The following is a 60,948-nucleotide window of genomic DNA, read 5'->3' as shown; positions in this document are numbered from 1 at the left end:
GGTCAGATTTCGTAACCTCGGCTATTCGCGCACCCCGACTCGGCCGTGGGTTCGTTTTCCAGGCGACGCCCCCCTGAGGATGAAGTCACTCCAGTTCGGTTTCGTTTCCTCTTTTCCAGTTTCTGCTTTGACCTGCACGTCTTCAGAGGAAGTGGCTGAAGATCTCGGTGAAGAACTGTTCCACCCACTCAGAAATAAATAAATAAATATAAATAATAAATCAGAAGCTTAGAAAGTCCCAGGAAAGATTCACACTGAGGGGGTTTAGGAAGCTGCTTCTGTTTTCAGAAGGTTCCCGTTATGGACGTCTTTGTAGAGCGGCGGTTTGTAAAAAAAAATCCTGGCCCCTTGACACAGGTTATGATGGTTTACTTACGTTACGGACACTATACGGTCAAAAGTATTCAGACGCCCGACCGTGAGCTTGTCAAACATGATGTTTTCATAACTGACCTCTACTTGATTTTAGCTAAATTACTGCTCCACCCACCCTCACCCTCACCGAAATATAAAAGTGCAGAAACTTTCTGAAGATCCCTTGTGGATACAGGCCGCCGGCGCTCCGTTTAGTTTATTACAGCCGTTATTACACGTTCTAATACAACACTGAAAATAAACACTCACACACTTTAGTTTATTCAAATCAGCCGTCGTCCTTTATTCCATCACAAAGACGAACAAACAAACCCGATCAGTGGCTTCGATCATTCGGATCAGATTTATTATTATCGTTATTATTTCGTTCAGGTTTTTCGACCCAGCAGCATCAGTGAGAACAGAAAACGACTCCAATTAAAAGAAGTTCATTATTTACAGTTCCAACGGCCAATAAAAACAAAAATAAGGCAGCGAACAAACAGGTCTGTAAAACGTTCATGATTTTGTTCTGTATTAAATCGATCAATAAAAAAATTAATGACATTAATGAATTAATTAGGCTCCAGCTAAAAGACCCAGGAACCCCAAACAAACCGTGACAAAACGAGGGGGACGTATCACAAACGTCTATTTTATACCCAATCACAGAAAAGAATCATAGTGCTTACCCAGAATTCAGTGCGCTTAAAAATAATAAAACCTTCAGCACTTTATTTATTTGATCGTTTGGTTGTGATTGATTTGCTAGGTCTTTTAAAACGTCAAACAATGTAAACAAAAACAAAGATAAAACCGCCCACTGGATCAGCGCCAGCCACGATTACCCAGAATTCAGTGCACTTGTAGATTTAGCGTTGCTATCGGAGCAGGTTCGGTAAACGACTCGTAAACTAGGGAAAAGGGTCAGGTAGGAAACCAGATCTGGTCCTCCAAACGAAAGGGGCGTGGTCAAGTCCTATTACTGTTCAATATTAGCCAGTGTTCATCATTCCACAGCTTTCTAGAGGAAGAAAACGGACAGATGACGTCACACTGGGAGCTAAACACGCTGGTATGACGTCATCAGTCCAGAGAGGAAATGACTCCGCCCTTTCTAGTCACTAATGAGCGTTCACCTTTCATTTCTGGACGTCAATTTGGAGTCACGAAGCGGCGAAACCAGATTAAAACCACCAATCTCGGCCCGACCACGCCCACTTCGCGAAGCTGGCGTAAACCAGGCGAGCACTTTATTAGGAACGCCTTACTGACCAGTTTGAGTGGTGATGGATTCGATTCTCAGCCCTGCGGTGACACTTGCATTGTAATACCATGGTAATGTGTGCACCTGTATGTGAACGCAGCAGCAGGTGTAGCAGTGTTGTTGGGATTCGAAACCCCTCAATGTCAAAGCGGGTGTAAACATAGGTCATTGTAGGAGCTACACTGTCGCCCCCCTAACCCCCCCCCCAATAAATGGACCCCTATAGGACCCTTACTGACCCGTTTGGATGGTGGCGTTTGATTCTCAGCCCTGCAGTGACACTTACATTGTAATAACATGGTAATGCCTGCACATGTATAGGAACGCAGCAGGTGCAACAGTGTTGTTGGGTTTCAAAGTGCCTCAGTGTCAAAACTGGCCATTTAAGGAGCTACACTGTCACCCCCCCCCCCCCCCCAATGGACCCCCATTGGAGCCTTACTGACCAGTTTAGGTCATGGGTTCGATTCACAGCCCTGCACATGCTAATGTGTGGACTTGTATGTGAATGCAGCAGGTGCAGCAGTGTTGTTGGGATTCGAAACACCTCAGTGTCAAAGCTGGGAGGAGAACAATATAAAACCACTGAGATCATGTGATCCAATCAGTGAGACTGGGGGTCCAATGTGGGGGGGCTACATGGACATATGGGCTACAGAGGGGCTACAGTCAGTAATTGTACACAAACCCTGGTAAACCACCCCCGTCAACACACACACACACACACAACTTGGTTCCTTCCACAGTAGATCATGGAGACGCGAGATTTGGGACGAGGCCGCTCTCTCCGTATGGCTCTTGGCTTTCAGAGGTAAGTTCAGGTGGATGCAGCAGTGAATTCGGAGCTCACACACACACACACACACTCACACACACTCACACACACTCACACACACTCACACACACACACACACACTCTCTCAGTGTTCAGTAGAAGCGTTTGCGGCTGCGCTCCTTCCAGCGCTGGCAGATGAAGAGCGCGGCGAACACGAACGTCACCAGGCCGACCACCGAGAAGATGAACATGAAGATTTTGGCCAGGATGCTCAAGCCCTCGTCCTGCACCTCCACTGCGACACGGACACAGAACCAGACTCGGTAAGGAGAACATACAAAATTCCAGCTGCAGCCGGGAATCGAACCCGGGACCTTCTTGCTGTGAGGAGACAGCGCTGCCCACTCACAGCAAGAAGGTCCCGGGTTCGATTCCCGGCTGGAGCCGAAGCTCAGGCGTCCACATACTTTTGGTCACGTGGTCAGCGCGCCCGTGTGATTACCTGGAACCTCCCTGTAGTCCACGCTGGGGATCAGAACCTCGTCCTCGTTCTCCAGCTCCTTAGGGGTTCTGTCCACGGTCAGCTCGAACAGCTTCATGGAGATCAGGTCGTGGTGATCTGGCGGGACGGGAAAGAGGCGCTTATAAACCTTCGATCTGAACCTGCTACGAGCGGCTGGGTTAAATAAACGGTATGAGGTTTGACACGCAGCGCCTGCCGCCTGACACAGCGCCTCTTCCTCGTAACGAACCTGAAAGGTCTCCGGTGAGCGACGAGGCTCCGAAGTAATAACCATGAGGGAGGTGCACACCCGGGACCTCCAGACAGTCCTTCCACTCCTGCTTCCCTTCTACGTCCGTCAACACCTGTGGGGAGTCGGAGCGAAAACCTTTATAAACTGGTTACGTATGATTGACATTAGGTTTGATATTTAGCACCTACACTACACGACCAAAAGTATATGGACACCTAAACTTCGGGCTTTAGTAAGACTGGTGAGCTGAGGATCTAAAAGACAGAAAAAGATCCAAGACCCCATAAGGACACAAGACCTCATAGGAACCTTATAAGGACCCAAGACCTCATAGGAACCTTATAAGGACCCAAGACCTCATAAGGACTCCATAAGTGCTCCATAACAACTCAAGACCTCATAAGGACTCCATAAGGACTCAAGACCTCATAAGGACCACATAAGGACCACATAAGGACCACATAAGGACTCAAGACCACATAAGGACTCCATAAGGACTCAAGACCACATAAGGACTCCATAAGGATTTAAGACCACATAAGGACTCCATAAGTGCCCCATAACAACTCAAGACCCCATAAGGACTCCATAAGGACTTAAGATCTCATTGGAACCTTATAATGACTCAAGACCTCATAAGGACTCCATAAGGACACAAGACCTCATAAAGACTCCATAAGGACTCAAGACCTCATAAGGACTCCATAAGGACACAATACCTCATAAGGACTCCATAAGGACACAAGACCTCATAAGGACTCTATAAGGACACAAGACCTCATAAGGACTCCATAAGGACACAAGACCTCATAAGGACTCTATAAGGACTCTATAAGGACACAAGACCTCATAAGGACTCCATAAGGACTCAAGACCTCATAAGGACTCTATAAGGACACAAGACCTCATAAGGACACCATAAGAACACAAGACCTCATAAGGACTCTATAAGGACTCAAGACCTCATAAGGACTCTATAAGGACACAAGACCTCATAAGGACTCTATAAGGACACAAGACCTCATAAGGACTCCATAAGGACACAAGACCTCATAAGGACTCTATAAGGACACAAGACCTCATAAGGACACCATAAGGACACAAGACCTCATAAGGACTCTATGAGGACACAAGACCTCATAAGGACACCATAAGGACACAAGACCTCATAAGGACTCTATAAGGACACAAGACCTCATAAGGACACCATAAGGACACAAGACCTCATAAGGACTCTATAAGGACACAAGACCTCATAAGGACACCATAAGGACACACGACCTCATAAGGACTCTATAAGGACACAAGACCTCATAAGGACACCATAAGGACACAAGACCTCATAAGGACTCTATGAGGACACAAGACCTCATAAGGACTCCATAAGGACACAAGACCTCATAGGAACCTTATAAGGACCCAAGACATCATAAGGACCTTACAAGGACTCAAGACCCCATAAGGACTCCATAAGTGCCCCATAAGGACTTAAGACCCCATAAGGACCCATAAAACCCCACAATACCCCATAGAGACCCATTATTAGGTGAGTTAAGGTTCTAAAAGGCAGACCAGGAACCAGGAACCATTCCAGGATATTATACCTTATATGGCACCTTTAAATAAGTTCCCACTACTCTAAAGGGTTACTTCAGTATTTAGGTTCCCGTTTAAAGGATTAAACTCTAAACTGTTTTGCTCTCTTGATAAAAGCCGCTAAATAAATGAATAATCGAAGATTAAACAAAGATTAAACAAAGATGAAACGATTACCGTCAGCGTGTTCTTCACGTATCTGACCAGGACGAAGGTGTCGTCATCGACGTTACGCACGGTGACCGAGCAGCCGCCCAGATCTTCGTTCCTCCCGTCCTGATCGTGGTCGTACAGCAGCGTCCCGTTCCCCACCATCGCCGAGACGTACGGGAACACTCGCTACACACGGGGACAGAGAACGACGACAATGAACGTGTGTTCATCAGGTACACAGAAATATAGAGCAGAATTACAGAGGGGGCCAGAACGGCCACTAGATGGCAGCAAAGTGATTCAGTAGCAGTAGAAACAATGTGAGAAATGAACCGAACCTCGTGGTGCTTGTCGTCGTTGGGGTAGGTGTCTATGAAGATGCCCAGACCTGTGAAATAGTTCCTGTTTCCAAACACCGGACCTGGAGAAACACACACACACCATAAGTATGTGGACACCAGTCCATGTGCTTGTTTAACATCATACTCTAAATCATTTACATTTAAGGAACCCAGAAATTTGAATCATGTTCTGAAGCACGTGTGGTGCCTGAGAGTGTATAAAGTCTGGACGTTACCAAAGGATTTTCTTACCTATTTGCATGCGTTCCTTGGTGAACCAGAGCGCCATGCCGTCGCCGTTCAGGTTTTTCTTTCCCTGCCCGTGGATCTTGAAATGAACCTGCAGCTCCCAGTCCCTGATGTAACAGGGCTGATGGGAACACACACACACTTGTTTATGTAAAATTGTACAGATGCCAATCAACAGCTTCAGCTATGTCAGAAACGCTGAAAAAAACATCCAGGTACTCACGATGCGGCTCCATACGGCGCCCTGTCGGCTCTGCAGATCTGGAGTCAGTCGTACGTACTCGGGTGTGATCATAGCCGTGCCCATCAGGTCCCAGTGAGAGGAACTGGAGGAGCCCAGGCCTACACACACACACACACACACACACACACACACACACAGAGAGAGAGAGAAAAGTATATTATTAATAAGCATTAAACATAAACAATCTAAAAGCAACAACAGCTCAGCTTTGAATCTGGAGTAAAACAAACTGTGTTTTCACCACCCAGGATCACTGTGTGCGGGGCAAAATATCAAATTGAGGGATGTACAGCACACCACCACTGGACTCTGGAGCAACGGTAATTCAGCCACCTGCCGATCTAATAAATACATGGTGAGATCTAACTAAAGTACCTGAGAGGAACCAGCCAAACCCTTGATCAGGATCTGTGCGCCACCAACACTACCTGTCTAGAGACTAACCTGCCAGATAGTCAGTTAAACTACAACTTAAAATATACGAGTTTCATAATAATCGAGTTTCATTTAAAGTTTCTACTTTTGTTTTTGTACATTTTGACAGAACGCAGCCACAGAACTTGAAATTGTTTTAAACCCAGCCACATTCAGGCCAATCCCGCCTCCTGCACAGTGATTGGGTGTAAACAGCGCCTACCGTACTTCGATTGGTGGACTCATTCCGAGTACAGTCAACTATCCAATCACGACCAAGAGGCGGGACTAAACGACAGCCTGAAAACGGGTGTGCAATGAAAGCTACCTGACTGGTTTACCCACCTTGGTAGGGCTTGCTCAGCGAATACTCTCTCTTCAGAAATTCAAGTCCCTCATACTCGTCATATCCCAAACTCCGCTCAGTCAGAGCGAGAAGAAGAACAAGAAGTAAATAAACTCTAACACTGTTCAGAAAACACTGAGAAAAATGATAAAACCGCGAACACACAGCGCTGTTTCTGCTCAACTCCACCATAGTGGCTGCCATCTTTCACCGCCTACTTCCGGATAGACCCGCCCATCAGTCTTGATTAGCAAAGTGGGTAGAAAATTTAAACACTGATTGGCTGAGCGGGCTGTCAATCATATTTATACCCAATCAGAGCTCTCCAGCGGTGCTTTAATATGTGTGTCCGCACCAATCAATGTAGTGCATTCGTACTGTTTAGTGTGCACACTAGTATACTACAGAGTATGCACAAATATAGTGTCATTACTTCAGGTTTACTAACTATACGCACTGTTTAGTACGCTAGTACGCTAGTACGCTCAAACACTTACAGTGTCAATAAAATCAAGCTAGCGATTTAAATAAATGTCTTTTAAAAATGGCTAAATACACCCATATATAAAAGTGTTAGTATAATAATAATAATAATAACAACAACAAAACAACAACACCACCAACAATAATAATATAATTTCATGATCAATAACAATAAGGCTAATACAAATAATAATAATATAATAACAACAATTATACAACAAAACAACTACAATAATAATAACAATAATATAACAACGATAATAATACAACAAAACAACAACAACAACTACAATAATAATAATAACAATATAACAACAATAATAATGCAACAAAACCACAATAAAAAACTACAACAATAATAATAATATAACAACAATAATACTATAACAAAAAACTACAATAACAACAATAATAATTATTAACATTTTTATTATATAAATTAAATACATACATACAAATTACATACTTAAAAATGTACATTTATGAAAATATTTAAATAAAAGGTATGAAAAAAAAGAAAGAAAGATGCAAAAACTTGCATTAGCTGACAGAAAAAACAGAATAATGTAAAAACAGAAGCAAAAAAGATGGACAAGAAAAGAAAGGAAAAACATGAAAGTCAAAGGTGGAAAAATTTAATTCTATAACCAAAAATTATCATTTATTTATTCACCTCAACTAATCATTAATCAACTAATCAGGGTCACGCTGAGTCAGACAACACGAGGAAACACTGGGAGCAAAACAGGAGGACGTTCTGTCCAGGTCCCCGATCCACCCAGTGCAACACCTACTCACATTGAGGGTTAATCTGGGGCAGTAAATCCACCCTCTGGAGTCTGGACACCAGGAGGAAGCTCACACAGACTTGGGGTCAGTGACCAGGGACCAGAATCAAACCCAGGTCCAGAGGAACCGTGTTGGTCTGCAGCAACCGCACCAGACTGAAATGTTTACAAGAAAAAATAGTGAAAAGAGAGACAAACAAAAGACGAAGTATAAAAATAACTATGATCTAGTTGAGTATGTATATTGTGTGTGTGTGTGTGTGTGTGTGTGTGTGTGTGTGTGTACAGTGTAATAAAACCCTGTAATAAAGAGCTGATCGTTTCACACCTGATTAAAGTGGAGACAGAGATCATGATGAACACGCCGGGTTCAGTTACACTTACAGCCATTCACAAACACCCAGATCCAGCTGAGCATCTAAAGATCAAAATTAAATACAAAATAATAACAGCACGGACAAACTGACAAGCACGTTATTCAAATAAATCAATCAGTAACAAAACTACAGATTTAAGAGCGGGATCATAAATCACGGTGGCTGAGGGAGGGCGGACACTCTCGTTAGCGAGCTCAGACGTCTGGAGCCGATAGTATAACGAGAGAATCTAAACCACACGTAGACGGTGTGAGTCCAGACAGAAGGACGGGATAAGAAGGTGTAAAGCCTCGTCTGGATTACATGTTTCAGCGTGAAGAGAGTCCCTGACGTAATAATCAGCATCGTTTGGCTCGGACCGACGTCCAGGGAGAGAATATCAGCTATCCTGAAGGGTCCGGGAACAACAAAATGTTCTGTTCACCTGGTCTGGGTCACCACTGAGATCTGAATGTCCCACTGGATAGTAATTAGTTTGTAATAAACTAACAGCATGAATAAGACTGCTATATAAATGAAGTAGCTTGTAGCTAATAGCCAGAATATAGTTTTATAAATAAAACAAGCTAGTATTGATGGAAATCAGGAATGACCTGATCATAACCTCTGTAGATATGAGCTAATATTAACAAAAAAAGCAATTTTGAGATCCAGCGTCCCATTTCTGAGTTCTGAGCATTAGTTTAGCATTAGTTTAGCATTAGCTATGTGATATGTGCAGTATTTCTCTGTAAACTCAGAGTTTTATGTGTTGTGAGCAGCTGTTTATAAATGTAATCAATATCTGCTGCTCTCCCGCTGTGTCCCCCTGTACCCCCGACGTCCCCCCGGTCCCCCCCTGTCCCCCCCGGTCCCTCCATCCACGATCACCTCAAACATTTTATTGTTTATTTCCACGCTGATCTTTTTACCCCACAGCCGCACCTGTTAGCTCACAAACAGCGGGAGATTGTTCAAACCCACGCCGAAGAATCACACAACATACCAACGTCCACTCGTTTACTGAGAAATATGGTTCAGTTTTCAGATCGTTCATCGTCGATGGATTTATAAATCAGCGACTCGGACAAAAAAAACCTATTAAAAATAAAGAATTTTTTAGCTTTTAGCGTTTAGCACGCAGGAAACTGATGTGTGTTTAAATAAATTGATGGTTTTTAACCCACTGGATCAGTTACAGTTTAGCCCGAAGTCTGAGACCACTAACAAAAATGCTTCTTTTATTTATTTTATTTTTGTTTACTTTTATACTCTTATATAACTTATATAAAATATATAAACTTATATAATCAGCAGAATAATGAGGGAATGAGAGTGAAAAGTTTAATCTTTGACTTTATTAGTATTTTAAGTGTTCTTTTTAGTACCACCAACTAAAAATAAATTCAGGTATTTTTCAAAAATTAAACTTTATAAAAGATAAAATTGTTTTGCTGAATACAAGTTAAAATACTAAAAAAATAAATGAAAAAGATTAAAAAATGTAATTAGAAGCATTTCCACTAGTGATCTCAGATCTTTGGCCTCCTGAATGTAAAATCTGCTAAATAAGTTTTATAAAAAGCTTCTCACATCAAGTTTTTTAACTATATAATTTAATTTCATTTATTTTGAAATATTAAAATTTTTTAATGTAGTTTTAAATTTTTTTATTTAGTTTTTAATTTAGTTTTTAATTTAATTTTTTTATTTAGTTTTTTGTTAAAAGCAGTAACTTTTTTTTTTACCAGGTTTATTTTACCAGGTTAATTTCCCAGCACAAAACATTCAATACAAATAAAAAAATAATAATAATTCTCTTTTCTAAATGTAAAAAGTCAAAGAAAAAACACATAATTTTAAATAAAATAAAAAAAAAACAATAAAACTAATTTTGGTAAGAATAATCTATAACAAATATTACATGTTTATATCTTTATAGTTACAATGTAATGAGCAAAAGTATGTGAACCCACTGAAAACCAATAACACACAAACCGTTAAACGTGTCACGTCTTTATTTAACACACAGATTAATTCTTCACCACCCACGCTGGAGAGATGAATGTAAACCTACATGGCCTCACATCTTCTCCAAACAAATACAGAACAAAGCATCTTCTGGATCTTCTGCCCGTCAGGCTCTAACAGCGTTTTCATTCCCTCTCCCTCACCCTCATCTTCCTGTAAATAATGCCATAATGAAGTGGCATTAATGCTCCTGCTGGCAGCTTGGCAGGATCTGAGCGCCGCACTAAAGCTTCCATCAATCTCAAAAACACGACTCCTGCGTTCTCTCCTCACCCTTCATCTTCTCCTCATCATCACCCGTCCTGCTCGCTCTTTCTCTCCGGTGTGAGTTTGTGCTGATGGAACGGAAGTGTTTGGACAGCAGAACGTCCAGCTGATGGAAACGTTGATTCTGCACCTAATGAGGCTTCAGTTCTTCTTCATCCATTATGAGCTCTGCTTTAGTCTGATCTCTAATGTTCAATCCCACTAATGACTACACCAGTGTTTCTTCTTTATTTTTAATTTATATTTATTTATATTTCCTCTTGTTATTGTTTATCGTTTAGCTGTTTTTAGCTTATTACACTTATTTTATTTCTCTTTTTCTTGGTAATTTTCTTTGTTGGTGTGGTTTTGTTTTCCTCTGTTTTTCTCTACCACTAGTTTTATTATTTACTCCATTATTTTCCACCTTTTTTACTTTTGTTATTATTATTATTATATTAATAAAGTTTTTTTTAATTAATATTATTAAATTAATATAGTATTTGATTTATTTATTATTATTATATTAATAAAGTTTTTTATTTTGTATTAATATTATTATATTACTGAAGTTTTATTAACTCTATTATTTTTTGCTTTCTTTTTTGTTCTTTTAGTATTATTATTATATAATTATTATTATAATAACCTCTGAGCTATTAGCCAAAACTAAAGATGCTCTGTAGAAGTTGGTGTGCGTTTTTGCTTCTGTAATAAAAGATGGTTTCAACAAAGAAAAATCAAAAGAAAAGACAAGAAGAAGCTTCAGGTTGATGCGTCATGGACCAGCTCTTCATCAGCTTCATCTAACATCTTCAGACGTCCCTTTAATATAAAATAATTTCTCCTACTTTTATCTCTCAGTACTAACAGTGATTTTCAGGATTTATGATCTTTATGTTCTTCTAAAACTCAGTGTAGAACCTCGTCTTATTGCTGTTACCACAAAGGCCTCAATCGCTGAGCTGAAAAACCTTCATGACTGTTTCTGGACCCCAGCTCGACTCGGTGTTGTTACCCTGAAGGACGTGAACGTTCAGGAAAGTATCGGAAACGTCCTACGAGACCCAGGGGACACGGAAACCCGAAACACTTCAGATCCGGCGACAGAAACGGCGAGTATTGACGTGTGGCCGCAGTGAAAAGCTACTCTGGTAGATTAGCCGAGGTTCCGCCGGGCTCAGTAAAGTGGTGATTAAAAGTGGCGTTGCTTCTCCTCGGGGTAACGAACACACGTACACGCGGGCGTACGGACGAGGAAAATCTAAATAAAAGAGCTTTTGTGGAAATGAAGCAGCTCTGAGGGTAAATTGGTTCTTTTATGTAAGTGGATTCTGATGTACGAGGATTTTTATCACGTTTCAGGTCCGACGACACGGAAAAACCATGAAGGGTTCAAAACGTTCTGATTTATAAACGACGCTGATAAAAATCTACTGAATTAAATCCATTTTCTTATTGGAAACAAAACTCACGGGATTTGAGAAGCACAAGAGGTCAATGTGAAAAAAAAACACTGAACGTTTTGCTGTGCATAGGCCTATAAGTTTTATAAAAAGCTTTTATACATTTTATTTAGTTTTATTTCATTTATAAAAAAGTTTTAGATTTTTGCACTTTATGAATGTTTTTGTTTTAAACAAGCAACTTTTGAGCAGGTCTGTATACATTATTCAGCACAAAACAAACAGTAAAGATAAAAAATATAAAACTAATTTTTAATTTAAAAATATCAAAGAAAAAAACATTTATTTTTATTTTATTTAATTCATTTAAAAACACTTTTAGATTTTTGTACACTTTATTTGTTTTAACTTTACTATTTATTTTTAAAACAAACACCTTTTGAGCAGGTCTGTATATAATTTCCAGCACAAAACAAACAATAAAAATTCTAAATAAATATAACATAATATAAAATAAAATTGTAATTAAAAAAATAGAAAATACACTTAAAAAAATAAACTAAAATGAAAAAAATTTAATGTTTTGCTGTTCTTAGAAATTCTACAAAAAGCTCCTCACGTCAAGTTTTTTATTTTTATAATTTTTATATAATTTTATTTTATTTATTTATGAATAAAAAGCTTTTTTGTACACTTCTTACGGGAAAAAGAAAGAGAGAGGAGGTAAGTGCCAGTGCTTCATTCTTGCAGCTTCATATCATGATGCTCCCACCACCAAACTTCACAGTGACTCTGACGTCAGGGCAGAAACATGCCGAGTAGTTCTGTTTTTATTTTATTCGACTATTGTTTACATTTGTTCAAATATTGGGGGTAAATAAAAGATCTAGAAGTAACAAACAGGGGAACAAACCCTGTGCAACACTCACTTCACCAGCTTTACCTAACCGGAAGAGCCACAAATCCCTGCAGTAATGTTAGATTTTAGCCTTTGGTGTATTTGGATCTGATATTATAATATAAACAGATCTGATTCTGCTGTGTCCGGCCCCTCTCTGATCATCTGAACCTGCCGATACTTCCCTCTGATCTGAGGAAGCTAATCGTTCTAATGTGTGAAGATTGATCTGATCTCTCCTCCTCACTCTCCTCGTCCTACAGCCTCATTTTTCCTCTTTCTGTCCTCCGGCCCCTCTGATTTACAGCCTCGTTACCCATAATGCTCTATTGATTCAGTGCTGCTGTAAAAGTGGACGCTTTGTGTTCACTCCACATACTCTTGGCTACGTGGAGCATTTTGAGCTTATTTGTGATACCGGAGGTAATTAACTGATTACTGATTTTATCCGGTGTTTTTTTAAAGCGTTTGGTCCGTCACGTCGTGGCTCATCGGCTTTCCAAAACTAAATGGACGCTGACGTGTCGGTAGAAGCCGTCAGGCTGGAAAAATTTCTCAAATAAGCAACATGTCCTTCATCCAGCACCTCGTCTGTTTAACCGCATTCTTCTCACCTCGGCGGTCCGAACACGGCGGCTCACACCCACCCGCCAGCAGCCGAATATTCATCACACTCCCTCTAAGTACACAGCGAGGTGTCCGGGAGCAGCGCAGGACCTAAAACTCATTCTGCTCCAGTGTTTGGAGGCACAAAGTTCTTCCACTGGCATCAGGAAACCTTTCTGACTTCTGGTCGTGGGTGACTGTGGTACTGATGCAGATACAGCCCATGATTTCAATAAAATAAAGACAGTGGTGGCTTAGAGCTTTGGGCTATCAATTGGAAGGTTGTGGGGTTGGATCTATTTGACCCTTGAGCAAGATCTTCAACACTCTCAGCTCCAGTGGTTCCAGACAAATAAACAGGGACTATGGTAGACCAGTGGGTTGAATCTACTGGACCCTTGAGCAAAACTTTACTCTGTCAGCTCCAGGGGCACCATACAAAAAAACAGGGATCTTTGGGTTACCAATGGGGAAGGGTGTGAGTACTGTTGGACCCTTGAGCAGGCCCTCCACCCTGTTCCTACACCTCCAAAACTCTGGAGTTCTTGAAGAAAAACGCTGTACAACTCAAACACCACCACAAAAAGTAGACGCTTCACTTCATTGGAACCTTCAGCACCGAGTGACGCCATGGCTGGACCGTGTCCAGTTTCATTCCGCTTTGATGTGGCACAGAAGGACACCCTCAAAGCTTTGTTTACTAGCCGACGGGCAGGGATTGGCACAGCTGCCCCATAAGCCCGTGTTTGTAGCTCCCTCTCGACTCCGGTGGTGTGCCAACATCAAGCTCTTAGAAAACAGGACCGGGTGTGAAATGGCTGAGATGTTTTTGGGTGTAGGTAATGCTCACAGAGACAGAGGAACTGATCCAGTAACACGTTGGTGCTCACGGCCATCAGCTTTGCTTCCTCAACAGCTTCAAGACTGCCAAGGAACCAAGAAGTCTTAATACGGAGGAACTATAATCAGGTACCCGTGGGTTTGTATTGGCACATGTGGGTTAAAATGAGGTCAAATGTAAACCACACAGCGTCCAGCGGGGATCTAAGCCAAGCCAAAAGTCCAGCATCATTTTATGGTCTACTTTTTTTAGAGATCCGAGTTGGTCACTGGCACCAAGCATGGTCGTTTGACTGGCATTCTTGGGGCAACCGGACACCGCAACTTTCAAATTAAACAAAAGGTCACACCAACCTTTGAGGGTAAATAAAGGGGTAACAGATACCAAGGCAACACTAAAGAAATGACAGGTTTGGGAACTACACCTCAACACCAACTGTCCCATTCTTTGATCTTAGTCGGGGCCGTGCTTGGGTCTGGCACCCATCTTTCTTCCTGTGTCTGTCTGTCTGTCTGTCTGTCTGTCTGTCTGTCTTTCTTTCTTTCTTTCTTTCTTTCTTTCTTTCTTTCTTTCTTTCTTTCTTTCTTTCTTTCTTTCTTTCTCTCACTACATGAATCATGCTGCAAAGCGCCGGTGTTAACCACACCCTACTTGAACGTGATTGGTCCAGATGCCTGTCCCTGTGGACCAATCAGAGAGTGTGTCTGATGGAGTCTTTAGTCCAGTTTAAAGTCCAGCTGGACAGAGATGAGAGGAAGACGTGAAGCTTCTCCTCTCATCAGTTCTTTCTGATTTTTCTGAACTGTTTGATTCTCGGTTGCTGGATGCTGCAGGACGTCTCACTGCTGAGAGTTAAGGAACATGAAGAACATGCACATGGACTCATCATGGGATCATAAGCGCTTGTAGACGTCACGTTTATACTTGAGTGAATCATTTAAATGAACATGACCTACCAGGCTCCGTTCTTCCCGTTTTTGGGGTGCAGGAGGCCCCCGATGGAGCAGGTCACCGGAGGCACCATGATCCTCTCCAGCCCTTCACCACCATCATGTGTACCTGTTCATCATCTACATCATCTACAGCGTGTGGAGAAGGAGAACGGAGAGGACGAGGAAGAGCCGGCGGTGTGTCTGGAGGGCGTCGAGCTCTGGAGGAAGTTTCACCACATCGGTACCGAGATGGTCATCACCAAGTCCGGCAGGTAACTTAAGGAACCAGAACCATTAAAACTCAGAACCAAGTAAAATATGGCCGGGGAAACACGGGGCAGAATTAATAACACCCCTGTAAACATGAGTAACATAAAGGAACATAAACAACAACTGTGGGGGTAATCAGCTCCACGTCTGACTGAATATTCTGATCATATTACTCTAAAAAATACAACTAGAATAAAAATATTGGCACCTCTAGAATTATTCCCAAACTTAATGAAACTTGAAGTGTGTAGAAGCTGAAAACACGTTTGGTCAGATGTGTAGACGTGACCATAAAGGTGTTCTTTATTTCTCTAAATGTTCCTCTACAGATCGTGTCGCCTCTGCTTAAATACTTTTATACAATGTGTGAAATGCTGATTTTTTTTTTTTTGGTAGTTTAGGGGTGTTTAAAACCTAAAGAAAAATGTTTAAAGAAAATTTTTTTATTTAATCTGCTGTTTATTTAATATATTTTTTGAACCCACTAGAGAAGTTTTGAACCGCTTAGGAATTCCAAAACAACCAGGTGAAATAAATAAATAAATACATACATGTTGTATCTTGGGATGAATATACTTTGAGTAAAGGAAAATAAATAAAAATGTAAAAATTAAAGTAAATATACCTGCAATTGTACTGTTAAAATATTTATGTTTTTACAGTATATATAATAAAAAAATTATAATTGTTATTAATATTTGAGTTATGGGTCCAACAACTCCTGCTACCATTACTAGTAATAATAATAATAATAATAATAATAATAAAAATAAATAATAACTATAATAATAATAATAAAATGATAATGATAACGTTTAAATTGATCTATTATTTCTCTAAAATTTTTAGAAGCCACTAAATTGGGAAGTTTTGAATTCCTAAACACCCAGGTGAATTAAATAAAAATAAAAAAAATACATATTTCAACTCTAAAAGCAGTAAAGCTTAAAAACAAATGTAAAAATTAAAGTGCTTACAACTAAATATACCTTCAATTGTAAAGAAAATGTTAAAATGTGTATTTAAAAAAAAAAAGTGATATGTGACCTCCTGAATGTCTCGTCCTCAGTATTACAGATTAAAGGTGCAGTGAGGGGATTTGAACTGATCACATTCAGATTAATTTCTCTCCCTGTGTGTATTTTTCGGGAGGCGGATGTTCCCCTCGTTACAGTTCCGCTGCAGCGGTTTGGACAGAAGGTCCACCTACATCCTGCTGATGGACATGGTGACGTCGGACAGCTGCAGGTACAAGTTCCAGAAGTCCTGCTGGGCAGTGGCGGGAAAAGCCGATCCTGAGGTGCCCAAGCGCATGTACATCCACCCCGACAGTCCGGCCTCGGGGGAGCACTGGATGTCCCGAATCGTCACGTTTAACAAACTCAAACTGACCAACAACACGGCCGACAAACACGGATTCGTAAGTATAAACAACAACAACAACAGTAACAACAATAATAACAACAATATCAACAATAACAAACACGGATTCGTAAGTATAAACAACAACAACAACAGTAACAACAATAATAACAACAATATCAACAATAACAAACACGGATTCGTAAGTATAAACAACAACAATACCTAAAACAACAACAATAACAACAATATCAACAACACGGCCGACAAACACGGATTCGTAAATATAACCAACAACAACAACAACAACAACAAACATGACTTCCTATATGTTAAACATTGTATGTATATATTTAATAATTATATAGATTTATATTATTGATGTTTTTGTTTGTTGTTTATTGAGTGATATGAGAGTTGAAGGTGGGACGATATATATCAGTGTGATAATAATAATAATAGTAATAATAATAACCCCCCCCCCCCCCCCCCCCCCTCTTGTGTTTGCAGATGATTCTGAACTCGATGCATAAATACCAGCCGCGGTTACACATGGTGAGATGTGATGATCTGCTCCAGGTTCCGTACAGCTCCTTCAGAACCTTCATGTTCCCTGAAACCCAGTTCATCGCTGTTACTGCCTACCAAAACCACCAGGTTCCTCCCTGATACCCCCCGTCTGCCCCCCCAATACACTTCTTTCATAACAATCACATTTACAGCTATTACTTATTGTTAGATGAATAATTTAATGATATATACTGTAGATTAATGATGTAAATGATGTAATGTTGGTGCCATGATCATGATCTTTGTCTTTAGTATCTTTAGTTTCTGTATCAGGTCAGAATAGAAAATAAATCGTTTAATCTCGTCGGTGTTACAGATCACGCAGCTGAAGATCGATAATAATCCCTTCGCTAAAGGATTCAGGGACACAGGAAATGGGAGGAGAGAAAAAAGGTCAGTGTGTGTGTGTGTGTGTGTGTGTGTGTATTCTGAGTTATATCATATAATAAATACATGAATAGAATATTAATAATAATATAATAACTAGTGTGTAATAATAATAATAATAATAGAAATGTTGGTGTGTGTGTGTGTGTGTGTGTGTGTGTGTGTGGATCAGGAAACACGTTAAGGTGCAGCTGAGGATCAGGAGTTTTGATCAGAATAAGGATCTCAGATCTCCTGACGTCTCGTCCTCTGATCGTCTGAATAAAGTCCTGCAAGTTCCTACAGTCGCAACATCTACACCCACAGGTCACTGATATCACGAGAGTACTTATTTTACTTCATTTTATTATTATTAGTGTGATTGCCTATGGGCAATTGTGTTATTATTATGAATAATATTTTTACTATTTTATTATTAATATCATTATTATTGTTGTTGTAATTACATTATTATAATTATTTTATTATTATTACTATTATAATTTTTATTAACGTTATTATGATTATTGTATTATTATTATAGTTATTATTATTGTTATTATTTTGAATTCACCAGACGTGCTGTGAATTATAAAAGAAATAAAAATCACTGACGTGCTAAAAACACTTTTTTTCTCCAGATGATTGTGAGAGCGATAACGACAGCGATGAGGAATCAGAGACCTCAGTTCATCAGCATGAACTCAACTCTAGGGATGTTTCTACCACCTTCACCTCCAGAGAGATCTCCACCCCGAGAGATTTACCCACCACCACCATCTCCACCACCCTCAGCCATCAGGAGAAGCTGAAGTACCCGTCGCTGAAGCTCAAATGTGCCAGTGAGCTGAAGGACCAGAGCGGCGGTTCTGAGATGTTAGACGTGACGTCTGAAGCTGAAGAACCTCTGAGGAGCAGCGTTCCAGACCACCAGATTCTCCGTGCCGTGAGAGGAACACCACGACTGCTGCCAAACCATAACTATGGGAATCTCTGGATGCCTCGTGTACAAGTCGCAGAAGAAAATGCTGCTTCTCACCAGGGAATTGTGGGAAATCTTTCACTGTGCTTTCATCCACCTGAAATAACCTCACAGGTAAAATTAAACCTTCATTCTCTGTAATAAATTCTTACAATATTCTTATTCTAATAAAATACGCTACCCTGGTACTGCTGGGATCTGAACATTTTTTTTATTATTGGCTATTATATAAATATTTTAATAAATAATAAAAGTAATAACACAAAAATTAATGAATTAATAAATTAAAAAATAAATAAATTATATGATAAAAAGATTTTTATATAAACATTAAATGGCAAAACAATATTTTGACAAACTGATCTGAAAGAATTGCATTGTTTTTAGAAATATAAATAATAAATTAATAAAAGAAGCTTTAATTTTATTTTTTTATTATACAAAATGCTGAAAACAAAATAAATATTTTTATATATATTTAAAAAATAATAATATAATTACATTATAATTGTAATTTTATAAAATACTTTTTTATTTTGTATAATTATATTTTGGAATTTTTACTTATTACATTGAATTTTATTTGATTTAATTTTATAATAATAAAAAAGACTTGAATGAATAATGAATGAATACATTAAATACATTTTAAATAAAAACTGAACCGGTGATTAAATGATTTATTGATTATTAAAGTCTCACGTATTTTTCAGGCCGTGATCATCTCGCCCTGCTCTCCTCATCATCACTGTGTGCTGGTGACACCGTGGACTCCCCCGACACACCTCGTACCCGCTGTGAGGTACCGACCCCTCTGTGCCCCGTACCCACCGCCACAGCTGCTCCAGACACGCCCGCTTCACCCCGACGCCCGGCCAGACCGAGGGGTCGGCAGAGGTCGAAGGTCGACGATGCTGCCGTCAGTCCAAAAGACGTTACAGTGAACTGAACGAAACCGATCATGTAAAAATCATAGCGTTTAAATAAATAGCGTTTACTTTTTTTTTCTGTTTTTGTCAATAAAAAAGTCCCTTTTATTAATGAAATAAATCACTCCTGCATGTGTCATTTACTGTAATAAATTGAACAATAAATAATAAACAGATAAACATAAAACAATAATAATAATAGTTTACAATAAATAAATAAATTATGTTATCTTGTATTCCTGCTTTGCACCCAGTGTTTCCAGGTCAACTGGACCCGCTGTGACCCTGACCAGGATTAAATTTTAAAAATGAAATGTAAAATGGTCTAACCAACCAGGTGTTTTTGGTGAATTGTTTATTATTATTAAATACTCATTTTTATCTATTTTTTTAATAACGAGGCCACTAGTGGAAAGTAAAAATTATTTTTGGGGAGAAATTGTTAGTAATATTTAATAAAAATATTAAAGTAAACAATTTAGATTATTATTATTATTTATTGTATTATTGTGTATTATGTTTTTGTTCTTTTTGAAAAGATTCTTTCATTCTGGTTATTTATTCTTTATTATTATTACCATCGGACCACAGGGTGAATAAAATAGCTGAAATTGTTATTATATAATAAAGCCTGTTACGCCCTGTTTACCCTGTTTTCACGAAATAAATAAATAAATGTAAATCAAATTTAAACCTGTGTGTGCTAGATATATTTCTGCATCATTATTAATATACTGAGAATGAAATAATAAACAAGTTCTCACCAAATACATGTGACGTGTCTGATGATTTGAAATGTCTTAAATAAATTATTTAAGACTTTATAACTTGTTTATTATTTCATTCTCAGTATATTACTTCTCAGTATTGATTATTTTTCTGATTTATGACATTATGACCGTATTTATATAAAGATGTTTCCGGACTTGCTCTGTGTCTCAGTCAGGATAGACTTCACTAGAACCTCTCTGCTTGGGGTTGTTTAGCATGCTGAATTTTTATGTTAATGTTTGTGTTAGGTTAGGTTAAATAAAGTTCGTATTATTGTTGGTTTTATTGGTTGGTCCTTTACTTGTTGGTTATAACCGTGACTGGCACCTATACAGAGTGTTTGTACTGTGTAGTATACACTTATACTGTACAACATGCACTATTCTAGCATGCTAGTGCGATCGACTTTTATTTTGAAATATTTCTTCGCCCTATATTAATGCTACTTTTACTATGTAACCACTGACGTTTTTCTGTTTCAGGTCTGTGCTCTGATTGGATAGTTTTAATGCCAGTATAAGGCTACAGCCAATCCTAGCACAGAAGGCGGGTTTTTTTTATTTAGTGACTTGATGGGCATTTAGGCTCTTAAAAGTGAGTCATATTTGACTCAGTTTACAGTAAGAGTCGATTCTTTAATCTCCCAAACGACTCTTTGTTTGTAGCGTTGCATTTTTGTGATATTAACATTAATAATCTACTTAACTTATATTTACTACAAATCAAATAGCATATTAAATAGTTATTTCATATTGGCATATTAAATACTATTTACAATGACACGTGAGAGTATAAATACAATATTTTTTATATATTTATTCATTTGATTTGTATGCTTTAATATCAGTCAGTGGGTTGTAATACTGATACAGATCTTTAAGGAATCAAATGTGTTCAACTGATTTATTTACTGATCAATTTGACATATAGTTTGCAAATTAAACTCATCAAATGTAAAGATATAAAACATTAATGCAGTTTATTATTCTACACCACAGGTAGTAGACTGATCCAACTGTCTGTCAGGAGTTTAGCATGTTTTCCCCTGTCTCTGTGAGGGTTTCCTATAGGTATTCTGGTTTCCTCCTATCTTTCAAAAACATGCAGAATGTGAAATAGATTATTTAAAAAATCCTTCTAAGGGCACAGGATCCACTGCAACCCTGAACTGTATAAAAAAGAATATATTGCTAAATATCTTTTTAATAAAAGCATTAAGCTCGCACTATATAACTTGTTTTTAAAAACCGACTCCTTAAAGTGAGTCGACTCCTGACTTTTACCTTATATAGCCGAATCTAAGGCCAGTTCAAAGAGCCGACTCTTATGAACGACACATGATTGCGTTGAAGATTCCGACTGTTATCGTTAGCTTGTTAGCTAACAGATTGACACATTCTCTACCTCCTGTGTGAGTTCTCATCATGTCTCGCATTTCTGTGAATTATATTTTAATATGTGGACAATTTTTCCTGCTCGTGTCGGTGCTGCTGTCGCAAAGCCTCGAGGGAATCCAGTCAGAAAACTCAACCTCCGCCAACCATCCGACCACCTCCATAACAACAACAACCACCACAACAACAACAACAACCACAACAACAACCACTGCTGCTGCCGCCACTGCTACACCTGCTGCTGTTACTACAGAGTTCCAACAACCAAATATCACAGAACATAATAACAATATTACAACCACAGAGAGGGTAAATCCCCCCACCGAGTACGAGTACAGCCCTCCATCACCGGTGGTCCTCTGTCGATACCTGTAAGTACACCTTTTTACATTGACAGTGGATTAATATGCACTCATGTAATTTTTTCAAGGTACCCGTGATTCTGTCTATCAAAATGAAATGACCATTGCTGGTGGACCCACCCCTGCACCTGATATTCACAGCGGACCACTTACATTACCATGATACAACCGTCATACATACCACAGTACTGACTTCATATACTCGAACCAATCCACCACACACTACCATGATACTACCATCATACACTTCTACCAACACCACACACACTACCATGACACCATCATACGCTCCTACCAACATCACACACACTACCATGATACCATCATACACTTATACCAACACCACACACACTACCATGATACTACCATCATACACTTCTACCAACACCACACACACTACCATGATACTACCATCATACACTTATACCAACACCACACACACTACCATGACACCATCATACGCTCCTACCAACATCACACACACTACCATGACACCATCATACGCTCCTACCAACATCACACACACTACCATGATACCATCATACACTTATACCAACACCACACACACTACCATGATACTACATCATACACTTATACCAACACCACACACACTACCATGACACCATCATACACTACTACCAACATCACACACACTACCATGACACCATCATACACTACTACCAACATCACACACACTACCATGACACCATCATACACTACTACCAACACCACACACACTACCATATTACTACAACGCTACACATTACCACAGTACTATCTTCGTATACTCGAAACAACTCACCACACACTACCATGATACTACCATCATACACTTATACCAACACCACACACACTACCATGACACCATCATACGCTCCTACCAACATCACACACACTACCATGATACCATCATACACCACTACCAACACCACACACACTACCATGATACCATCATACGCTCCTACCAACACCATGTAACACCTTTATAGTACCATAATAAGAGTAACACTGTTGTTACTCAATGTGTCATCATACACTCTACCATGACATCACCATCGTACACTACTACTGCTACAATTGTACACCTGTATCTGCATCATCACACTATTGCAATCCTATTATTATACATCCCTACCGACACGTACTGTGTGACATTACCATCACACTACAACCATACACTCCTGATAACGGTACCTGTAGGTGTATTATTTAACCCTTATTTAACCCTCTGCTCCTCTCTCCAGTCCCGATGAGTTCATCTACTGCCGGGATCCAGTGGATCACGACGGAAACTTCACGTCCCTCCAGGAGCTGGGTCACGGCTGCGTCAAGGCGAGTCACTTAAAATCACCCTCACATACCCGCGATTTATCGGTATCGGCACCGACGCTGATCAGAATATCGTCCATATCGTTTCTCTCCTCCTCAGATCGGAAATCAGGGTCAAGTGTACAGTGATGTGAACCACACCCAGGTGCTGTGTAGCGCTTTAGATGGGATCGAGTGTGCCGGGTCTCGGGAGTTCCTCCGAGGGAACGAACCATGCATCAAGTAAGATCCTCTATAATATATGTTCATAAATTATTATTATTATTATTTTATACTAATTTTGAAGGTTTTTTGATCAGGTTCGGGTAAATACAGTGTATCACAAAAGTGAGTACACCCCTCACATTTCTGCAAATATTTTATTATATCTTTTCATGGGACAACACTATAGAAATAAAACTTGGATATAACTTAGAGTAGTCAGTGTACAGCTTGTATAGCAGTGTAGATTTACTGTCTTCTGAAAATAACTCAACACACAGCCATTAATGTCTAAATAGCTGCAACATAAGTGAGTACACCCCACAGTGAACATGTCCAAATTGTGCCCAAAGTGTCAATATTTTGTGTGACCACCATTATTATCCAGCACTGCCTTAACCCTCCTGGGCATGGAATTCACCAGAGCTGCACAGGTTGCTACTGGAATCCTCTTCCACTCCTCCATGATGACATCACGGAGCTGGTGGATGTTAGACACCTTGAACTCCTCCACTGTCCACTTGAGGATGCGCCACAGGTGCTCAATTGGGTTTAGTCCATCACCTTTACCTTCAGCTTCCTCAGCAAGGCAGTTGTCATCTTGGAGGTTGTGTTTGGGGTCGTTATCCTGTTGGAAAACTGCCATGAGGCCCAGTTTTCGAAGGGAGGGGATCATGCTCTGTTTCAGAATGTCACAGTACATGTTGGAATTCATGTTTCCCTCAATGAACTGCAGCTCCCCAGTGCCAGCAACACTCATGCAGCCCAAGACCATGATGCTACCACCACCATGCTTGACTGTAGGCAAGATACAGTTGTCTTGGTACTTCTCACCAGGGCGCCGCCACACATGCTGGACATCATCTGAGCCAAACAAGTTTATCTTGGTCTCGTCAGACCACAGGGCATTCCAGTAATCCATGTTCTTGGACTGCTTGTCTTCAGCAAACTGTTTGCGGGCTTTCTTGTGCGTCAGCTTCCTTCTGGGATGACGACCATGCAGACCGAGTTGATGCAGTGTGCGGCGTATGGTCTGAGCACTGACAGGCTGACCTCCCACGTCTTCAACCTCTGCAGCAATGCTGGCAGCACTCATGTGTCTATTTTTTAAAGCCAACCTCTGGATATGACGCCGAACACGTGGACTCGACTTCTTTGGTCGACCCTGGCGAAGCCTGTTCCGAGTGGAACCTGTCCTGGAAAACCGCTGTATGACCTTGGCCACCATGCTGTAGCTCAGTTTCAGGGTGTTAGCAATCTTCTTATAGCCCAGGCCATCTTTGTGGAGAGCAACAATTCTATTTCTCACATCCTCAGAAAGTTCTTTGCCATGAGGTGCCATGTTGAATATCCAGTGGCCAGTATGAGAGAATTGTACCCAAAACACCAAATTTAACAGCCCTGCTCCCCATTTACACCTGGGACCTTGACACATGACACCAGGGAGGGACAACGACACATTTGGGCACAATTTGGACATGTTCACTGTGGGGTGTACTCACTTATGTTGCCAGCTATTTAGACATTAATGGCTGTGTGTTGAGTTATTTTCAGAAGACAGTAAATCTACACTGCTATACAAGCTGTACACTGACTACTCTAAGTTATATCCAAGTTTCATGTCTATAGTGTTGTCCCATGAAAAGATATAATGAAATATTTGCAGAAATGTGAGGGGTGTACTCACTTTTGTGATACACTGTATTACATATGATTTAGTTGTGGAGATGTTGTACTGCACTGTTACCACTAGGGGGAAACCTTGTATTAGGACTGAACCCCAGATGACTGAGTTGTTTGGAACACAGAGGCTCTTTCTGCCCCCTTTGAGGGTCCAAATATATTATCAGCCTCTAACTTACACACGTGATGCGATCACCAAGCACCAGAACTGGACATCTGAGCAACGGAAGAAGGTCTGGCTCACGGTTGACGCTCCGATTCATCCCGAATATGTTTATCTGCATTGAGGTTAAGGCTCTGTCAAGTCTTTACTGTCACCACTAGGGGGAAACCTTGTATTACGATTGAACCAAAGAGGCCTGAGTGACTTTCTGACCCCTTTAAGGGTCAAAATAAAGCCCCTCTTCCCACCAAATCGTGAACTTACCCACGTAATGTGCATTAAAGCACAAAGGTGTTCCAGATGTGGCTTGGTCGCACTAATGCGCCGTTCATGTGGACCATCCAAGCACCAGAACTGGACATCTGAGCAATGGAAGAAGGTCTGGCTCACGGTTGACGCTCCGATTCATCCCAGATATGTTTATCTGCATTGCGGTCAAGGCTCTGTCCAGCTACTGTCGTTTCATCACAACAAACCAAGTCTTTATAGACCTTAATAACAATTGATTTAACTTTCTTAAGAGGTGCGTCCACATACTTTTGATCACACGGTGTAATTCGGGTTCTAATGTTGGATGTCTCCGCAGGTACACGGGTCACTATTTCATCACCACGCTGCTGTACTCGTTCTTCCTGGGCTGCTTCGGGGTGGACCGCTTCTGCCTGGGTCACACGGGCACCGCCGTGGGCAAGCTCCTCACCCTGGGGGGTCTGGGGATCTGGTGGTTTGTGGATCTCATCCTGCTCATAACCGGAGGCTTGATGCCCAGCGACGGGAGCAACTGGTGCACGTTTTACTGAGGGGTGGTCAAAAGTATGTGGACACCTGAGCGCGAGCCGGTTGGATGTTTCATGCCTGGACTGGGGGCTTTAATGTGGACTTTTGGCAACATGGTGAGCTCAGGTGTGTGCGGGGGCGTCCACACTGCAGGACACAAAGACTGCATGTGAGTGGGAGGGGGGTTTAACCATTAAAAAACATGCCAGTAGGTAGATTGGCTGCTCTAATCTGCCTCTAGGTTCCAAATAAAATAAAATATGTATAGCCCTGTCTCAAGACCCACCGCAACCCTGACCAGAAAACAGCGGGTTCTAAAAGTGAACAAATAAATGATGCTTAGCAACATGGGATCAGGAATTTGGACCTGATTTAGAGTTTGGCATGTTCTTGCTAAATATCATGCACCTTTTCTTTTGCTTCTCTGCTTTCCTGAATCTCCCGTATACATGCAGAAGGTGGATTGGGTGCTCTCAGTGACCCCAGTATGTCCCACCCATCAGCACACGCCCGCCCACCCGCCAAAAAAGTTGGGACACAGAGTCACAGAGTAGTTTTTTTTGCTTTGTACAGTGTAAATATTGTTTCTGTTGTAAATAAAAACCTGTTAAAGTGACCACACACACACACACACACACACATGATAATAAAGTTGAGTTGAGTTTCTTCTCCTCTTTAAAGCTCTGCAGCTCTGGCTTGTTGTTCTCAGAACGTGACGTCGGCGTTCTCCTCTCCAAGATTTGCATCGGAACGCTGATGGAAAGCAGCCAAAAAACATTCCGATCTCGTTTTAGGTCAAGTACTGACAAGGATTGTGTAGGTGAGCGTATAGCGCTCGGAGAATCAGCACAGCCTGGTATCCCCCCCCTAACCCCCCTTTTACGCTGGCTTTGATATATTCGGGTCGTCACCTGAATCTATTCTGGGCTTTTTCGGGAGAGTAGCGACGCTCTTATAGTACTGGATTATTGATCGGTATGTTGCTGATTCAAATCCCACCATGGCCAAGTCATCACCGTTGGACCCTTGAGCGAGGCTCATAAAGCTGAAATGCTCGTCAGTGCTGGTCGTTTACACAGATCCGACCGGCTGTGTGTGTAAGGTTGATTGAAGGTGGTGTTAGGGGTTCCTAAAACTTCCTAAATATCTCACTATTCATTTTAAAAAGTATTTTTCTTCTTTTTGTGTCACATTAATCGTTATTCGTATTTATTTATTCAATAAAACAGACTGTGTGAGTGTTGAATACTTGGCAGCCTGGTTCTCTGCCTCTTCTGATCGTGTCACCGTATCCAGTAATCCAATAATAATAATAAAACTAATCTGTGGTGGGGTGAATCTGTGCAGCGTGATGCCTCTGTGCTCATTTTATATATTTTTTATTTATTTATTATTTTATTCATTATTTTTTTCTGAGAGCAGCGGCTGATAAATCCATTTCGTTCCGTTCGGAGAATCTGATTTGTTACGGCACGACGAAAACAGCGCCACAAGATCAGCGCCGTGTTCTGAAAGAGTGTTCCGAGAGTTAAAATGCATGAAATTAAAAAATAAAACAACGTTTTAACAACCTAAGTGCTCAGTGTTTAAACATCTGCTTTTACCAACCGCCTGGAGCTGAAGGTTCGTCTGGTCCACCTTAAAAAAGACAAGTTCCAGCACAATCGTTTTTAATTCTATCAAAATAACACCACAATGCACAATGCACCACACACATTCACTATAAAGATACAACTGGAGTGATTTAACGCTACATTTGGGGGGACAGATTAAAGGAAAACCCCAATTTAGTTTGCTGTAGGTCCATCATGAGAAATTAGAACAGTGACTGGAGAATCCCAAAATCTCCCACAGTTGTCCAACCTTCTTTAGATCTGATGATTCTACAGGACGATTGTACCTGTGTACATGTGCATATATTGGTAAGAGACCACTCCCATCAGAATAGAAACGTTTCATTCTATTGAATAAATTCACACTGACATGCTGTGACCCTCCCATCATAACAAAGCCATTAACCGCTCACTGTAGGGGTCGAGCATTCAGACCAGCACCGTTCTTTTGGTGTACGCCACACGTTCCATGAAATTCCCCAAATAATAAACCCCGTAGTAACCCGATGTTGCCATTTTGTTCTTTCAATTTAGCTAATCTGGTCCTGCTGTAGAGCACTTTCGTTTTTCCTTTAATTTGTCACCGTTTTGTAGAAACACGTTCACTACTTAAACAACGTCAACATTTTACAGATCTAACTAAAACCACCCCGTCGAGCTGATATCGCTACTGGATGAACACGATGTAGCTTTGCACCACTGTAGACAACCTGATAAACAAAAGTATGTTTACAATCAATTAATCAATCAATAAATCAATTACAGACAGTGACCCAGGTCTCCAGGATCCATGCCTCTAGTTGCCGCTTTGATGCTCCGTTTAGCTAATGACTGAAAAATATGGTCTAATTTTGCGCTGCTAGGCTATTCATTTGCTAACCTTTGCTTTATTCAAATAAAACGTTTAATTCCCTGATTTACATGTGGGATGTTGAACTTGTAATATAATAAATGTGCCCTTCGAGTGGTTAAATCCATAAAGATGTGATTTTGAGGCAAGAAAGCAATACGGCCACTAGAATACACTTAGCTGTGTGGCTACATGGGTCACTATTGAGTCAGGATAATGATTTAGCAAGCTAGCATATGTTTTTATCTTTTTATATAGGGATTGTTAACACAGAACGATGCTAAAAACAACACAGAATTGTCAAGAACGTTAACATTTACCTCAGATATGATGAGAAATTGCTAAAAAAAATACTCAGAAATACTTACATTTACACGTAGCAAAAAGCGCTAATTTAACCGATATATAGAACTTTGAACTTCTAGGTTCTACTTTCGAAGCATTTTATATCACAAGAATAGGCACAACACTGGGAAGCACACAATAATAGCCTGATAGCTAATCTGCTAATTAGCGGCTTGCTAGCTTGTGCTGTACTTTCAGCTAAACCTGACCTAATACAGGTCACTAAGCGTATATAAACTCATGCTATATACATTCCATTAGTCACGTGGTGGTTAAATTTGCAAACAGACTTGATGCTTGCTAGCATGTTCGAACACGTTTGCTCGCTAGCATGTTATTATGTCTTAGTAACCAGGAATAATACTGTAATAACGCTGTGTTAATAGCTCCGACAAGATCAGTGAGTCTCGTTAGAACAGAAGTGGGCTTTCGGTCCATCGCCGTGGCTACAGTTCGTCGGAAACGATCGTCAGCGTGACATTTTCGTTAGCGCGCTGCACGGCTACGAGGAGCGACTCGGCCGATTGCACCGCGTGGCTCACGTCCTCCGTGGTCTGGACCAGCTTGCCGTTGATGCTGATTATGACGTCGTGTTTCTTCATGCCAGCGCTGGAAAAAATAACATCCGTAACGTAAACAAAAGCTGAGGATCCGTATAAAGGTGGATGATTAGTCATGCAAATAAAATTAGTTTAAGTTTTTATTTATTTATAATAGTTTAATTAGTCCCTGGCCTCCGTTGATATGCCTGCAGTCAGTAATGGATTAGAGTTTATTACTAGTATTTATAATGACTAGGGTTGTTGTATGTTAGGGTAAGGCTAACATTTTACCACAGGGTCGCATTCGCTAACGCTACGACACGTCTTTTGGAGGCATTTTCGCCCAGGCTGATGGCATCACATACTATTTCAGACACGAGTTCTTGAGAGGAGCAGGCTGTGGACGAACAGTCTAGAGCCCTGGCCTGAACACTGAATGAAGGGATGTCAAGGACCAAATTAAGGACACTGCTTGTGTTGGTCAGGATCCAAGCAGAGAATTACTGATTATAACTGGGATCTGTACCTTATTGGCTGATTTATTGGCTAAAACGAATTAATCTTATTTTGTAGTTGTAGAGGATGCCAAAATAGCAGTAATCTTTGTGTGTCCACTGGCGGGCGGGGTAATGGGCGGGGTAATGGGCGGGGCCATGCATTAAGTACATGTGTTTGTACTTGACTTGATGGGCACTCTTGGTAGTGGTACAGGATCATGACTCGTTGGTACTGGATTGGATTATTGGATGTAAAAGGAACATAAGGTCCTAAAACTGGAATTTTTGGTACTAAAACAGGAACCTTTGGTACTTTTTGGTACTGAACTGGAAGCTTTGGTACTGGATTAATGGTTAATAAAGTCTTCTGGTACAAAATATTGTTTTTGCTCAATGTCAGACCTTCAGAATCAAAGTTAAATCTTGAGATGCCTGAGGAGATTCACATTCCCTCAAAAAGTCCTTTTTATTGTTCCTGGGCTTTTGTAATCCCATAATTCTGTGGGTTTATGAAGCACGGATTCAGTATCTCTGCTGACAGGCGGCTGTTTTGAGCGTAACGGCGGCATTTTCGGCCTTATCCCAATCCTCCGAGGCTCTATAAACCACGTGTGTCCTCAAGTTCTCGCCTCCCTCGTTCTGTCACGCTGCCAAACGGCCGGCGGTGCACAACACACCGTAACGGGACAGAAGCCGAGAAACACGCGGAACGAAACGCCCCGTGGCACACGGCGGGGCATAAATCGTACATCGAGGCTGGGCTTGACGGGATGAGTGTGGCCCCGGGCTGCGGCGGTGGGCGTGAACGAGGGTTGAGGTGTCGTGGCGTGGACCTGTTTTTCTTACCTGGAGGCGGCTGATCCAGGGATCACCTCGTAGACGTAAACTCCTGAACTGACTTCTGGGAAATTGCTCTCACGCTCTCTTAGATCCCTGATCAAGCTGCCAGGAGAGAAAAACAACTTATTTTTAAAGTAACTTCAAAACACTCGACAACTCAAAAATATTGGACGTCCACTGGATGGCTAATCAGCTCTGAGGAAACTGGTACACCGCTACACCGCTCGGTAGTTGGATTCTTACTACACAACAGACTACACAACCCAAAATAAATAATTATTAATGATTATTAGACTAAACACCCAAACAGTTGAGGCCAAAAGATTACACCCACTTGTGTATGGGATCATGGGATTGTAATGATCTCTGCAGCTATTCTTTATCTCAATTGAGTTCGAATCTCAGCTCTGCTACCAGTCGGCCACCAGTCAGCTGGGTGGGAAATGACTTGGGCTACAATAAACTTGGGGAAAAGGGGAGAAAATGCACAATAAACAGGGCTAGTTTGAATGCACCCATTAAGTGAGTAGACGTAAAAATGTCCAAATAGGACGTCCATCACAAAAATCAGTGTCCAGGCCAGTAGCTCTACATCAATGTTAAGCCCAGTCACCTGTCTGAGGAATCTTAATTTGCTTCTTGTACCCTCTACCTTAGGTGGGCACAGGAACATAAACTGACCGGATCACTGGAAGCTTCGCCTACAAACTCTGGGTGGATATTTTTAGTCCGCTGCCCCTGTGACCCTCACAAGAAGATGAGACGCATTTGGCTTGTTAACATTTCAGTGGAACTTACGTGGGTGTCAGCTGTAACATCCTCACTCCGATGTACCGCTTCTTGGGCCGGACGTTCCCTGCGGACAAATAGAGATGAATTCGACATTTCACGAGGAAACAGTTCGGCCTTTTGAGCGATGCAAACGAGCAGCCGAACAGACCTTTCCTTTGTCTCTCGTAGGAGTCGGCCAGGAACTGGCGTATCCGGTCGGACGGAATCGCAAATGATATTCCCGGCGTGACCTTCAGCGTGTTTATGCCGATGACGTCCCCGTCCTTGAGACACAGAAAAAACCCAGCAGAATAATAATAATAATAATAATAATAATAACGACGGGACAATCCAGCCTTGAGGAGGAGAAAGGCCGGCCGGTCTTTGAGGAGTGCGATCCAAATTACCCAGCTGCGGAAAGAAGTTCTTCCATTTTAATCAGACGGACGGAAATAGAAGAACCTGTTAGAACTTTTAATGGATGGAGGCGGCCTCGGAACGCAGCAGCATGAAAAATGTGATTCATTAAGCTTGCATAATAATAGAGTCGCTGTGGCCTTAGCCGGCTTCCTCAGACAGCTGTGTTAGTTGAACTCACTTTTACTGCGTTATTATGAATTACTCCACAAGTGAGGACTTTTTTAAAGCTACCATTAGAAGACCTGGTTCGTCATACCTGCATTAGAGCCGACACCGCCCTGAACTGTAGTTTATCCATCATGCTTTATAATGCTTCTACCTTTTATGTATTTCTTCAACTTTTGTAACTGTTTGCTCCTGAATAGCATGGTGGTGGTGGTGGGTCTGGAGTCAATCCCAGTAAGTCTACCCCTAATGGCTGTGAGGCAGGGCACCAATCCATCATCAGATTCTCACCAAGTGCAGCCACAGTCGATATTACACTGTAGGAAGTCTTAGAAGAACCATAAGGAGGAAGATCTCCTAGAGAAGAGACTTGCATGGAAGGTGTTAGAGTGGGAATCTGGGATGAAGGTCAAGTTGGAAGCAGGTAAGCGGGTGTGGTCCTTCTCCTCGTTCTGCTTCATCAATCAGTTTGATAGCCAATCCACCGATTTCATATTTACTCAAGCTAAAGGAAGGAAGCTAACCCACGCCCCGTCCGACACGTGGGCAGCAGCCGTATGCATTTTGTCACCAGCAAGTGTCTTGTATGGTTGTGCTTTTTATTATATACAGATGCTGAATGTGCTTAGCTTGCCAAGAGTGACATAGAAGACAACATGCCAACTCCCAATGTACCCAGTACACAATGTGTACAAGCAGGACCTGATTTGTCCTTCCCATTCATTTCTAAGCCATGTTGGTGGACTATTTCTGCTACAGGAGGCACGATGGGGCGGCATCACCAGGGTTTTTATTGTCCTCAATAATACCTTTGATTTTTAACCTCTTTACAAGAGCTACAAATAATTCTGAAGCTGATCGAACATTCCATGCTCGACCAACATCATCTACATCACATAAACCAGCTTTATATGGTCTTAAACAACCACTGTTGATTTGAAGGTTACATTTTGTGTCTCTTTAATGGAATTGTGTTTTATTGTGTATTGCCGGGAAATCTGGACCGAAACGACATCCTGAGGTAGAGCCAGAGGCGTGCGGCGCTTCCACGTTCTCTGGATCGATAGGAGACCCCACACGGTTGATTCATCCGAAGAAATGAATCGTAAAACAACGGAGACGAGCGTCCAATCAAAGCTTTGTACGTTGGCCAGATCAAAAACAAAGACGTGGCCTTCGGCGCCGAGGCCGATAGAGGCGAACGACACGGAGGCGGCCTGAAACGAGCACGACGGAAAGAATGAAAGACGTGAAAACACTTACCAAGTTCACCAGCGGCCCTCCCGAGTTTCCATACTGCAACGAGACACAGAGAATCAGAATTAGAGATTTTATTTATCTGCAGTTTGCACACAATTAAAAAATGTTTTATTTACAAGCGAGGACACGACACTTCAGACACTACAGAATCCCATTCTTACTTCTGTGTAAACTATTCTCATAACAAGTTTTGCTTTTAGTTTGAAGATGCAGAAACAAACTTGAATAGATCAGGAGATGAAGTAGAAGAAACTCCAACAACGACAAGTACAAAATTATTTAGGGACCTTGAAGTAATAACATGGATTTCGAGGCTTTAATCAATTTAGTTGAAAATCTAGAGTAGAAACTTTAGGCATGTCTTTTAACCATGTAGAATTTGGAGTAGATTTCCCAAACCCATATCTATCTAACATTATTTATCCCACACATGACCCCCACAAGGTGCCCCCACTGTCCCAATATTAGTTGTAAGAGTTCGTGAGGTGGTCGGTGTTCTTACGTTGATGATGGCGTCCGTCTGGATGTACTCCATGTCGGAGTTGTGGAGGCCGAGCTCGCGCCCGCCGCGGTGCGTGGTGCTGATGATGCCCGTGGTGACGGTGTTCTGCAGCGAGAACGGGCTTCCCACGGCCACCACGAACTCGCCCGGCCTCAGGTCCGAGGAGCGGCCCAGTGACAGGATGGGCAGAGCCTCCTGCCAATGCCAAGACGAAGAGAGGAAAGCGTGAGAAACTGGGAGGCTAACGGTGCTCAGACTGGAAACCAACGTTCTATATAAGTGTGTGGACCTGAACGCGAAGGCTTTAGTGATTTTCTTTAGATTTTTTACATTTTTTGATTAGACTGAAAGCCAAATAAACCCACGTTATTAAATAATAAAATCTCTGTTCCTGTACAGAACGCGTCCCCAAGAGTTCAGCCTTTGTGTGAGTATTTATTAACGATCCACCAAAATAATTGAGGTTGCCGCCCATCTGCCCTCCTGCAGCGAAGCTCGTAAAGCATTTTTGGAATGAAGTTGGATTAACAGGCTGAAGCGTCTGACATGCTGCTGCCTGCCGGTCCTCGCCCGTGCCGGTTGGGGAGTGTTTTGTATCGTTGCTCCTCAGGCAGGACGCTTCGCTCCATCTCTGCCTTTCGCCTCGCAGGCTGAGGAGGGCGCTCCTCCTGGATCCACCTTTGTTCACCCCCTCGAAGTCTGCCAAGTCTGCATCATTACCATAATTTACCTACATTACTGACCAATTGTGGGCTTTTGAGCTTGACAGGTTGGCAATCTGAGAGGTCTGAGGCAGAACCACATGGGTGTAAATTGGGGTATTGATATTTAGGGACACGTCCCCTACCGATTTTCAGGGAGGACTGAATTGTCCCTACCAGTACACTTAGCCATACACAAACTGCTCATTTGGCTTGGTTGGGCATTGGTGGCAGAAGTATTTTCCAACTGGAGTCCACCAGTCTGCCTCAGTTGGTGTTCTGATGATCCCAAATGGATCATCCCAAAGAACCATTTAGTACACTTTTCATCATTTTCCTCGTCACCAAACCATCCAAAGAGCCCCTGGTTTCTCTAAATGAGGACATTACCGACCTGGAAGAGACCACTCCCATTAGGAAATGTTCCGAATAAATCAGGTCAAAAATAACGTTCTATTGATTGGCACAGACCGACAAATGCAGCCAAACCACGCCAGCAAAACGTACCTGTGTAACGTTCCCTAACGACGTCAGAATCGTATCTGCACCCTTTACTAAAAACAAACCCTGTTTGGAAAAACGTGGGGCGTCAGGTGCATTAGCCGCCGCGCGGCGCCAGGATGAGCCTAAACTCTAATTAATCAGAGCGCCGAGGAAATCAGGCAAGAAATTGACAAGAAATGGAATCTAATTTTAGGAGGCAGGCGTCCTCACCGAGGTGCTGAGGCGCTCCCGAATTACCCCAGGATTCAACCAACCACGGCGAAGCGTGGAGACCCTAATCAAGCAGTAAATTCTTAGCCTCATGTTTCTCTTCTGCATATTTAATTCAGATCCTAGAGGTGCTACAGGCTCACGTTTCTACCGTATGTTACCCACGTCTAATAAAAATGGCTCCTATAAAACATGAGGTCAAAATTTACTCTGACGATTGATTTAATGGGGCAGAAAGTTTTATTGTTGTGTTTAAATTGGTGGCTTGGTGTCATAATTCCTCATCATTGATTAGAAATGACCGCAGTTGGTGAGGTCTAGGTCTGCAAGGTCTAGAAGTTACCCAGAATGATCCAATTCATGATGAAGCAACACCATAGTTTAAAAAGTACAAAATACATGGAACAGTAGTCATTTAACAAAGGTCAAGACCCCAAAAAAAATGCTAAAACACAAATATAAAAGACATGGGCTGGGAGGGGCTGTGCATGTTGGTGAAAGCCCAACAACACTGCACCTGGTGTTGTTGGGAACAGTGGTGGGAGGATTATGCACTGGTCTATGAACTCCAGGGGCCTGCACAGAACCCTGACCTCAGTCTCACCAAACACTTTTGGGATGAATTGGAACATCAGACCTGACCTCATTAATGCCCTGTTGACTAAATAAAAAGTGGAAAGTCTTCCAAAGGGGCGGAGACTGTTACAGCTGCAAATCGGGAGGCGGCAACACAATACTCAATATAGTAATGAATATGGGATGTTCAACACCTCATGATCCAAGCCAATGTTTTGCAGATGGACGTGAGGGAACCACTGACCCTGACCCACCTCAGACTCTATCTTGATCAGAGCGATGTCCAGCTTCTGATCCACGTCTACGATGGCGGCCTCGTGACGGACGCCGTTCTTCAGCTCCACTTTAATCCGCTGCTTGTTGGACAGCACGTGAGCGTTGGTGACGATCCAGCCGTCCTCTGACACTATGAACCCAGAGCCGGTGGACACCGGGACCTCCTGACTGGCAAACGGGAGTCTGAGGAAACATCATGATGAAGAACAACAGAGGGATTTAAACAGCAAATCTTCTACAACTACCTGATATCCACAAAATCCCTTCTAACCACCTGTTGTTCATCAGTATAACAACAGGTGTACAAATGTGACCATTTAGTTCTGCTGCTTCTCTCTCAGAAATCATGTCCTGCAAAGATTACACCATGAGCACAACATGTACGAGAGCAGAAATCTCTCTTCTCTCCAGAAACATGCTCGCTTTAAACGACCACCAGGTCCTCAGTCCTCACCTTTTGAAGAGCTCCAGGTGAACCACGGCGGGGGCGATCTTGTCCACCACGTCTGCTATGAAGTTAAACTTGTAGCGCATGCTGCTGGGGTTCTGAGAACCTGATAAAAAAAACAACTGACCGATAATAACAGACGTACTGAAATGTATACTGTGTGCTTATACAGCGTATTTATCCAGATCATTTATTATAATAAATTATTAATAATAATAACAATTACAAAAAAATGAATAAATAATAATAATGACAACAATAAAAATAGTCAATGAATATTAATACTATTAAATCAATAACAATAATTACAGAAAATAAAAATATAATAATACTAAAATTAATAATTTTATACAAATAATTTAATAATTACAATAATTACAAAATAAAATATAAAATAATAATAATAATAATCCCTTTTAATAATAATAATAAAAAAGTTTAATAATAGTAAAAATTGTTAATGTGATAATATAATAATAATAATAACAATTACAATAAATAATAATAATAACAATATGAATGACAACAACAATAATAAAATTACTATATAATAATACTAATAAATCAATAACAATAATTACAAAAGATGACAATATTATAATATAATAAAATATACATATATAATAATAATAATACGTTTTAATAATAATAATGAAAAAGTTTAATAATAATTGGTAATATAATAATAAATTAATAATAATAATAATAATAATAATAATAATAATTATACAATTACAATAAATTAATAAAAAAAATAATAATAAATAATTACAGCAATAATAATTTTTTTTAAATATTTATACTAATAAATCAAAACAATAATTACAAAATAAAATATAAAATAATAATCCATTTAAAAAAGAATATATTTTTAATAATAATAATAATAATAATAATAAAAAATAATAATAATCTATAACTGCATGTAGTTTTAGTTTATTGCACTTTACCACAGTTTAACTAATAATAATAATATTTAATAATAACAATAATATTTAATAATAATATTTAATAATAATAATAATTTATAACTGTATGTAGTTACTGTGAAATTTACTTTTGTTTTGTTGCACCACAGTTTAACTCTTTTTTTTATTTATTAATTTTCTGCACTCACCGGACTCGCACGCGCCCTTCTGGACGGTAATGATGGCGGGCGCGCGGCTCCGCTCCGCTCTCCGGTTCTCCGCTCGGAGGCGGCACACGCTCGGGTAAGTGCGCCCGTCGCTCCCGCACACCGGGCCTGCAGACACGCACACGCATTTGCGCGCGCGCTCTCCCGCGGCCGCCGGCGCGCGGTCACAGCGCAGGCCCTCGCCGCAGCGCGCGCGTCCCCGCAGTCCGCACGGATCGCCCTCGCTGGCCGCGCACACGGTGCAGCAGCGGCACGCGTCCTTGACCACGCCGAAGTAGCACGAGTCCGGCGCGGGCGGGCAGCGGGAGCGGTCACACAGCTCCGGACACACCGACCCGGTCACGGTCCCGGGCCTTTGCGCGAGCGAGGCCGCAAAGAGGCACGAGAGGAGTTTTAGTTCCCACATGATCCACGTGACGCGGCGGTTACAGAGACGCGTGTCCGATTATCGCCGGTAATCGTGAACAGGTCCGGTGCGCGTGCACGGTTGCGCGCATGGTAACCGCGACCCCCGGTTCAGCTCTCAGCTCGTGCAGTAACGTGCGTGCAGCTCCACTGATCGTGCACCCAGCATGCATGAGCACTATAAAGCCGGGGAGGTGAGGAGGAGTTCCTGCAGGGCATCCCCAAACCTCCACAGCCCCAACTCTCATACACACTTCTCAGATTACAGTCAGTCATTGTTTACAGTGTTTCATCATATACACGATCTTCTTCTCTGTACCATCACAGCAGCTTCTGTCGTGTTGTTTATATATTTATGGCCTCCACTGCACTCATTTAGGTTACATGGAACACTGGTCTCTTACCAAGGTCTGAGTAAAAACTGTCGCCTAATGTTGAAAGAAAAATTCAGCAGTTTAGGTGTGAATTAGAAGCTGCAGGAACATGAGGTTTACTGTCCACAGTCAGACGAGCTAGCGCAGGGAACAACACGACGCTCACTTGACCGTGGACAGTGTCACTGGAATCTTTTCGTTTCTGTTAGGATTCTTCTGCTTCTTTTTCTCTAATAAAACGGAACGCACAGACCAAACCATAAGTAGGCAGTTGTAGCCTAAGGGTTAAAGTACTGGACTAGTTATTGAAAGGGCGCTGGTTCAAGCCCCACCACTGTTGGGCCCTTGAGCAAGGCCCTCAACCCTCAATTGTTTAGATAATATAGCATCACAGTACTGTAAGTCGCTTTAGATAAAATTTTCTGCTACTAAATGCTGTAAACCTTCGGACATGAAACTTGGTCAACAGGTTGGTTTATATACATCTGTCCTTTCCCTCCCGCTACTCGGGCGCTCAAATGAGACCCGATTGGGCTGATGGTGGCGCTATAGCCAACCCCGTATGACGTATGACAAAATTCTTTGCCTCCCCTTTGACTTGTTTCACGGCCTTCAACCGTGTAGCTTCGCCCACCAGGATTTGGAGCTAATTTGCATAATATGTGAACCACAAACTCAAATGTGGTACCAAAGAGAATTTAGACTTTATTAAATATTAAAGAAATGTTGAAATTTCTGTACAGTGTCGTTACTAGATGCGGATCACAAACACGGATGGAGCCACGTGAGCTTAAAGCACACACACTGGTATATAACGGCGCTAAGAAAGACAGAGCACAGGAGCACAGGAGCACAGGAGAGTCGCAGGCTGTGGCAAAAATACGGTGTAACTGCATTGCTAGGTGGCGCCATAACAGGAATATCTTTGATTGTCCTGCTGGTATCAAACTTGGCATGGTGCTTCTGGATTCGTCCCATACTCATGTATTTGTGCTGGGACCCTGGAAATCTCAGCTTGCGGCTCTTTTATTTGGTTTTGTTGTTGTTGTGAGTGTTGCACTGTACATGACTGTAAACATGATTGTAAACATGAATTATGAAGTCTCAGTGATGCAAATACAAAACAAGATTCATGTGTTTTTGTTCACACAATGCTTTATTTCATTCACTGGATTGTTTATTTACTCATACAGACCTTTTATTTCTTATAATTCACACAGAACATGATGGTGTCCTCAATAGTATAGAAATCAACAATATGTTCCTGTACACAAACACACTTTCAAATAGTTGCGACTGAAGTTAAAATGCCAAGCCGAAATAATAAATGTTAAAAACGAGCGGGGTAAAATTTGATGGCTGCAAAGAATTTCAAAAACTTTGGAACGTTGTGATTGTTTACCACTGTGTTACATCTTCTTTCCTTTAACAATGTTCTGTAATGTGTTAGAAACTACAAACACCAACTTTACTTTTTTCTCTTTTGAAGAACAAGACGTTTAATATTACCAAATACAATTTGAAAACAGAGATTTGTTGGACCATCACAGACTAACTTGAGGCCAGAAGATGTTGACTTGTATTCATTGGTTTCATTAGTTGCCACGTGTGTTTATATGTAGTGCATTCAATATTGGGTTTTAAGCTTTACATTTGTGCACAATTGTCCCAGTTCTCTGAATCTTTTAATAATATTATGGACTGTAGATGGTGAAACCCCTAAATTCCTTGCAATCATGCATTGCAAAACATGCAACCCTCGACCATACTTGCTGATGATCAAGTCTATTTAAACAGGTATTTTGATCGTTCCACAAACTCCCCAGTCTTATTCAGCTGCTGTCCCAACTTTTTTGAAATGTGAAATAGGCATCAACGCAAAAGCTGTTTAAGACAATTTACACATCACTGCTTTCTGTTTTTATTTACATTTAACGTACTGTCCCAACTTTTTTGGAATTGGAGTTGTATATAAATTAACCAGCTGATTGAAAGCTTAAGTTGATTCCACTCCTCGTGCTAAAATCTAAAAAATAATCTTAAAAATTACACTCATCTCTATTTCGTTCCCATGCCGTGGCCTAGATTTATTAACTTCATTATTAAGGCTCACGTTAATATTTGTAAGGAGATCGGTTATATTAATTATGATTTTGTTTTGTTACCCTATTTCCATTTAAATCAAACAGCAATCTTTATAATAGGTGATAAAATATATAAACATTATTCTACCAATTACAACCAACCATCACCAACACACACCCACCCACCCACCCACCCACCCACCCACCCACACACACACACACACACACACACACACACACACACACACAAACTCTTTTCTCTTAATGTGGTTCTCATTATTACTCATTATTCTCATTAGGATGTTTTAGTTTTTTTTGGCACATGCGGCAGAGGTTTACTCTCATCCAGAATTTGTCTAAATTGTCCTTCAGTGTGGTAAGGATTTCTTGATTTGGTCCGGTGTAGAACATCATGACCTTCATTTCAGCGAATCTTTCTGGCAGAAGGTGTGAGATCTGCAAACACACAAAACACGTATAAAAACTGAGCAAATTTCACAGAATTAATTTATTTTGAAAGTCATTTACATCTACACTTCCGTAAAACAAGTGAAGTTATAAGAGTTTTGGTTGGACTTACCTCCTTTTTTTCCAGTTTTACTGCTTTGTCTTTGTTGTTTTTTCTGTAGAATAGGAGTTTCTCAATGGGATCCTTGTCCATTCCATAATTTAATTTGGCCCTCTGTAATATAAAAAAACACAGAGTTAGTAATTAATAAAGAACAAATAAAAACAAACTGCAGCGAAGTTGGTCAGGGCGACTGACTTGTAAAGGTGACATTTAGTGATAGTCTATATCAGCGGTACCCAACCTATTTTTGCTAGAACCTATAAAAACACAAAGTGCATAACAATACTGCTCACCAGTGATAGAAAATCAGTGTGAACCCTGAGCTTTTTTGCTGCAATGAAAGTTGCTCTTCAAAGACATTTGTTTTTTTGCTCATTTTAGCTGCTTGTGGGATTTTTGGTATCACATGACTGAAATAGGTGTCAAACACATCAAGAGGAACAGAGATGTTATTAAAAGAGAATGTGGTTTTTCAAAATAAAACATCTTTCAGAGAGAAGCCTGATAATAAATGATATAATTGTCTATTATTAATTACTTGTTTACTATGTTTGCTTTTATAGACTAAATGTTGTGTGTAAAATAACAAAGGCCACTGATATGTGCATACTTATACTAATGCCCATGTAGTGAATGTCCGAGTGTGTTAATTCTTAAACACTAAACACTTTATTTTAAACACTTCACATAACTGCATTTCTGTACTCACTTTCACTCTGATGTCTTTAATGTCAACTTTCTGAAGATCTTCTGGCCAACTGAGATCTTGAAGCCAATTCTTCACAATTTTCTAGAAACACACACACACACACACACACACACACACACACACACACACACACACACACACACACACACACACACACAGCTTCACATCACAAAGCGTGGCAACGTTGATTATTTATAAGTGCACTCAAGATTTAAAAATGTGTTAAAACCTTCCACTCTTCATCAGTATTAAAACTTTCAATGATTTCAGGGTCAAATTTATCTCCTCCAACAAACTTGTAAAGATCACGAGTCTCAATTCTCTCAATAATTTTCTTCGCAGGTTCAAGTTTAGGATTTGAAGAGCGCATGATGTCCTGTAGAATGTTGTCTGTACAAATAAAGAAATGAATGTCAAAAACACCAACACCAACACCAACATCTGATATTAAAAAGCAGTTAAAAAGTATTTTTATACTAATAAATGAAGTGAGAACCTGTAAATCTCAGATAGACCTCAGGGTCCTTTACAGCCTCAGAGATCTTAAGACTTTTTTCTAGCTCGAAGTGATTGTCTGCTGCCAGCAGTGCATCAACAATCCTAGAAAGAAATATATATATATATATATATAAAATTCTGTAAATGATTCCGCGATTTATTAATAAAGTACAATTACAATTATTACTTTTATTTTAAAAAGTCATAACAAAAGGGAAACAGTTTATGTTCTAACTGTTCTAACAATCTAACTAAAATAACATAGAGTTATAATGTTCAAACATGTTAATGGGCATATCTCTAAATTAATTACTTCTCCAAAAGTTAATGTGATGATGAAGTGTGAGTTTCCCTGATGCTTCCTTGGTGGCCATTAAATAAAATCACACAACCCTGGTTAGTGACAAATCTGTTCTTGATGGTAAATACAGGTGAATTACCTACATGTGTTTTCTTACAACTGTACACCAGCCCACCAGCTTTTTAGGATAAAAGACCATCTAAACAAAAGCCGTGTAAACCACCCATGTGAGTTCAGTATGATTTTAAAGGTGAACTTACATGGTCTGAATTGCCTCTGTAACCCTGTGATGGCAGGCATTATTGTAAAGCAGGTAGCGAACGTGAAAGATTTCGTACATGTTGAGCGCTTCCTGGGGTAAATAAAAGAAAAAGTGCAACATTATTTTTTATTAAACCTCCACACATGGTTCATAACAGAATGTTTTTATTGTTTACCTTGTCTCTCATGCAGATCTGATTAATTCCTTTTTCATTTTTGCAAACTCGTGCAAACATCACAAAGCGCTCATGGGAGAAGTTGTTTTTCATCCCAAGATGGAGGCAATCCCTGTAATAATTACAATTATATTTAGTACGATTAATGATACACAGATCAGTTTTCAGTAAGAAATAAAACACTACTCACCTACTGAAATAATCCATTTTATCCACGTCGATCCCTGTGGTTTTATTGGCCAAAATGTCAAACAGGAACAATTTTTCTTCTGATCTTTCTTTATACGGCCACTGTATAAAATAAAACATCAGATTTACACCAGGTTGTAGTTTGTGTAGTGGTGTTGATATATAACAGTAATGTGTTTGTTGATGGTGTGAAACAGAATTGTGTTTGCAGGGCGAAACAAAATGTAGTTAGCTGAAAATTTAATTAAGCATAACTGGCTACACGTGGGGCAACTAGAAACTGAGCTCAGTAGCAGGTCATGCACAACAGACACAATAATTCTGTGCTACTGCAATTATAAATCTCCTTACAATCTCCTGACCTAAAAACTTGTTCAGTTAAAAATTCGCTAATGTTAAAAATTTTACTAATATAAAATTATTGTCAATTAATGTTAATTATTCATAAAACAGCACATTACACATTTACTAATAGAATTTTAACTACAAATATTAAAATAGAGACATTGCATATTTATTTAGAAATCTTGTTTTTAAATATTTATACTTTTAAAATGAGCCAAAACATGTTTCATAGTAATTGTTCCCTTATTTGCCCCCCTTAACTTAAAAAAAAAAAAAAAAAATCTTAGTGATATATTGCCTGCACTAGGAGTGTTAGTATTATTGAACACATAAGTGTCTCTGTATGCTGTCTGTGAGGCTCCGTCACTGCCTGGCTACAGCGCATGTTGGAGGGTGTGCGGACAGTTTAGGCTCTCCTCTCCTCGGTTGGTGCTGGTTGTTGCAAGAAGCAGGTCATTTGGGAAACTGTCTAGAAATAGACTGGGAGATAACTAAGATTAAAAAAGTAATGGCACTCACACTGTAACTCAGTGGCGTCCCAGAGCCTTAAAATGGCGTTCTAGCCCCTCCCAGATCAAGTTTTTCTAATTTTAACTAGCTAAGTTATTTTACTAAATAAATGTATTTAGTGGACACAAGAGTGATAGGTGTTGGATAACATTATTTATTTGTGTGGTGGTGGTACATTAAAAAATAGAAGAAGTAGTATAATTACAGGATTCGGTTTTGAGCCAGAAATGAGATCCTTGATGAACTGGAAATCCTCTTGTGTAAACTCCTTTCCATTACCAATACTTTTCATCTTCTCCTGCAGCTTCTCCTTTTTTTTAGCAATCAGGTGATCAAACATGATGATCGATTGTTTTTCATGCTGTTGCACAAGAAGAGATTTAAAATCATTAGTGATCACAGCTTTTCACAATTATAAAGCCCAATCATTGGAGTTTGGGGTGATGAGGCTACAAATCGTTCTCTCTCAGTGCCAGACCCAAGGCCAGGATAAATAAGAGGGGCATCCAGCATAAAAACTGTCCCAAACCAAATGTGTGGGTGAATGATCCACTGTGGCGTCCACTAACAGGAGCGGCCTAAAGAAATTATTCATCATTTATACTAGTTCACGATAAAAATTTGCTTTCCGCCTCGTGTTTAATATTCTTTTATCATGTAGAGTTTTAAAATTTGACAATGATAATCACATTTGAGATTCTTGGCCTCATACATCATTAGTTAAGTAATAAGAATTAAAATAGATCATCCTTTGTATTAAATTGTGACATCAGGTGACAGTATAACAGTAAAATATACAGAATAAACTGAATACTGTGTTACAAAAAAACCCAAAAACATAATAATCTTACCTCCCACTTCTCTTCACCTCCCGCTGTTCCTGAAGGCTTTAGAAAAAAATGAGAAATACTTATTGTACTGTAAACTACCAGACTACATCATATTATCATCATCACTATTAAGAGTTACTTTTAGTGACTTTTTTGTGCATTGTGTAGTTTGGGGCACAGCAGCTGTAGCTCAGAAAGATTTTACAAAATGCTTTTCTGGTAATACAGATGAACAGTAAAAATGTGACAATTGACAATAAAATAACTGTATTTATATTCTGGTGACCTTCAGGTTCATGTAGCGCTACCTAAGAGCGTGTTCACTGGTCATTATGTATTAATGCTACAGGTGTATTTAACCACACTTTTACTGGTTTTAGGTAAAAAGCTCAACAGTTTCTGGGGGATTTGTTATAATTTAATGACAGTATAAATATTAGATGTGATTGGAGTATAATTGTAGAGCGTACATAGTGATGTTAAAATAACTAACATTTTGACCCAGTTACCAATTTCAATTTTAAGAATCACATAATCCACAGTCATAACCTTTTAATCATCATATTTAAATTTCAAGGCACAAAAAACTGTTTGGTTTTACACATAAAATTCAGTACATTGCTTAATAAAACTACCTTTGATGTCCTCTTCATAAAATCCTCAAACAAGTGTGAGAAAGGGCCGTGACCTTAATATGAGAAAAAGACGTCACACAAAATCAGTTTACATAAATAATATCTATCCATATATAAAATATATATATATTGTTATTAAACTTGGTGGTAAACATTTAAAACGTGCAGGTTGTGTTAATTTGACCTCCTTTCTCTTGGTCAGACCAATAAATAAATGAAACATGATTTAAACCCTTGTGATGATTAAACAGTGTGTGTTGAATAACTCACCCAGGTCGTGACACAGCGCTGCAATCTGGATACAGAGTTTATCTTTGTATGTTATACCCAAGTCCTCTTGGTTTTCCATCAGACTTTGTACAAGCTGCCCGGCCAGATGAGCCACACTGGAATAAATAAAACGTTGTAGAATAAAGTGCTAAAGAATTATTAACCCTGACAAAAATAGAACTATTAGGACATTTTTCAATAATTGATGGCGTTCAACATAATTTTCTGTTCATATAAAAGCATGAGTGACTTTACCCGATGGAGTGCTCGAAGCGGTTGTGAGAAGCTCCTTGAAAGACGTAATAACCTCCACCAAGCTGCTTGATGTTCCTCAGGCGCTGAAACTCCGGAGTGTCGATGATTTCCAGCAGCACAGAATCCATCTTGATGTGGCCATGGACAGAGTCGTTAAAGATCTGTGATTGAGATGAACTGAATTCATTACAATAAATAATTACAATTATTTGTGTCTCTGTTTGTAATTCACACCCATGATGCCACTGCCAAGGTTTGTACCAGTCATTAAAGTCTGCAGGTATGTGCATTTGTAACTGAAAGGACTTAAACATCAAAGAACTGAACATATTTCAGTGGTAGTGCAGTTACAATCTTCTCACCTTGTACTCATCCACAGCTTCACTTTTCTAAAGGAAGAGAAGTAAAAAAGGAATCATTATTAGTAGGGTTATAAGAAATATTTGTTCATTTTATTCACAGATAGACTCCATAGACTTTGTGATACTCTTTATTATTTCCTCTGTCTGTTCTTCTGGTGAATGCTTGGCCTGTGTCTGAGTGGTGGACTGAGTAGCTGGCAGTTGCACCAAAGCGCTGTCACTCTGTTTGTTTTGTTTCCTTGTCATTTCTGTTCTTGGTTGATGAATGGTGAAGCAAACAAACACCATTTTTACACCATGAGTGGCATAAAGTCACCCAACAACAATGTTAAAGAACAGCATCAAAGACTGGTGAAGAGTGTGCCAATACTGATAAATCTAACTTCTGACGTCACAATTTAATAAATGTTTAAATTTAAAAATAAACTACATGCACATAGTTTACATACTTAATGTTCTTTATTGCAAGGTACAAATAATAAACACATACAATTAATTGCATCAAATTTAATAAAACTGGTGATAAAAAAAAAGCAATGTCGAATCACTTTATGGTTTCACTTTTGTACATCCTTACCTTTTCTGATGACATGATTTATCTTTGCTTGATCCTGAAGTCTCACCCTGAGTCAGAAAGAAAACAAACTAAAAAAAGATTGTTTAAAATTAATGGGACACCAACTCATCCTGGGCGCATGTATGAATTATTATAAATTTATTTAGGCTAAATATATGCAAGGGACTCGTAGGTCATGACAGTTTGGACATTTCAATGATTTCTGCAAATGTTTTGAAAACGTTCTAACTCAGAGACAATTTAACTAAAGCATTTTTTTCTTTTCTTTTTTAATTGTTTATAAGCAACTTGATACGCTGACTAAAACCAGTCTGATCCTGGCAATAGACCACTGTTCCATGTACTTTTTATAGGTGCAGTCAAACTAGTCTTATTTAATAAGCACAACAATAACAGAATTTCCTGCATTATCAAATTAATCCAAATTAATGATTCAAGTTGCAACAGATTTTACATTTAAGAAAAAAAGAGAGACATAAACGGGAGAATGTAAATTGTAAAAAAAAAAAAAAACAAGGAGAAAGAAAAACGTCACTTATAAGTGTATGTACATGGTTAAATTGTACACTGATAACAAACAAAATGCTAAAATATTGTAATAATTTATTAGAATTTATACATGCAAAGGAAATGAATATACAACAAAATTTATAGTGATGGTTTATCATTAAATTCTGACTTACCTTTCAGATAATATGGAAGAGCAAAATAAGAGCAATACGTTTAGCATATCGCCTTATATTCTGGAAGTTTGGTCACACCCCTGTTTAAACATTTGGTATAATGACGCACCTCTGATTAAACGTTATTTTGGTTGCCTCCTGCAATGAACAATTATGAATAAGGTTATACTGGAATGTCTACATTCAAGAAATGCAACCTCATTCTAATAGAAACTACATTAAAAACAGCTGATGGGTTTGGAATGTGGTGTAACTATGATCTGTCCCTTTAATCCACATTACACAGTTCTAACATAAATACATTTGTTCCATTTAAAAAAGGTGTGGTAAGTGGTGCACACACAGTGAATCTAAAATATAAGAAAGCATTTAGGTTTTCACTTGATGAACACTCTAAATCACAGTTTTGCTCCAAATGCAAGTTGCATCAGTTAGCACAGTTTGGGCACCTACTAACACTGGCCTAGACGGGAGACTCAATAAGGTCCTGGTGTGTTCTTACAGGTATCTGGAGCCATCTGCTCCCACAGATACTCAAGTCTGGGGAATTAGGGGGCCAGCGTGGTACTTGGAAGTCTGGGTCATGCTCTTCCAACCAATGTTGGACATTTCTAGCCGCGTGACGTGTCGCATCATGCCGCTGGAAGATCCCATCCTGTACATGATCTGTAGGGATGGATTAATACCCAAATTGGTTGATTTGAGTGCCTTCCACACCTTGCATACCCACTGAGCCAGCTCACCAAACGTGAATTCCATCATGAGCAACACACTGCAGGCGTCGAAAGTAGGTAGTGGTCATAATCATGTGATTCGACAGTGTACTTCTTACAGAACAGAAAGAAGTTTTGGCTTTAACATCAGACCACATAAGACCAGACGGTGGGGAATCGTACAACGTCCGTGTCCCTAGGCAGCGTGGTGGCAGTGCCACAGTTTCTGGCTCTGTTTAAAGGTTTGGGAAAGAAGCTGTAAAACTTTGCAGATTGGTATTAAAGAATAATGGTCTGGTATGAATTAGAAGCTGCTGAAACATGGGTGTAACCGTCCACAGTCAATCAAACAGTGGAATAAGCTCATGCAAGAAAGGAGCCAGCCTGCTTTTGTCTTCATCCACACAATGAGCCGAAACCTCAGTCGATCGTTACAGTGTTAATCTGCCTACGAGCCCATAAAAATAGGTCGGGTTTGACTGTATTCATTAAAAACTACAGTGGAACAGTGGTCTCTTGCCAAGGTTTATTCCCTGATGCTAAACTCATATTTGTCTGAGCTTAGAGGCTGACATGCAAGACAAAGACCCCCGGCTTCTGATGTTGGCGGGTCTGCAGTTTGGTGGCTGTCACATTTCATCTGATCATCTCAACAGAATTCACTCTGAGAACAGGTGAAGAATTTACTCCTTTACAAACATCTAAACAATTCCTGCACTACTGACTACTATGAAATGTTTGTTTGGTTGTGTAACTAAAGCTTACTGTAGTAAAAACTAACCTACTAAACCTTTGACACACTAAACGTGGCTGGACCAGCATTACCACCTTCAACGGATTAGTTTGCTGACGTTATTATATTTGCTGTAGACACACCTGGTGTATCACATTTTCCTGTTATTTACACAAACAATTACGAGGGATCTTTAAAGTTTACACACTTTTATATTGTGGTTCTGCTCGGTGAGGGTGGAGGAGGAGTAATCAGTCGTGTCTGAGAGACTGAGAGACGGGTATAGTCTGGATTTAGTTTCGTCTGATCTTCACCTTTTTGGACGCTAAAAGAAGCTTTAAGAGGAAGAAGATTTTCATGTGATGATGATGTTAAAGCAGTGACGCATCAGTGGCTACGAGCTCAACCAAACACATTTTTTGCTGACGGTGTTTAAAAGTCGGTACGATGCTGGAAAAATGCATCGGAAGGCGACGAAGTGAAGAAGTTTGTTTTTGAAATTCTTAATAAACAAAGTAAAAAAAAAAGCAGAAACACTTTGATAGACTAAACACCTAAATTCAATCATTAGGAGGGGTGTCCACATACATTTGGCCATTTTCTGCAACTTTTTTCCTAAAACCAAATGATAATGACACATCATTCTTTATTTAAAAACCTTTCTTAAAATCTGTTGGGTCAAAATATCAATACAGAACATTTTAATTATTAATTCTGTGATGTAGAAACTTCTAGTGTTGTGTAATTTTCGTGGCTTGGCCTCTCAATACCTGGTTGGTTATCATGTATGTAACAGTGGTCTCATGCCACAGTCTGTAAAGAAAACCTAAACTTTTACACACAGCACAAGAAGCACCAATAATTTATCTGCCATGAAGTGGAAGCTGCTGAATCATGGGTGTTACGCTGAAATGCTGCTGCTGGTGTTACATTTAATGGTGAACTTTTGAGGTGCTGATTTGATCCATTTAGTTGCACTTGTTGCTGTTAAAGGTGGTTAGACCAGTTGTAGAGCCAGGGTGTAGTTATTTCTTCTCACAATGGTGTTTGTACTTTACTGTGTCCTTGGTTTTCGATGTGAACCCTAACGTCTCGTCCTAATCAGATACTCCTGCACTACCTAATATTTTTAGTACTGAATGTAATATTTTTAGTACTGAATGTAATATTTTTAGTACTGAATATAATATTTTAGTACTGAATGTAATATTTTAGTACTGAATGTAATATTTTAGTACTGAATGTAATACTCACTAGTACAGAATCTGAAACACGTTTATACACAGACTGATCTCATCAACTTTCCACCCGCATCTATTCAAACATAAACCAAACAATCCAGAGGAAGCTGGAGATTTCAGGCACTTCTCATTTTTAAAAAGTGATATTTTACAATTGAAGCAGGAATAATTGTTGCTCTGCTTCTTCTTTTTACCATCATTATTGTTCTGTTAGCATTAAACACGTGTTTGTGTGTATGTGTTTGTGTATGTGTGTGTGTGTGTGTGGGGGGGGGGGGTTGTGTAGTTGTGAACACCAGTCTGAGCACCTTGGGGCGATGTTGTTCCACACCCGCTCTGATTAAATAGATGTGAAGCGCTAAGCTAACAAAACGAGTGTTAAAGGTGGTTAAACCAGTTTTAAAGCTAGGGTGTAGTTATTTTTTCTCACAGTGGTGTTTGTATTTTATTGTGTCCAGGGTTTTTAATGTTGTTTGTTTGTTTATTAGGATTGTAACGTCATGTTTTACACTTTTGGTTACATTCATGACAGGAACGGTAGTCACTCATTACACAAGATTCATCAGTTCGAACTCAGTCATGGACAATTTTGTGTCTCCAGCTCACCTCACTTGCACGTTTTGGACTGTGGGAGGAAACTGGAGCACCCAGAGTAAACCCACACAAGCACAGGGAGAACATGCAAACTCCACACAGAAAGGACCCGAACCGGGACTGCTCCACCTGGGGATCGAACCCAGGGCCTTCTTGCTGTAAGGCAACAGTATTACCCACTTAGCCACTTTGAAAACTTAGCCAGGTTATGTCATTAATAGCTCGTGCTGCTGCTGAAATGTTGCTGCTGTGTCTCAGGCTGTTGATATTACGTTGCTAGCCGGTTGCTACTGGTACTTCTGGTGCTACTGGTACTTCTGGTGCTACTGGTACTTCTGGTGGTAGCTGAGAATACGAGTAAGAAAACTGAAGACGATGATGAAATAGAAAAGAATAAATAAAATATTTTATATAAATTAGATATCAGTGTTTTGTGCATTGCAGTCTCCAAGGAACAGCCAGCCAATTAACCCTAACATCTCGTCCTAATCAGACACTGCTGCACTATCTAATATTAGTACTGAATGTAATATTTTAATACTGAATGTAATATTGAATGTAATATTGTTAGTACTGAATGTAATATTTTAGTACTGAATGTAATATTGTTAGTACTGAATTTAATATTTTTAGTACTGAATGTAATATTGTTAGTACTGAATTTAATATTTTTAGTACTGAATGTAATACTGTTAGTACTGAATGTAATATTTTTAGTACTGAATGTAATATTTTTAGTACTGAATGTAATATTGTTAGTACTGAATGTAATATTTTTAGTACTGAATGTAATATTTTAGTACTGAATGTAATATTGTTAGTACTGAATGTAATATTGTTAGTACTGAATGTAATATTTTTAGTACTGAATGTAATATTTTTAGTACTGAATGTAATATTGTTAGTACTGAATGTAATATTTTTAGTACTGAATGTAATATTTTTAGTACTGAATGTAATACTGTTAGTACTGAATGTAATATTTTTAGTACTGAATGTAATATTTTTAGTACTGAATGTAATATTTTTAGTACTGAATGTAATATTGTTAGTACTGAATGTAATATTTTTAGTACTGAATGTAATATTTTTAGTACTGAATGTAATACTGTTAGTACTGAATGTAATATTTTTAGTACTGAATGTAATATTTTTAGTACTGAATGTAATATTTTTAGTACTGAATGTAATATTTTTAGTACTGAATGTAATATTGTTAGTACTGAATGTAATATTTTAGTACTGAATGTAATATTTTTAGTACTGAATGTAATATTTTTAGTACTGAATGTAATACTGTTAGTACTGAATGTAATATTTTAGTACTGAATGTAATATTGTTAGTACTGAATGTAATATTGTTAGTACTGAATGTAATATTTTAGTACTGAATGTAATACTCACTAGTACAGAATCTGAAACACGTTTATACACAGACTGATCTCATCAACTTTCCACCCGCATCTATTCAAACATAAACCAAACAATCCAGAGGAAGCTGGAGATTTCAGGCACTTCTCATTTTTAAAAAGTGATATTTTACAATTGAAGCAGGAATAATTGTTGCTCTGCTTCTTCTTTTTACTATCATTATTGTTCTGTTAGCATTAAACACGTGTGTTTGTGTGTGTGTGTGTGTGTGTGTGTGTGTGTGTGTGTGTGTGTGTGTGTGTGTGTGTGTGTGTGTGTAGTTGTGAACACCAGGGGGCGATGTTGTTCCACACCCGCTCTGATTAAATAGACGTGCAGCGCCAATGAAGCGCTATGCTAACAACAACAACAACATATTAGCCGGGGAGAGAAACAAAAAATAAATAAAATATTAATAACAGTCAAATAAAGTAAATAAAACACATGACATGTAATAAAAGAAAGTGCATGTATTATTATAGTAAAATAAGCATCCACAGAGAAATATTAGTATACTAAACGAAACAAAAATAAATTACAAAATGATAAACAAGATTATTTACATAAAATACCAAAATCAACACAAAATTTCCACGTTTTTATAACTTTCTTATTACAGGACAAAGATAAATCTCTCACATAAAACTCTACATCTTTAATAAAGTGATAAAAAAAAACTAGGTTTACTTTATGTGTGTAGAACATTTATGTGCCAATGAACTAAATTACACAAGAAATATTTATTCTTTAAAACGTTTTGGGAGTCTGTAAACCCAAATAAAACAATTACAAAACAAAGTACAAATGTATTATGGATAAAGTTCAGAATACAGCTGACAATATCATGTATTAGTTATCCACAGAATTTAGGGTACATGAATGGAAACCCTACATTTCACACAAGAAGGGATTTTACTGGATTAATTTGGTGAATTAACTCATAAGAAACCTCCTAATTTTATTTATTTGTCAATAAATACTCCTTAAGAAGCATCCAAACCTTCTTCCTACTAATATCTCTAATATTTTTCCCCAAATTGAAGTTACACACGGAACTGAAGTGTCATTCTAAAATAATAACGCCCAAATATTCCTGATTTTTTTGGCTGGGCTCTTTATTACCCCCCACTCTGAACTCTATTGTGTGTTCCACGTTCCACATCTGCCTACTTTTCGTTAATGGAGAGGAACACTGTTCTGTATTCTGCAACAAGCAAACATAGTGTTTTCAGTCACCAAAACAGCACAAATGCTGTTTATATAAATTTCTGACTTTTGGGTTGTATTTTCTAGGATCCACAGTGCTGAGTGTAAAGATTCGGTCCAAACTAAGTTATAGGATCCAAATGTGTGGAGTGCAAGAGAAAGCACATGTGAGTCCAGGTGAACTCTGGTTCTCAGCCTCACCGATGATCTTGCAGCTAAATGGAATCTCCTTAAAGAACAGCTACTAGAGCGACGTCCAGAATCTCTCCCCTTTGGAGAGCAGGTCGCTCCTCGATCCAACCGTGGCGAGTCTCGTTCTAAACCCCGACCGTTGTCTTGCTTCCTGCAGGCCTGATTTAACGAGGAGCGCTCGGCGTTCAGGTGGGCGGTAATTATCGGGCCCGGCCGCCGCGTTTCCGACACAACTTTTCCACCTCGGAGTGTGAATGACGGCTCTGTTTAATTGCAGCAGATTTCTCCTGGCAGCCGATGAATATGGATGAGGACGCGAGCGGGAACGCTTTACGAAATTAAAGCGGTTTATGAGCGCGCGGCGGCGGCGGCAACATCTGCAGGACGAACAGAGAAAATCTGTCATGGCAGGCTGTTCATTTATCGCCGTGGATGGAGGAGTGTGTGCGTGTGAGTGTGTGAGTGTGTGTGTGTGTGTATGTGTTTGGGGGGGCTGAAATCTTCTGATACAATATGATGAGCGTTTAGAGTCGATCTCACAGCCTCCATCACACCACCTGGTATTGATTATTTTCTTATAGCAGCGTTATGTGATGGACAAAAGTATTTGGACGCCCCTTCAAATTACAGCCACGACAGGTGCTAACAGGTGTAATAAATCATGTCCAAACTTGTAGCACCAGTTAAGGGAAGGCCCTGTCCCGTTCCAGCATGACTGTGCACCTGTGCAGAGCCCTGACCTAAATGGAATTGACTGATCAATCAATCAATGGCCTGGATGGGCACAAATTCCCATAAACAGACTTACCTCAAAGATTTAGCAGACGATTTTATCTAAAGCCTAAGCAAGTCTAAGCAATTGAGGGTTGAGGACCTTGCTCAAGGGTCCAACAGTGGCAACCTGGCAGTAGGGGGGCTTGGAACTAGCAACCTTTTGATTACTAGTCCAGTACCTACAGTTATTTTAAGTTATCTCAGTTTGTGTGTTTGATGATGAAAACCAGCCAACTGTGGAGCTACAAGATTGAAGTGTCTCCACGTCCCACCATCAGGAACCCTGGTGGTGATGGAACCGCTCCAGCATGGTTCATCCCAGGTGACAGGAGCTCCGGCGTGATCGTTCCCGGCTCCGTGTCATCAGCAGGAGCGGGGAGCGTCTGCGGGGCTAACTGATAGCCCGAGCGTTCATGCTAATGAATCGACTCTGCATTCCAGAGAGTTCTGGATTCGAGACCCGCGACTCTAATACGCCGAGAGAGAGAGACGGGCGCGCTCATGAATCAGAGTGATGGCTGACGGATCGTCACCGCCGACGGGCGACGCAGGAGTGGAGACGCCGCCTTCCGCGAGCTAACAGATGGGCCGAGTGATTTAGAGATGCCGCCTCACAGAAAATAGGTTAATTAGGCCGATAAACAAAAACGTGTCGGGGTTGGCGCGGCGACTCGGATAGTTTAACAGCCGCCGTCACGAGGTCGTCGTTCATCTTTCCGGCTCCCGTCAGACGGGTCAGACAGGTTTCCTCCGGTTGAAAGAGCTAACGCCGCAGCCTGCGTGACGTTAGCATTCCACGCAACGTGCTGCTGATTTTTTGAACCCGCCTGACAGCTTATTTAGCTGCGCGAAAGGGCGCGGAGAGGGCATCGGGCTGCAGTTGTGTGATGCTTAACGCTATAACCAGGAGCACATTTAGCACAGGGGCGCAGGGTGCGGAATGGGACGTGACTAGACAACCGGCGCAGTCGGCTCGTTATTAATGACATTGCCACCATATCAATGGTAACCGCGCCATCCTGATCGTTGTTCAGTGGGCCTGAAGCCTGCCTGGCACCACCTGGTGGAACAGTGGGTAAGGGCGCCAAAGAGTGCACCTTCTTCTTGCCAGAATTTATAGCAGACCTTGTTTTAATGGCTATTGGATCAAGTATGACCATCCGGACGCTTTTCCTCTTGGTGTAAGGTGACAGTTTGGGTTTTTGCTTTCCAACGTTAGCAAGACGGAGTTGTTCGTTCACTCAGGGACCCAAAATAAACCCCCAAGGTTCTTATCCCTGAAGCGCCGCTTCATTTCTTTCATCTGGATGATCGAGGGCTGTCGTGTTTGCCATAATATGACTTTCATAATAAAGGCAAACAGCTCCATTCCTCTGTGTGGTGCCTGGACGTGGCGCCGGTCTGAAAACCATCAAATCTCGACACTGGACCGCTTTTAAACTGGTGCCTTGCGTTCCCGTAATCACATGGCCCCGGGACGACTGGGTTTTAGATCCTTCTGGTTCACGTCTTCGTTCTTTGACGTTGAACTGAACAGCGTGAGGTCGAGCAAAACTTTAAGTTCTGGAAGTGAAATAAAAACGCTCACCGACGTAGCATCACACTAGCGACCGTCTCACAGGAAGCTAATTTATACTAATCCGCTCTTTCTGGCTGTTATAGCCTCCGGCAAAACGCACCTCCGGAGTGACCCGCGGTCCACCGCAGCTCATTACGGATGCCGGGCGGCGGCGTCCTCATCCCGAGCCGCGGCTCTTTAATCTGGCCGATCGTTCTCCATCCCGTCCGCTCGGCCTGTTCTGACAGATATTCCCCGATCGCGGCGTATCGATCGTCGTTTTAACATCTGACGGAGCGACTCCTCTCCGCCCACTCCGCCGTGCTCGATATTTTGTTTGGGGATTACGGCTCACATTTAATTAACCCGCGCGCCCCGGACGCAGATCAATCGGCTTACCGCCGTGTTTCTTCTTCTTTTCAGGATGTTCGGCGGCGTATCGAGCGTCTGAGCTTCGTCTTTGTGATCTTCAGAGGAAACTTCCAGACGTTTGATCCCCGACGAGGCGACAAGCGACGCTGTCCGATCAGGTCTCATCAAGCCAACGACTGATGATGCTCAGCCTGGTGTTCATTCTCATAACCACACGACCCCGGGACTGCGACCTTACATCCTTCTGAATACAACCAATAATTTGTGATCATATGATGTCACAATGCAGGACATGACGTCACACAGCAGGACATGACGTCACACCGTAGGACATGATGTCACACCGCAGGACATGATGTCACACCACAGGACATGATGGTACAGAGCAGGACATGACGTCACACCACAGGACATGATGTCACACCGCAGGACATTATGTCACACCGCAGGACATGACGTCACACAGCAGGACATGATGGTACAGTGCAGGACATGATGTCACACCGCAGGACATGATGTCACACCGCAGGAAATTACGTCACACCGCAGGACATGACCTCACACCGTAGGACATGATGTCACACCATAGCACATGACGTCACACCACAGGACATGAAATCACACCGGAGGACATGACGTCACATCGAAAAACATGAGGTCAAACCGCAGGACATGACGGTACAGTGCAGGTCCAAGTCTGCTGTAATAGTTTGGTTTGACTTTTACTGGTCGGAGTCCTGACCACAGCTCCATCATAAATATGTGGACTAAAGGAAAAAAGGTCAAACGACGACGGCACAGAGACGACAAACGACAAACGATTCGGTTGTGATGAATTACAGTGAAGAACCGGAACAGTCGGGATCAATCGGTTTTGTGTTCCGGTTTGCCGGACGACCCATTTCCCTAAAAATAAATAACGAGGTCCTGGAGACTGATGAGGGTGTGAGGCGCAGTTCTCCCAGAGACACTCGCTCTTTAATATAATAAATAAATAAATAAATAAATAAATCGAGGCTGAGGTGTTTTTCCCTGATGAATTCAGTCTGTAGTGGAAACGTTTCGTTTTTTTTCTTGTTGTTTCCATTTAGTTCTCGTGTTTTTTACGATTCCTGATAAATCGCTCTGGAGGAAGAATTTCAGTAAAAAAAAGAGGAAAAATGGTGGGACCCTCGGTACAGCGCCGCTGATCGGTGATTCATCTTCCCTCGTTCGGCCGGCAGATGCTTTTGGAAATGAGAATCGTGGGAGATGGGGGAGCGAATGCCGGCGTCCTCGGTAAAGCGTCGCTTTGTCACTTTCATGGCTCGGCGTGTTTACTCCGGCCCGCTACTGAGCAGATGCGCAAACACCGAGGCGATAACGCCGCCGCCGACCCGCTTAACGAAGACGGATGCACACAAATGATTTTCCAGATCAATAAAGCTCCTGTCGGCAGATATCGTTCAGTTCCGTGAGATCACAGGCTCAAACCGGCATCAGCGGTCCCTCCGTCCAGGCAACACCAACGATCAGTGGATCGTCCTGACCGGGAGAAGGTGGTCAGTTAAAATAAATCCAAACCTTTACAGCTTGGGCTACACGTTTTGTTCAGACCCATTCCTTTTTCTTCCTTGCTGGATCCCGGCCAGCACAAGCAGTCATCTGGATTTGTGGGCCTCATCTGAAGGTCTCTCACAAACCCAGAGCCCGGCAGGTTATGACGACTCGAACCACAAATATGAGTACAAGAGACCAGCATTAAATCCAGAGGACTGGTTAGCAGCTTGACCAGTTAATGACCCCTTTTGTTCAGACTCAGTTTTTCCTACTGGATCCCGGCCAGCACAAGCAGTCATCTTGCTTTGTGGCATAGAGGCCAGCACAGAGTTGGACAAAAGAGCTCTGGAGTATTTTTAAAGGTTACAACGACTCTAATTGCAAATGCTGTGATTCTAAAGGACTAGTCAGTAGCGCCCCCTGGTGGCCAGTTACTGACCATCTATATACCACACTTGACTTGCTGTAATCTATAAATCTTACTGATTATGATTTTTGCGTCTTCAATCAATCAAAGCTTTGAAGTGACGGTCAGATAAAATAATGAAGCTCTTTATCCTTTGAAGGATTAAAACCTTTGATCTTTTAAGACCTTTGATCTTTTAAAGATGAGACGTCTTCAAAGATGTGATTTGGTCAGCGGTAGCTCAGCTGTCAAGGAACTGGACTAGTAGTCAGAAGGTTGTCGGTTTATGCACCACCACCACCACCAAGCTGCCACTGTTGGGCCCTTGAGCAAGGCCCTTAATCCTGGGTTCTGAGCCAGCAATGAAACAGGATGAATATTTAAGAACATTTAATAATATTTATGGATCTAATATTTGGTCCAGTATTTGTGGGCCTTCATCTGGCTCCGAGCTCCCTTGGATGTGTCCAAACCCCCCTCCAGAAACTCCTGCACCAGATGTGTGAGTTCAGATGAAGACGTCGGTTCCTCTTCCCGCCGCCGGGCGTTAAAGAGCCGGAGTTAGGAAACGTTCTGCAGAATTATGAGCTCTGAATGTGAGGTGACAGCTCCATCAGCCGAGCTTCGTCTCAGATCTGCTTTTACGACTCATCCAGGAGCGGGAGGACACGCCTCAACGAGCAGACGCGCCTGTTTTGGGAGGAAAGGGGGGCGGGGGGGGGCGATGGTTTTCATTTTTCACGTTTACAAATCACCGTCTGGCGAAACGACTGCGTACGGCGTGGAGCTGCGGAGACATCGAGGAGGTGCAGCATGTCTTCTGTAACTCCGTCCTACAGGGTTCTGGCAACTTGGCAGTGTTGGGGCTTGAACCAGCACCCTTCTGATTACTAGTCCGGGCCAGTGATAGCTCAGTGGTTAAGGTACTGGACTAGTGAACAGAAGTTTGGCGGTTTAAGCCCCGCCACCACCAAGTTGCCACTGTTGGGTCCCTGAGCAAGGCCCTTAACCCTCAATTGCTCATTGTGTAAGTCGCTTTGGTTAAAAGCGTCTGCTAAATACTGAAAATGTAAATGAAAATGTAAATGTAGTCCGGTACCTTAAACGCTGAGCTTCATAAATGATGATAAAGAAACACTTGAACCTGGAAGTGTTCCCCATCTGGGAATCGAACTCAAGACCTTGCTGCAGTGAGGCGACAGTGCTACCCACCGAGTCGCTCATCTTTCTGTGAGATGGTTGTCCATCCAGCAGGTCCTTCCATGCTTGTTTAGAGAGACATTTTGGGTTCTCTCTTACCTACCTGACTTGATCTCAACCCTACTTGCCCCGATGCCTAATTTGGCTGTGCAACCACTCCTGCAACCACTTCCACGCTGGTTCTGGAACTCTCAAAGCCTCAGATGTTCCACAGACGGTTCGGTTCCTTGGGTTGTTTAGTTGTTCTGACATGCTGTAGAAATGGGGGCCCTCATAGACCCCGGTGTGCCGTTCCAAATCACAGCAGGTTTAGTCCAGTTGGGTTCCAGACACGTTTTGGGGATAATTAAAGCAACCAGGAGGCACCGGAACACTGGGAACATGTTTCACCTCGGCATTCTGGGTAATTACGTCTAGACTGGTGGTAAAATGACATTTAAATCCATTCAGCCTGAATCCACGACACAACACAGCGCTCGGCAGGTCGACTGTGATTCTCCCGCCGTGATATTTTCCACTCAGATCCGTATCGGCGTCCCTGAGCTGCAGAACCCGGGGGGTCGGTAGATGCCGTGCCATGTAGCGAATCCGAATTTAATCCTGACCCGCGTGGAACGTGTTTGGAGGAACCATGGTGTCTCTCAGCCGCCTGACATTTCCTGCTAATCGTTGGCACGCCGTCTGTTGTGAGGCCGTCGTGTCAACACTAATCCAGCGACTCTGTGATCGCTAAATGTCACCGCCAGCGGAGGATTACGGTACACGGTAAAAACTAAACCTCTGGTACTAAAACTGAACCTTTGGTACTAAAACTTAATCTTTGGTACTAAAAACTGAACCTTTGGTACTAAAACTGAACCTCTGCAATGCAATAAATGAATGTGTCCAGCGTTGCAGCAACAGTTTAGGGAAGGCCCTTGCCTGTGCACATCATTGGCTCTGGGATGAATCGGAACACCAACATCGGTGCCCAGCCGTACAAACACTGCTATTTTTGAATGGGCACAAATTCCCACAGACATACAGAAGAGCGGCTGTTCTAGCTGAGAAGGTCACACAGAGGTCGTTCTGTTTAATACT

General features: G+C 40.8%; 5 protein-coding genes across 6 annotated transcripts; 2 read left to right on the top strand and 3 right to left on the bottom strand.

Moving 5' to 3' along the window:
- Positions 1-1,995: 1,995 nt before the first annotated feature.
- lman2lb (lectin, mannose-binding 2-like b) lies at positions 1,996-6,698 on the bottom strand. 2 transcript variants are annotated; one of them, XM_063017642.1, is made up of 8 exons: positions 6,494-6,698; positions 5,714-5,832; positions 5,494-5,611; positions 5,239-5,321; positions 4,925-5,086; positions 3,149-3,263; positions 2,899-3,015; positions 1,996-2,691 (listed from the first exon to the last, which is right to left on the bottom strand). In XM_063017642.1, the coding sequence occupies exons 1-8, from the start codon at positions 6,696-6,698 to the stop codon at positions 2,549-2,551; spliced, it is 1,062 nt and encodes a 353-aa protein (XP_062873712.1). In that variant the 3' UTR covers positions 1,996-2,548. The 2 variants fall into 2 exon arrangements, with proteins under 2 accessions (XP_062873712.1, XP_062873713.1); XM_063017643.1 differs by lacking the exon at positions 6,494-6,698 and having other exon boundaries at positions 5,494-5,631; positions 5,714-5,775.
- Positions 6,699-15,096: 8,398 nt separating this feature from the next.
- On the top strand, positions 15,097-19,657 carry tbx3b (T-box transcription factor 3b). The gene is made up of 7 exons (XM_063018346.1): positions 15,097-15,353; positions 16,504-16,771; positions 17,224-17,370; positions 17,600-17,676; positions 17,843-17,976; positions 18,291-18,745; positions 19,345-19,657. The coding sequence occupies exons 1-7, from the start codon at positions 15,097-15,099 to the stop codon at positions 19,573-19,575; spliced, it is 1,569 nt and encodes a 522-aa protein (XP_062874416.1). The 3' UTR covers positions 19,576-19,657.
- A 2,008-nt stretch (positions 19,658-21,665) lies between these two features.
- tm2d2 (TM2 domain containing 2) lies at positions 21,666-26,928 on the top strand. The gene is made up of 4 exons (XM_063018149.1): positions 21,666-22,096; positions 23,332-23,419; positions 23,517-23,638; positions 26,050-26,928. Exons 1-4 carry the CDS (start codon positions 21,756-21,758, stop codon positions 26,261-26,263), a joined length of 765 nt encoding a protein of 254 aa, XP_062874219.1. The 5' UTR covers positions 21,666-21,755; the 3' UTR covers positions 26,264-26,928.
- A 2,084-nt stretch (positions 26,929-29,012) lies between these two features.
- htra4 (HtrA serine peptidase 4) lies at positions 29,013-38,301 on the bottom strand. The gene is made up of 9 exons (XM_063017599.1): positions 37,878-38,301; positions 36,767-36,866; positions 36,291-36,495; positions 34,046-34,240; positions 33,547-33,579; positions 31,868-31,982; positions 31,726-31,783; positions 30,934-31,029; positions 29,013-29,657 (listed from the first exon to the last, which is right to left on the bottom strand). The coding sequence occupies exons 1-9, from the start codon at positions 38,299-38,301 to the stop codon at positions 29,495-29,497; spliced, it is 1,389 nt and encodes a 462-aa protein (XP_062873669.1). The 3' UTR covers positions 29,013-29,494.
- Positions 38,302-38,320: 19 nt separating this feature from the next.
- LOC134335750 (deoxynucleoside triphosphate triphosphohydrolase SAMHD1-like) lies at positions 38,321-56,533 on the bottom strand. The gene is made up of 15 exons (XM_063018345.1): positions 56,473-56,533; positions 56,260-56,356; positions 46,309-46,485; positions 46,054-46,169; positions 45,766-45,836; positions 44,524-44,679; positions 43,465-43,565; positions 43,275-43,386; positions 43,098-43,189; positions 42,535-42,638; positions 42,268-42,428; positions 42,039-42,119; positions 41,339-41,440; positions 41,081-41,214; positions 38,321-38,450 (listed from the first exon to the last, which is right to left on the bottom strand). Exons 1-15 carry the CDS (start codon positions 56,531-56,533, stop codon positions 38,321-38,323), a joined length of 1,695 nt encoding a protein of 564 aa, XP_062874415.1.
- Positions 56,534-60,948: the final 4,415 nt, after the last annotated feature.

This window comes from Trichomycterus rosablanca, chromosome 21 (genome assembly GCF_030014385.1).
Source record: "Trichomycterus rosablanca isolate fTriRos1 chromosome 21, fTriRos1.hap1, whole genome shotgun sequence".
In the NCBI taxonomy this organism is placed as follows: domain Eukaryota; kingdom Metazoa; phylum Chordata; class Actinopteri; order Siluriformes; family Trichomycteridae; genus Trichomycterus; species Trichomycterus rosablanca.
The sequence above is the reverse complement of the archived record's forward strand: the minus strand, read 5'-3'. Positions and strand labels throughout refer to the sequence as shown.

Coding starts and splice junctions, on each gene's coding strand:
- LOC134335750 (XM_063018345.1), bottom strand. CDS start 56,533: ATGAGGACGCCGCCGCCCGGCATCCGTAATGAGCTGCGGTGGACCGCG. Junction 42,120..42,267: donor ATACTGATGAAGAGTGGAAG/GTTTTAACACAT, acceptor GTGTGTTTCTAG/AAAATTGTGAAGAATTGGCT. Junction 38,451..41,080: donor AGAGTAAACCTCTGCCGCAT/GTGCCAAAAAAA, acceptor GTGCACGATCAG/TGGAGCTGCACGCACGTTAC.
- lman2lb (XM_063017642.1), bottom strand. CDS start 6,698: ATGGCAGCCACTATGGTGGAGTTGAGCAGAAACAGCGCTGTGTGTTCG. Junction 5,322..5,493: donor CAAGGAACGCATGCAAATAG/GTAAGAAAATCC, acceptor GTGTTTCTCCAG/GTCCGGTGTTTGGAAACAGG. Junction 3,016..3,148: donor GCTCACCGGAGACCTTTCAG/GTTCGTTACGAG, acceptor CCGTCCCGCCAG/ATCACCACGACCTGATCTCC.
- tbx3b (XM_063018346.1), top strand. CDS start 15,097: ATGACCTACCAGGCTCCGTTCTTCCCGTTTTTGGGGTGCAGGAGGCCC. Junction 17,677..17,842: donor AATGGGAGGAGAGAAAAAAG/GTCAGTGTGTGT, acceptor TGTGTGGATCAG/GAAACACGTTAAGGTGCAGC. Junction 18,746..19,344: donor CACCTGAAATAACCTCACAG/GTAAAATTAAAC, acceptor CGTATTTTTCAG/GCCGTGATCATCTCGCCCTG.
- htra4 (XM_063017599.1), bottom strand. CDS start 38,301: ATGTGGGAACTAAAACTCCTCTCGTGCCTCTTTGCGGCCTCGCTCGCG. Junction 31,784..31,867: donor CTACGAGAGACAAAGGAAAG/GTCTGTTCGGCT, acceptor ATTTGTCCGCAG/GGAACGTCCGGCCCAAGAAG. Junction 29,658..30,933: donor CCTGGATCAGCCGCCTCCAG/GTAAGAAAAACA, acceptor TATTTTTTCCAG/CGCTGGCATGAAGAAACACG.
- tm2d2 (XM_063018149.1), top strand. CDS start 21,756: ATGTCTCGCATTTCTGTGAATTATATTTTAATATGTGGACAATTTTTC. Junction 22,097..23,331: donor GTGGTCCTCTGTCGATACCT/GTAAGTACACCT, acceptor TCCTCTCTCCAG/TCCCGATGAGTTCATCTACT. Junction 23,639..26,049: donor GGGAACGAACCATGCATCAA/GTAAGATCCTCT, acceptor ATGTCTCCGCAG/GTACACGGGTCACTATTTCA.